This window comes from Choloepus didactylus, chromosome 24, assembly GCF_015220235.1.
Source record: "Choloepus didactylus isolate mChoDid1 chromosome 24, mChoDid1.pri, whole genome shotgun sequence".
Taxonomy (NCBI): Eukaryota; Metazoa; Chordata; class Mammalia; order Pilosa; family Megalonychidae; genus Choloepus; species Choloepus didactylus.
Window position 1 is genome coordinate 8945689 of NC_051330.1, and position 72089 is coordinate 9017777.

At 39.7% G+C, this 72089-nt stretch overlaps 1 pseudogene; it reads right to left on the reverse strand.

Annotated features, from left to right (window-relative positions):
* Positions 1-19210: 19210 nt before the first annotated feature.
* LOC119519909 lies at positions 19211-53687 on the reverse strand (annotated as a pseudogene).
* Between the last annotated feature and the right edge of the window lie 18402 nt (positions 53688-72089).

The window sequence follows — 72089 nt, forward strand, 5'->3', positions numbered from 1 at the left end:
GATGGTGAAACCTGCCTCACTGCAGGAGGGAAATTTAATATAATGTGGCCCATTTTGAACCCTTTCTAAAGGTCTTTGTTAATAAAGCCTCCGAAGGAATCTAGTTATCAAGATTTGACCGAAATCTGCTTTGGGGATGGGAGCGTGAACGGATGGGGAGGTCTCAGAACACGCATATTTTGGAACAAGTTCTCAGGCATTTCTGGGTCAATTTATTTTTTGTTCATAGGAAAAAAAAAAGATAATCAGTAAAAAGGGAGAAGGCAGAGCACATCCCCCCAAGGCCTGGGAGCAGGCTTTTCTCTGACCTTGGAGCTTTGTCCCTGGCTTGCTGGAGGCAGCCCCCCATTTGTATGCATTCCACATGCAGCACACCCCTCAATGCAGCATTCCATTAAGAAACAGTGCTTGGGGTGCTTGTAAATTAATAGAGTGGTCTGGCATTGACAGCAGTTGAAATTCTTGAAGGGGAATTAACTTGTAGAGGGATTTGTGCTTTATACGAGTAAAAAGCAGGGCGCTGAAAGGAGCTTGGCTCTGCCATTTGTTTCTAAGTGGCCGACTGAGGGAATCCAGAGCTGTGTGCTGGCCGGGCCCTGAGACAGGGACGGGGCCTCTCAGCTGACTTGGGACTGTCCCAGGAGGCTTTAGCAAAGGAGATGTGCCCAAGGAATCTCCTGACCAGCCTAATTTTAGCTTTATTTTATTTTTATTTGCAACGTTGGGGGGCATGTGCTCTCACTGCGATGCTGTTGAACAGCTCTGTAGACCCATGGCTTCTGCACGATGCTCCCTAAGGTGGTGGAGGGAGGAGAGGGCTGGGACCCCCACTCTGCAGTGAGGCTCATTTAGGAAGCTTCTGGAGCTTTTGGTACTGGGGTCAAGTCTACTGGCTTCATCTTCCCAGCTTAGGAATGACTGGGAGTAGGTACAACCACTATTTTCCCCACCATGTATCTCATGTCCATAATGTCAAATGGGGGTGGGGATTATTCAGATTTTGGAATTATCAGTTCCTTCATTAGTGAAATCGGAGTGATGACACTTTTCCTGTAGGATTGTTGAGGGTTGAGAGAGAATCTCTATGAAGCTTTTGGCATGCATTCTATATGGACTCTATAAAGGACAAGTAATGACAGCAGTGATGAGCATAAGCGTGTTGCTACCCAATGGCCTCTTACTCCCGGGCAGGCTCTGACTAGGTTTTTGGTGAAATAACAACAACCTGAATAATTATTTCTATCTGATCAGGGGGTAGGAGCACTTGCCCTTATCTCCAAGCCTTCTTCATTAGCAGACTCAGCTATGCCAGGAAACTCCCGGCCTCTGTGAAACCACAGGTAGCCTTGTCATCACCCATCTGGCCACCTGCCATCCAGCCCACCAACTTTCCAGTGACCAACATGTGCCCAGCCCTGAGGAAATCTTTGGGGAAACAATCCAGATTTTGGCTCCTCCTGGAAACAAAGATTGGAGGAGCAAAGCTTCAGCACAGCTAGTTGGGAGAGTGCTCTGTGTTCCTGTCCATAAAAGACGTGAGGCTATCTGGCTTGACTTGCTGCAGGATGGGATGGAAAGCTGTGATGCCCAGCAGGTGCAGGTCGCCATTTGCATTCATCTCAAGCGTGTTGGCTCATCCCTGGCTCACACGTATCACCTGCAGGAATGGGATCTGCATGACTGAGTGCTGGGACTAGAGGGTGAGGCTCCACCACCTGCCTCTTGCTGCAAATCTAACTACTGGGAATCTGCACTGCTTCTTAATGCATGGCCCTGCTCCCCTGCCTCAGAACTCCCACCCCCATCTGCAGGGGTGCTTTGCCGGGGGATGGGTGCAAAGTACCCCAGGGTCACCTGAAGGACCAGTAGGCAGAGGAAGGAATTTGCTTCAGGTGAAACTTGGTTCATTTTCACATGGCTTCTAATCCAATGGGTCCTTTTGTCAAGGATCCCACACGTTTCATTAGCTTTAACAGTGGACACCTCAGTTTTGGGGAAATGTGCCATGGAAACACATCCTGGCTAAGACTCCCTGAGTGCCTCCTCTGAGTCTGGGAATTGCTGAGCATCCCTTGGGCTTCACTTCATTTAATCCTAACAGAGTCTTTCTGGGGCAGGGCTGACAGGGCTTCCATTTCACCAAAGAGGAAACAGATTGGAGACATCATGGGAATTCAGCAAATGCATACAGCAAGTAAGCAGCTCAAAGTCCCCTTCATTCCAAAAACCCGTAATTAGACATTGGTGTCTGTGCGTGCAAGTGCACGTGTCGGGGAGTGGGTTAGAGAGAAGAATATTTTGGTGAGTGAAAATGTTTTTAAATTATGCATAATTTCCCCTTTTAGTAGGCCATTTATAAAAATGGAAGGGCAGTTTGCTGACATATTAATTAATGGGTTTTCTCTTCTGTATTTTATTTTTCTTTTTAACCCTGCAAACCCCATCCCTTATCCTAGAAGGTCTAGGGCATTTGCATTTGCTTTGCTCAGAGGTGTTTACAGGGCTGGAAGCAGAAGACAGCTCCTTTTCCTGTTTTTCAGTTAAACCAGCCTTCCTAAATGGGGAGAGTAGGAGCTAACTGCTTTTGAAGGTAAAGGAAAGGAGAAGGTTACCACTTCTGGGAAGGGACACAGGTTGGTAAATTCTGTGACAAGCAAGATGGGGATGGGTGGGAGGAAGGGATTCTTCTCCTTGATAAGACCTACTGCCCTGTGCACCCACTATGTGCTGCAAGGCTGGCTGAGGAACCAAAGACCCTCATGTTCTTAAGTGATATGCAAGCTGCAGAGCTCCTGACCTCCAGGGGTCATTTGTTCTCAGCAGTAACCAGTATGTGTCAAGGACAGAAGGCCCCCCTGAGTGCTGAACTCTGTGTAAGACTCTTTGTGGTGGACACCCTATCACCACCCTAATGGTGGGGGAGCCCTAAAATTCATTAACTCAGAATTTCCCATGAGCTTTGGTGGAATGTTTGTTTTGAGTTGGATTTAATTTGATTTAAATAAAATAAACAAATGTGATATTGCCCTTAAAGATTTATAGATGCAAATTCATGCACACTATGTTAAATTTGTCATTTATTTATATAAGGCTTACTCAAAACACGGGGTGTCTAATGAACTGTGTTCAGGGGCACAAAAGAAATGGAAACCACAGTCCTGGATCCTGGGGAGCATGCAGCCTAATTAAAATGAAATCAATTGTGGGTTCAGCCCTCTACCACAGGACTTGCCCTTGGGAAGACTGTTGCTGCAAAGGAGAGGATAGGTCTCCCTATAATTGTGCCTAAGAGCCTCCTCCCAAATGCCTCTTTGTTGCTCAGATGTGGCCCTCTCTCTCTAGCTAAGCCAACTTGAAAGGTGAAATCACTGCCCTCCCCCCTACATGGGATCAGACACCCAGGGGAGTGAATCTCTCTGGCAATGTGGAATATGACTCCCGGGGAGGAATGTAGACCCAGCTTGTGGGATGGAGAACATCTTCTTGACCAAAAGGGGGAAGTGAAAGGTAATGAAATAAGCTTCAGTGGCAGAGAGATTCCAAAGGGAGCCGAGAGGTCACTCTGGTGGGCACTCTTACGCACAATTTAGACAACACTTTTTAGGTTCTAATGAATTGGGGTAGCTAGTGGTAGATACCTGAAACTATCAAACTACAACCCAGAACCCATGAATCTTGAAGATGATTGTATAAAAATTTAGCTTATGAGGGGTGATAATGGGATTGGGAAAGCCATAAGGACCACACTCCCCTTTGTCTAGTTTTTGGATCGATGAGTAGAAAAATGGGGGAAGGAAACAAACAAACAGATAGACAAAGGCACCCAGTTTTCTTTTTTACTTTAATTGCTCTTTTTCATTTTAATTATTATTCTTGTTATTTTTATGTGTGTGGTAATGAAGGTGTCATGGATCAATTTTGGTGATGAATGCACAACTATGTAATGGTATTGTGAACAATTGAATGTATGATTTCTTTTGTATGACTGCATGGTATGTGAATATATCTCAATAAAATGAATATTAAAAAAAAAATGGAATCAAATGTTTAAGTCACATATAAACCAATACTTACACAGATAGAAGACAGGACTTTGGGCCCAAAGAGGGCATCAAATGCAGGCACTTGTAATTTTGGCCGTCAGATACATGCATACTGTTTTGTATCACTGTGGTATAGCATGGAGGTAGTACAGAACAGGGATTAAGAGAGTCTGATGTGATTCTTATACATCATGAGCATGAGAAACAAAGGAAAAAAGAGATAAATGGGAATTCATCAAAATTAAAAACTTCTGTGTTTCAAAGGATACCATCAAGAAAGCGAAAAGACAACCCATAAAATGGGAGAAATTTGCAAATCGTATCTCTGATGAGACTTGTATCTAGATTACATAAGGAATGCTTACAACTTAATAATAAAAATAAAAATAACAATTAAAAGTGAGAGAATATAAAATCAAATGTGATTTTTATAGATTTAGGGTGTTAAATATAAGCCTAGTGGTAAACACACAAAAAATACATGAAAATATATACAGAAAGAAATGAGAAGAGGTCTAAAATGGTGCAATACAAACAATCAAGTGAATCTGAAAGTAGCCATTAATGGAAGAATTGAGGGATGAAAGTGATATAAGACTTACAAAGACACTTAGCAAAATGGCAGGAGAAAGTCCTGCATTATCAGTAGTTACTTTAAATGTAAATGGATTAAACTCTCCAGTCAAAAGGCAGAGATTGGCAGAATGGATATAAAAGCATCCCTTATGGCTATAAATGCAAAAATCCTGAACAAAATGCTTGCAAAACTAACCCAACAGCACATTAAGAGAAGGATACAACATGATCAAATGGGATTTATCCCAGGTATACAAGGGTGGTTCAACTCAAGAAAATCAATTAATGTAATATACCACATTAACAAATTGAAGGGGCTAAAACCACATGATCCTCTCAGTTGACATGGAAAAGTCATTTGAGAAAATCCAGCATACTTTCTTGATAAAAACACTTCAAAAAATAGGAATAGAAGGAAAGTCTTCCTTAACATGATAAAGAACACATATGAAAAAACCCACAGCTAACATCATATTCAATTGTAAAACACTGAAACCTTTTCCTCTGAGATCTAGAAGAAGACAAGGATGCCCATTGTCACCACTGTTATTCAACATTGTGCTAGCAATTCTCCCTAGAGCAATAAGGAAAGAAAAAGAAATAAAAGGCATCCAAGTTGGAAAGAAATAAGTAAAACTTTCAGTATTAGCAGATGACATGATCCTATTTATAAAACATCCCCCAAAATAAACAACAATGCTACTAGAGCTAATAAATGAGTTCAGTAAAGTGATGAGATACAAGATCAACATGAAAAAATCTGTAGTGTTTCTATACACTAGTAATGAGCAATCTGAGAAGGAATTTTTTTTTTAATTCCACTTACAATAGCAAATAAATGAATCAAATATCTAGAAAGTAATTTAACCGGGGATGTAAAGGACCTATACATAGAGAACCACAAAACATTGCCTAAAGAAATCATAGAAGATCTAAATAAATGGAAGGACACTCCATGTTTATAGATTGAAAGACTGAATATAGTTAAGATATTAAAGATATTAATTCTAGCCAAATTGGTTTATAGATTCAATGCAATCCCAATCCAAATTCTAACAACTTACTTTGAAGAAATGGAAAAGCCAATCATCAAATTTATTTGGAAGGGTAAGGGGTCCTGAATACCCAGAAACATCTTGAAAAAGAAGAAACAAGTTGGAGGACTCACACTTCTTGACTTTAAAGCATATTACAAAACCACTGTGGTCACAGAGAGAGATAATTGACCAACAGAAACAAATTGAGAGTTCAGAAATAGACCCTCACATGTATGGTCAATGGATTTTTGACAAGGCTGCCAAGTCTGCTCAACTGGGACAAAACAGTCTTTTCAACAAATGGTGCTGAAAGAACTGGATATACATATCCAGAAGAATGAAAGACAACCCCTATCTCATGCCTTATGCAAAAATTAACTCAAAATGGATCAAAGGCCTTAATATAAGGGCCAGAACCACAAAACTATCAGAAGAAAATGTAGGGAAGCATCTTCAAGATGCTTCAAGATGGTAGGCAATGGTTTCTTAGACCTTACACCCAAAGCACAAACAACAAAAGAAAAAAATAGATAAATGATACCTCCTCAAAATTAAATACTTTTGTGATTCAGTGGACTTGTCAAGAAAATGAAAACGCAGAATACTCAATGGGAAAAAATATTTGGAAGCCGCATGTCTGATAAGAGTTTAATATCCAGCATATATAAAGAAATCCTACAACTCAACAATAAAAAGACAACCTAATTTAAAAATGGGCAAAAGATTTGAATAGACATTTTTTCCAAAGAGGAAATACTAATGGCTAAAAAGCACATGAAAATGTGCTCAACATCTCTAGCTGTTAGGGAAATACAAATCAACACTACAACGAGATATCATTTCACACCTGCTAGAATGGCCACTGTTGAAAAACAGAAAACTACAAGTGTTGGAGAGGATGTGGAGAAATAGGCACACTCATTCACTGCTGGTGGGAATGTAAAATGGTGCAACCAGTGTGGAAAACAATTTGGCGTTCCTCAGGAAGCTAAGTATAGAATTGGGATATGATCCGGCAATCCCACGACTGGGTATAATATACCCAGAAGAACTGACAGCAGGGACATGAACAGACATTTGCACACTGATGTTCATAGCAGCATTATTCACAATTTCCAGAAGATGGAAACAACCCAAGTGTCCATCACCCAGTGAATGGATAAACAAATGTGGTACATACCTACAAAGGGATACTATTCAGCTGTAAAAGGGAATGGAGTCCTGATGCCTGCAATAACATGGATAAACCTTGAGGACATTATGTTGAGTGAAATAAGCCAGATACAAAAGGAGAAATATTGTTTGATCTCACTAATATGATCTAAATATAATAAGCAAATTCATAGAGTTAAAATATGGAAAACAGGTCACCAGGAGATAGAAAGGGGGTTTGAGAATAGGGACCTGATGCTTAATTTTTGCATATTTTTTTATTTAGTTTCATTGTAAATGTTTGGACATGAATAAGCACCTTATCATGAGTGTTATTAACAGTGCCATATTATGTGTGTGATTGTGGTTGAAAGGAAAATTTTAGGGTGGTGTATGTCACTAGAAGGAAGGATAGAGGGTAAAATATGGAACTATATAACATAGTGAGCCCTGTTTTAGACGATTACTGGGGTTAATAGTACAAATATAAGAATGCTCTTTCATAAACTAGAGCAAATGTACATCATTCTATCAAGGTGGAATATGGGGAAAAATACACCTAATGGACTATAGTTAAAAGTAATATTCTAATATTCTTTCATCATTTGTAACACAGGTAGCACACCAACGCTAAGTGTCAATAATAAGAGGGTATAAAGGGTATTGTTTTTTTCTTTTTGGAGTAATGAAAATGTTCTAAAAGTGATTGTGGTGATGAATACACAACTCTGAGTGTATACTGTGATCCATGGATTGTACACTTTGGATGGATTGTATAGTGTGTGAATATATCACAATAAAACTGCTTTGAAAAATCAGCAGTGTTTCTATACACTAGTAATGAACAATCTGAAATGAAAATCAAGAAAAAATTCCATTTACAATAGCAATTAATTAAATCAAATATCTAGGATAAATATACCCAAGGATGTAAAGGACTTATTTACAGAATACAACAGAACATTGCTAAAAGAAATCAAAGACCTAAATAATGGAAGGACATGACACATTCATGGATTGAAAGACTAAATATTGTTAAATGTGTATCCTATGCAAAGCAATTTACAGATTCAATGCAATCCCACTCAAAATTTCAATAGCCTTCTTTGCAGAAATGGGAAATCCAGTCATCAATTTATATAGAAGAGTAAGGGGCCTCTAATAGCTAAAACCATCTTGAAAAAGAAGAACAAGTTGGAGGCCTCATAGTTTCCAATTTTAAAACTTATTACAAACCACAGTAATAAAAACAGCATAGTGCTGGCATAAGGACAGATATATAGACAAATGGAATCAAATTGAGGGTTCAGAAATAAGCCCTCACATCTATCGCCAATTGATTTTTTGAGAAAGGTGCCAAGTCCACTTAATGGGGAAAGTATGGTCTCTTCAACAAATGGAGCTTGGAAAACTGGATATCCACATACAAATGAATGAGGGGATTTCTACATCATACCACATACAAAAATTAACTCAAAGTGGATCGAATTTACAAACCCAAATACACAAACCAAAACTATAAAACTCCTAGAAGAAAACATAGGTAAAATCTTCAGGACCTTGTGTTAGGCATTGGTTTGCTACCCTTTACACCAAAAACAGAAACAAGAAAAGAAAAAAACAGTTAAATGGGACCTCAACAATATTAATTTTTGTGCATCAAAGGACTTTGTCACGAAAGTAAAAAGACAACCTACAGAATGGGAGAAAATATTTGGAAGCCATCTATATGAGTCAGGGTTCTCCAGAGAAACAGAATCAACAGAATGTATGCATGTAAATCTTATGAAATTTATTATTAAGAATCAGCTCATGTGACCATAGGGATTGGCAAGTCCAAATTTCATTGGGTAAGATGATAGTTAGGAACTTCAATGAAGGTTTTGATGAATTCCTCAGGAAAAGCCGACTTGATGAAGCAGAGAAAGAAATTCTTCTTCTGATTGCTGAAATCGTCAGTTCTCCTTCTAAGGCCTTCAGCTGAGTGGATGAGAACTTTCTCATTGCAGAAGGCAATCTCATTTGTTGATATAATTAGCCATAGATACAATCAACTGACTAATGGTTTAAATCCACAAAACGTCAAATCAGGCCAGTGCTTACTAGACCAACCAATTGGACAAGGTGACGTTGCCACATTGACACATGAACTTAACCATCACATCACATACCCCATGAGGGTTTAATAAATCCTACAGCAATAACAAAAAGACTAACTATTAAAAATGGGCCAAAGACTTAAATAGACTTTTTTCCAAAGAAGGTACACAAATGGCCAATAAGCATATGAAAAGATATGAAAAGATATACCTCATACACCCTCCTCCTCCACAATTTCCCTTATTATTAACATTTTACATTTGTGAAGAAACTTTGTTACAATTGATGAAACAATATTATTATAATTATAGTGTTAACTGTGATCCATAGTTTACATTAATTTTCACTCTGTGTGGAACAATTCTATGGTTTTAAAAAATGTTTATTCTGGTAACATATATACAACCTAAAATTTCCCCTTTTAACCATTTTGAAATACACAATTCAGTGGTGTTGATTACATTCACCATGTTGTGCTACCATTTCCACCATCCATTACCAAAACTTTTCCATTGACTCAAATAGAAACTCTGTAGCAACTAAGTACTAACTCCCTGTACTTTACCCATTTTTGAGGTGATGAAAATGTTTTAAAATGGTGGTGATGGTTGCACATATCCATGAATATACTAAAAACCATTGAATCATACACTTAAAATGGATAAATAGTACGAAATGAAAATTATATCTCAAAACAGTTTAACAAATAAAGTTAAAATTAAAAATAAAGAAATAAAAGAGGAAACAGTGTGAAGCCAGATTGCCTTGGATTGAATAGTTCTGGCTACACCTCTTACCAGTTATGTGACCTGCGCTAAGTTGCCTATCTTCTCTGTGACTCGATTTCCTCATCTGGAAAATGGAATAATAACCGTCCCTTGCTTGAAAGTATTAGTGTGAGGATTAAATGAGTATATCTAAAGTTCCATCTATCTCTATCTATCTACCAATCGAATGATGAGAAGGAGGATACTATCTGTCACATAGTGGGAACTATTTTTTTTTTTTTTTTTTGTATTGTATTAGGGAGGTTTATACAAAAAAAAAAAAACAGTAAAATACTGAAAAAGCTTTTTGGAAGGGGAATATTTCAGTATCTGTTCCTTTATGAACTATGCATCAAGCCTTAGATGCAGATCTGGAAGAGGCTTTGAGGTGATCCTGCAAATTAGCGCCTAGAGCAAGCTGAGTTAGTAGGCACAGAAGTGGCAGAACAGGAAGAAAACACACTCAGATGGGGCTGACCTTGTAGGAGAACAATGTGCTTCTCGCCCACGATGAAAGTGTTGGCATCACCTTCTACTTATTACACAGGTTCACCATGCTGGCTGCTGTCAGACACGGCTTGAAACTTGCCCATGCATGCTGTCTTAGTTTGCTAGAGCTACCATAACAAAGTTCCAGAAACTGGATGGCTTAAAACAACGGAAACTTATTGTGTCACAATTAAGGAGGCTGGAAGTCTGAAATCAAAGTGTCGACTGGGGCATGCTCCATAGAAACCTGTAGGGGAGAAACTTTCCTTGCCTCTTTGGGTGTCTGTTGTTTGAGCGCAATTCTTGGTGTTCATTGGCTTGTAGATGCATCATTCCAAATCGCGGCCTCCCCTGTCTTCACGTGGCCATCTTCTTTCTTGCTTTTGTCTATCTGAATCCAATTTTCTCCTTCTTATATGGCCACCATCATGTTGGATTAGGACACACCCTAATCCAGTTTGGCCTCATCTAAACTAATCACATCTTCAAAGACCCTGTCTCCAAACAGGGTCACTTTTGTGAGACCAGGAGTTAAGTCTTGAATACATCTTTCTGGGAGACAGAAACCCATGTCACAAACATGGTAGAACGATGGGCCCATGTACTACATGGCCACTGAGGAGAGATTTCCTATTGCACAAACTATAAATGTCTATTCCCTTACTCTTAATTTATTTTAGTTATTTCCTGTGTCTGTTGTCTTAATTAATTATGTCACATCATCATCTACACAAAAGGCCAAGGGCAAAATCCTGGTTTTTTCTTCTTTCTCTGCCTCATCATCCATACTCAATCAACTGCCAAGTCTTAAATGTCATGTCCACTCTCTCCACCCCATTGTCATTACTGTCACCATAATTCAGGCATTGATATCACTCCTGTTTTTAATGTCCCCATCCCACTTAGCCAATTTATGTCCCATATATGCAGTGAGTATTGACTATATTCAAACTCTGTGTTAGGTACAAAAGACAACTATTAAACTTTATGGGTGAGGGTCCCATTTTCATCAAGTTGACATTTTAATTGGAAAGACAGACTTTAAGCAATTAATCACACCATTAAATTGCAATTGTGGGGAGTGGCTTAGAAGAGAAGTGCAGGTGCTAAGTGAGCTGTATCCCCTGGTGGCTCAGGGAAGGCTTCACTTGGACAGGACTTTTGAGCTAAGATCTGTGGGATGGGTACTAATTAGTTAATTAGATGGGGACAAAGAGCAGAAAATTGAGGTGCTCCAGGCAGGATGCTGGGGTGAGCCCCTCGTGGTCCTGGAGAAGGGTGAGTAGGCCTGGAGCTCGGAGGGGAAGACCTCGTGCGGCAGGAGACGAAGCTGATGAGTTAGGCAGGGCCTGGGTCATGCGGGGCCTGCAAATTCTGCTAAAAATTTTGGATTTCATCCCCAGGACAGAGGGAGGCTGACCACATCTCTGTTTCCCTAGAGAACCCTGACTAATACAACATGAATATTTATTTGACTTCTACCATGTCTTTATAAATGCTGCTTTTATTTAAATGTCTTCCTTGTACTGACTCTTTTGTGTGGGATTTTTCCATCACGTTATTACCTGGCAGTTTTCTGGGTTGAATTGCACTTTCTTCTCCTGCCCGCTTGTATTTCCAACCTCTCTCTAGAGCCTGAGTTCATTATTCATGATGTATATGGATGAAGTTAAAATTAAATGAACTAATTCCAACTCTTCACCTCAGTTTCAAACTTTGCCATGAAAAGCATGAATTAAAGTGGCCCAGTCAGTCAAGTGGTAGAAATGCTTTTGTCCAGCTCATCTCCCAACCAGACCCTCCCTTTGCAGTTTGGTTCCTGTCCGGCTCAGTCCTCTCCTACATGGTCCTGCTTAGTGCCTTGTGGGAAAAGCACACAATAACCCTTGTTGATTCTTCTCTTAACCCAGGTTTTCACAGTTGCAATACATTCCTTATTCTGATTCTTAGATAAGGCCAATGAACCAAGTGATACTCCAAGAGGACGCTCCACCCCTCATCGTCACAACCGTCACTTATGGAACGCTAACCAGGTAGCAACCCTGTCTAAGCAAAATGTACATCACCTTGTTGAATCCTCACAATGCTATGAGGATGGGGAAATCAAGGTGCTAGGCAAGAAGTAACTTAACATAATACTCAGTTAATAAGTGGTGGAGCTGAGATTCAAACCAGGCAGTCTGGTGTTAGAATCTTCACTTTTCCAATCTCCCGGCCTTGTCGATAGAAATCCTTCATTTTTACTGGTGCATCTTCCACTTCACGATGACTGGGATGCAACCACTGGGTAAACAGGTCAGTGCCTCGGTGGCTCCCAATCATGCCTGAATGGCAGTGGGACATAATGGTGTGGCCATTGCCTGTTCCCAAATCCTGGTGGCACTGCTTATTAGCTGTACACTCGGGGCAAGGGCTTCCTCTCTCCATGCCTCAGGTCCTTTCGCCTTTAAAATGGGGACAGTAGATCACTGGCTTGGGCCAGCGCCTCTTCCAGCCGGCAGTGAGCTCCTGGACAGGCTACCCTCCTTGAACCCCAATAAATTCAGCAACAAACTGCGGATCTCCTGCCTGGCCAGGGTGGAGGGTCTGTGGGATGGAGGAGGGGAGGGCGCAGAGCCCATTGTGACGCGTCAGGAGCTTTATCCTGGTCCAGGGTTGATGTGCACCGGGGAGTCTGGGCGGGGAGAAGAGACCACCCTGCTCCTCCTTGGGCCGATTCCTCTCTGGACCTCCAGTGTCGAATGCACCGAGGAGTGCGTTTCCCCGGGGCTCCGTCCCTGGCTCTGAGGAATCGGAGCACCACCCCGGTGAGTCAGCCCGAGGGCCGGGAGAGGGTGCGCCAAGCCCAGAGAGCCCTGTGCACCCGTGGCCTCGGGCTCCCCACTCTGCGGCCTCAGACCCCCCAGAAATTTCCCCGGCATCCACCTGTGGGCCCCGGTTGCTCCGGGACAAGTCAGCGACGTCCACGTTTGCTCAACTTCTACTTTTCTCATAATGGAAGTGCAAGGGTAAGGCAGATGTCACCTGAACTATTGACAACGCAACTACTGGAGTCATTGGCCTTTAAAGATGTAGCTGTAGACCTTCCTCAAGAAGCATGGGCTCTCCTGAACAAATCACAGAAAAGGATCTCCGGAGATGTGATGGCAGAGATCATCAGTCATCTGGTTTCAGTGGGATTTCAGGTCTGCAAATCAGATGTGCTTTCTCAGCTGGTGCAAGGAGAGGAATTGTGGAGAGGAGTAGTATTTCTCCAAAACCAGAGTTCAGGTAGGGAAAATGGCCTTAAAAAACAAGAAATGATAACAATACAAAGGATCCACAGGAAAGAAGCATCTATCATCATGTCATTGAAATCTCACATTCCGAAGAATCTCTATAAATGTAATGATTTGCAAGAAGAATTCACAAACAGATCTGCAATTTCTCAACAAGTGTTAATTCAGAAGGAAAAGAAACCCTATTTCAGCAGACTACTTAGAAATGCTCTCAGTGACCGGTCCTCTTTTTCTCAATGTAAGCAAGTTCACACCAGACATAAATCATATGAATATTCAAAAAAAAAAAAAAAATGGGGCAGTAATGGCACCACCTTTATAGGGCTGTAGTGAAGATGAAATGGATTTAGGTACATAGCGTTCTAACGTCAGCTTAATTGGGCAACCGGTGGTGAGGAGTGGACTCTGGGGGAAGCCTATAGCTGTCATAGAAATGAGACCTGTGATATCTTTTGTGATCCATTTAATTGCTGGCCACAAGGGTAGAAATTTTAATTTCAAACTTAACAATATGAAAAATATCTTCTCGAGGCTCATACCTTTGTGGAGACCTTACAATGCAGTGTGGTTTATTGGTTCATTAAGCTATTTCCAGTAATTTTTAAAAACTAATGCTTACATGGACAAGCTTGGGCCAGTTAAATTGTATCTCCCAAGTCAATATCCTTTATATCATCTAGGTTTCTTTCTCCTTTTTAATTTCAGAGACCTGTCGCACGATAACACAATGACAGCCAGAGGGTGCCACACAAAGTAGATTCAGGAAGCTGGGATCCAAACTGACTTGACAGAGCTGGCGTCAAATAAAGAGGGCCATAATTGGAAAGAAACAGAAAAGAAGCAGAAACTCAAAGTAGAGATCACAGGAGAATTGGGTAGTGGCTGCAAAAGCTTTCAAAGTGGATAGAAGTCAAAATGAAACTGTGAGGTGTCAGGGGAATTTTGAAGGTCATGCCAGAGTACCAGTTAGAAAGCAAGACAGAAGCTGAAAGGGTAAGGTGACAGACAGCTGCTTCCTCTTGCATATTCTGTGGGTTTTAGTAGGAAGTGTAAGAGATTGCCCAGATTCATGAGAACAGTGTCATGGAATCTTGCTTGTCCACTATTCACAGTGGAGAGGAATGAGTCATAGTCCTTAGAACATCACAGTTAGAAGGGAAGGGAACGTGGAGGTCATTTTGTCTACTTTGTCTGATCACTTCAACATCAGCCCTGCCAGGTTGACTTTAACCACCGAAGGATGAAATATTCACTACCATTTGCATCAAACCATTCTCTTTTGGGATGGTTTTTAATTGCTAGAAGTTTCTTCTATCGCTGAATGAAATGTAGGAGACTAGTAACACTCTTGTTTCCTGGGAGGGGAAATGGAAGGAAAGAAGGCATTTTACTCCCTTTGAATCTTCTGGATTTCAAAATATGTGAAGACATTATACATGACACTAAAATTTGGGGGAAAGTGTTGCCTTGAAATCTTTTCCAATTTAGGTCATGTTCAGACCCTTGCAACTATACCCTCTGTACACAATTACTCCTCAAGTATATGAGGAGCTCAACACAATCCTTAAATCTTTTCTTCTTTGGGTGGAATATGCCCGGTTCCCTCAGCATTTTCTCCCAAAACATGAACTTCAATCCTTTATTAATTCTTGTTCAGTTCTCCTGCTCTCTTTTTGCCAGTGGCTTAAAAAGTGGGCTCCACAACTAAAAGTAAAATACCTTATGTTAAGTGACTGGCAAGAGAGAGATTATAGCTTTTCTTGCTTTGTGGACTTTATTTCAGGTAAAGCTAACCAAGAGGCTACCTTAATTATTTTAGAAACCATATGTCAGTGAGGATACTGACTGATCTTGCGTTCAATTGATACTCTTTAGTCCTTCTTATGTTTGTTTATATTAATTTCATCTTCCTCATCTTATTATTATACAGGAGGTTTTGGGAATTAAGTGTATGTAGTGTGTAGAATTGGTCCCCCGAAAGAGATATGTTCAAGTCCTAGCTGCCAATGTCTATGAAGGTGACCTTATTGGAAATAGGGTCTTTGCAGATGTCACCATATTAAGATGAGGTCAGACTGGATAGGGGTTGGCCCTAAATCCAATGACTCGTGTCCTTATAAGGAGAGAGACATCGAAGAGACACAGATGAACACACAGGGGAGAAGGCCATGTGAAGACAGAAACAGAGATTGAAGTGATGAGTCTACAAGCCAAGGAACGCCGAGGATTGCTGGTAGTCACCAGAAGCCAGAAGGCAGGGTGGACAGGTCTCCCTCAGAGCCTCCAAAGGAACCAACCCTGCCACCATGCTGATTTCAGACTTCTAGTCTTCAGATCTGTGAGCAAATACCTCTGTTTATTTAAGCCAGCCAGTTTGTAGTAGTTTGTCATGACAGCCCTAGGAAACAGAAACAACATACACTTGAATGAGTTTCCCTTAAAACTTGTCCCATCAAGTCAACCTGTTAAGGTCATTAGTTTCCTAAAAGCAGAAATAATACCTAATTCATCTTTTATATTCCTGGGAGAATGTCTTGCAAATACTAAAAATTACTCATAGAATGTGTAGAAAACAGAACCAGATAACTGCTCCTGAATCTTCATTAGTTTTCAGTGACTTAGAGTGCATTCTTTGAAGACAACTTGATATTTTAAATGAAGTGCTTCACATGTGACCAAAACACCCAGACTCCCACCCGCTTTGAGATGTCTAGACCCTCAGTTGTCTTATCAATGAAATGAAGGGGTTGGCTTGATGTCTTCCAAGATTCCCTCCACCTCAAATAATCCATTTTCCTGGGTTCTAGGTCTCCATTTACTTTGCAGGGATAAGATCGCCCGAAGAGTGCCTTCGGGGAGCCCACACTCTTTTTGTGCCAGTTGTGTTCATAATCTCACTCCCCTTATCAGCAATCTCTAAAGGGTAGGGCTCTTCCTAAGAAGAAGTCCCAAATGTCTGTGTTTCCCTAATGACCACAAAGCAACTCATCCTTTATGGATGTCTCTGCAGGATTTTGCAGGCCTAAGTGTGAATGTCAAATCCTTGACCATTTAAATGTTTCAATTTTTTAAGTTAAATCCACAGAAAAGTAACAGTTTGGTGATTTTTGTTTTGTTTTTTTTTTTTTTAACTGAAAACTAGATTTATTTTAAAATTAAGTGCATAGCACTCATCTAATTCCACTGGTGTAGCCTTTAGCACCATACTCACTATTTGTAATTAATGTCATAACACAGATACACTTTGGTTTGCAGTCTGTACTTGAGCAGTGTTTATTTAATGGACTTTGGTAAGGCCCTTTATACATATCGTTAATCTTTCACAGTACACATTTAATGATGATCCAGTAATTCAAAGGAAAAAAAAACTGAAGACCAATTAATAAATTAAATAAAACAAAACCCATACAACTCCCCCCAGCCCCCAAAGCTAGCAGTTGGGAGTACTATTCGTATTGAAACCTAAAGTTTTAAAATAGTTCTGGTTCTCCAACCACCCCAGCCCACCTCACCCCAGGTATGCAGCAGTTAGTAACAAATTGTTTTATTCTACCACCCACTCCCCCCACCCCACACATAAAAATCAATCCAGTGTTATTTAGATTTTTAAAAAAATACAAATTGGGAAAGTGTTATTAATAAGCTTTTTTTAAAAAAGGCATATTCTTCTGTAACAAGAATGACATTTAAGTCAATTAATAAAAGCATTTGACAAGACATTAAATTACCATAAGCATAAGTAGTTGTTTCACGTTGGAATCTCTATCCCCGTATCTTACATTCATAGTATTACTGAGGTAGTTAAGATACTGAAAACCGACTCCAGTTTGCTGGATTCTGAATGTGAAAGATAGCTTCTCTTTTGAACCCATTTTCCCCAAAATAATTCTAAGTTTTTTTTTGAGATAAAAATTACCAAAAAGCAGTTAGCAGCCTTCTCTAAAGAGGAAGTGGTGATACTTTCAGAACACAACTTCCATGCCATGAAAACTGCCATGAGTAAGTGTTTTTCTTACCTCAGTGGTTTTTTTGTTGTTCTGTTTTGTTTCGTCTACCGGTCTAATAAAGCCGCATCATGCCCAATGTACCCTAAATGTAAAAGTGTCTTCCTTTTAAGGAAAGGATTTTTCTCTAAGAATCATGCTGGTGGAAACCACCCATAGGTACTCATTCACTGAAGCCGTTCAGATCCGGCTTTCCCGTGTTGCACCCTGTCCCTAACTACCAAAAGCCACTGGCTTGATTGCTGGGACAATCTGTATAATAAGCTTGTCTTCAGTGCCTATTATGACAGTCACATACCTGACATGCAGATCCCCTTCTATTCAAGTGCTATCTTTAAAAGAAAAAAAAAAAAACATAAAGACACACTTCACTAACTTTTAAACCCTTCACCAAATCTCCCTTCTCCCACAGATAAGAGCACATTGTATACACAATTTATTAGTGACTTTTTTTTTAAATTTATTCCCCCAAACTCTTTACCCCAAAATTGCCCTTACTGTAATGACTATTACTGCTGTTTTTACTCATTACCAAGACTGTGAAATGTCCCAGGGCATTTCTGGGGCCAAATCAACAAAAGTGGCTACTGAAATTTAGTAATCAGTTCCTTTGCCTGCTTAGACTGACTAGGTGGATTGAAATGTTACTCATAACACCTGTCTTCCACACAGCGGAACAAAGCACTGTTCAAGCACAACCTGAGAATTATCCTGGCCACACTCACTCCAAAGTAAATCTACGGAACTTTATTCTACTATTGACATTTTATAGTATGCCTTCCCTTGAAAAAAATTTTTTTAAGAGTAGTATCAAATCTTGGTATAGATTATTGATTGCACTGAAATGCAAAATGTCTATATGTATTATGACTCATAGAAATCACCATTTCATTCATTCAATGCTATAATGTTATATTCTCAATTGAAAACACATCCCAGTTGCCTACAGTTTTTAGCTTACAATTATAAAGGTAGTTTACACTATAACATTTCCAAAGCATGTTGCATTATAGTTAAGTTTTTCCAAGTAGTACAAACTCCCTGAGTTAAATGTATTTTAATCTAAAAATTTGAGGCTGATCACTTAGGGAAAAAACAAAAAATTGTGACCATGATTTTAAGATAAGAGATCTACTTCACCCTTCATTTTAGTACATAAATCCAGATACCTACACTATTTGTGACTGGAAGTTATACAGAATCATTTAAAAATTACCTTTTCTTACTGCTCAGATTGGTATAATTCAGCAATTCACAAATTTATACTTAGTCAAAAATTCATCTGTAGATCAAAAATATAACTCAAAACTGCAGAATAAAAAAAAAAGGATCTCTTCAAAAATTAATACTGTAACTTTCCTTCAAAACAGACCATTTGTTAAGTCCACAGGTAAACATTAGTTTTTGACACAGATGTCAACATTAGGCCAGAGCTCACCACAGGTCAAATCTCAATATGGCAAAGTGGGGTCTGTCCAAATTTTCTGTTGCATTGAATATTTTTGAAATATTTGGATCATCAGCTGAGACTTGAGAATCTTTGTCGTAGAGGGATTTGTTGTAATAGGATTTGTCATACACACGATTAAAATATTTGCTTAGTCTTCCCAGGTATTCTTGATGCATTGAAAGGGACATTCAGTCTCCCCAGAGCTGGTGTCTGAAGTGTTTTGAGCCCATTTGGTTCTGTTTCCTTTTGAAGAGTTTAGATAAAGCTGGCTCCAGAGCTTCACATCACAGAACAGTCTGCGTCAGGTATTACTTTCACCTTTCAAGACATGAAGTAATGCAAGGGAAATGTTCATGCATCTGATAACTCAGGTTATAAGAAACACTCAGACAGGGTTTGACTTCTACTGGTATCGCTAGTGACATCCCAACACCAGTCTGCACGTGCCCAAGGCCCCAGGACACATCTGTAACACGTAAGATGAGGTGTGTGTGGTAGATACGATCTGCTGGCAGCTTACTTGCTCCTATACAGGAAGGCGATACTGCAGTGAGGTCTGATGCACTTGACAGAGATACTGAGGTTGTCGAAAGTGAACTGGCCTCAAGGGCTGGGAGACTGTCGGGAACACACTCAGTTTTGCTCACTGAGGTCCTGCTTGTCTCCTCTGTTTGTTTGCTTCTTTTGCATCATTATCATGAGCGATCAATAGCCGTTCAATGCACTGCACTAAAAAATCCCTGCAGTAAGCTGATGTAATCTTGTCTGCCATGTTGGAGAAAGACAAAGTGTAATTCTTGAAGAAGCCACACAAGCAGCAGCTACTAAAAAAGGTGCATAATTTAGAAACACATAATCTTGCAAAGATACTTCCAAGAAATAATCCTCATACTTGCCTATGTAGAGTTCAGTTTTTTTCCAACCAAATCATTGGCCAGCCATCATCAAGTTCTGTTTCATGTACTGCTTTGGAGAGATACTACTCGATGAAATGGGCAGCTTGGAAGGCAGACGTTCCATTGAAAGATTTCTAATAATAATAGCTCCATAGGTAGCAAAGTTTGTTTTGTTAATGCTAGATTCATTTTAGTCATACAACCCAGGCTGTTGAGCTGCTCCACCTTAGGCACATTATCTTCTTTTTCTTCAAATTTACTTGCTAGAAACAGACAAGAAAGTGCAACTAAATGTAGCTGCTGGATAGAGATGTCATAATGGTCCATAAACAGGCGCAGCATATAGACAGCAAGATGCCGGGCAGAAGCGCAGAGCGTGAAGCGATTGCTCACAATGGCAATGGGACTTGGTTGAGGGGACTGGCCTTTGCAGAGGGCAACTGCAGCTCCTTGTACCCAAGCCCTTGATGAAGATCAGTGGCCAGCCGTCCTTTGCCACCACTGCCCCTCCAGCTCCAGGGGCCCAGGTGGTGTGCTGGTCAGACGTGGCCCCTTCAGTCCAGAACCGCAGCCACCAAAGCCCCAGTCCCTGAACCCCAGTACCGGGGGCACTTGCCCCGTTCAGGCTGGGGACAGTCAGCTGCAAAGCGCTGGCTTCAGCTCAGGGACCGGCACCAGCGCGTCCACACCGCCCACTGGTGATGGTGTTTTTAAAGAAAAGAAGGTGTGTGTGTGTGTGTGTGTGTGTGTGTGTGTGTGTGTGTGTAGGATATGCATGTGTGTAATGCACACTCTTCTAGTTGCAAGGTTAATTAGGAGAAGTTTTCACCCCTTTTCAGGCAGGTTTTCACGTAGCTTCTCAGAAAGTTTTCATGGAATCTCTTGAAATCCAAAGTCTGAATGTAAGTCAGACATTGATTCATCCACATTTATTAGCAAAATCCTAGAATCACCTTTGGATCAGTTCATCCACACATAAAACTTGATATATGATCGCTTATTTAATATAACGTGAATTCCTGAGCTGAAAAGGCACAGGAAGCAGAGAACATGTATTGATGAGCCATTTAAAACACACCATCTAGCCAAACGTTTCTGAAAGGCTTCATTAAACAACCAAAATGTGCTTTTTTAAAATGACATATAGCCATATTTGTATTAAAGTTACTACTAGCAAAAAAAAAGCATCTAAATTTTGCTTAAATGTCTTCTCACCTCCAGCTTCATCAAAGAAAACACACTCCATCCAATAAAACAAAAATAAAAAAATCACTATAACAGCACCATTGATGAACATAGTTTTTGACAAACACACAGGATAATTTGAATAATTTAAAAAAAATACTGCACAACCACCACTGCAACAGGACCACAAATTTATTTTTAATCAGTTGGCCAGGAGCAGAGTCTATGATTGCTTGGAGTTGAAAATGGACTAAAAGAACCAGCAGCAGATGGGGCCTCCAATTCCTTAGGGCAGATCCGTTGCTGTGTGGGAGCAAAAGGATGGGGAAGAGTTTGTGTGAATGAGTGTGCGTGTGTGTTTCCCTTTATTTTATACGTAACAGAATGTTAAAATTTAAGTTTCTTCCAAGGCACCAAGATTTTGAAATTCCAAAGCAAGATTTGCAGGCGGAGCCAGAAAGAGGGGATTGCATGGAGGAGAGAGAGAAAGAGAACTCGGTCTGCTTTCCCACCACAGGGTCCTGGCTGCTCTGGGGGAGGATAGGGCATTGGATGTTAAATCAAGTTTAGAATTGGATGAATGTCTTCAACTGGACATCCACATTTTTTGAACGGAGACAGTGTTGTGATTTAAAGCTACTATAGGATTATCCATTAGCTAAGAGTCAGCAGAAAAGTAATGAGCTTGTCTGAGTTTTCATGCAGGATCAGGGGGCAGTAAACCAACTGACTAATTTTTAAAGGAGCTGAAATTGCGTTTGATCGCCTCGTGAATTGCACTTGTTGAATGTACTGTTCATCTACGTCCAATCTGTGGTAGGCCATAATAAATCTACAAGGAATATCTTTGATCTTCATAGTAACCTTTGAGAAAGATGACTTTCATTTTACAAATGAGGAAAACAAGGCACAGAAAGGTTAAGTTTCTTGCCGAGAAAGAAAGCTAATACTTATTGAGCGCCTGCTGTTTGCCAGGAGTTACAGTTAATCTCATTTGGTGTCTAAAAGTATTTCTAGGCCTAGATAGTATTACCTGAATTTTATAGATGAGAAATCAGAGGTTCAGATAAATTAAATAACTTGCCTGAGGTTATATAGCAAAAAAATATTAGAACCTAGGTTGGTTTGTTGCCTAAATTTCCCCTTCTTTACTCTGTCTCTCAATGGAAAACAATCTTTCCAATTTACCCAACTATGCCTCTAAATACATTTTATCTTTCTGAATTGAGATGAGATTTTTATTAAGAAGAGATACCCAGTGAGTGTTTTCAATTAAAAAAGGCAGTGAGAATAAGAGAAAATCCATAATTCTAGGTGCCTCTGTATACTTCCCTTTGTGGAGATTCAGGGAGTTTGTGAATAAAAAGCTAGCAGCTCCTCTAGTCTTCCTGTAAATGGCTTGGTGTAGCTGACAGTTGGTATCAGAAATCCCATCAGTTACTATGACTAGGAGACCAGAAAATGTGGAGTTCAAAGGAGGTTATAAGTGAAAGAGAATAGCATTAAAGTCTGGGAATTCTGCAAATCAAAGAGAATGTCAGATATTTTTATGGCTGTGAAACTTTGGAAATACAAATACATATTTCTTCAAGGCTCTAGGGTTGAATTTTTTTATACTGTAACTTCCTGCGGGAACTGAGAGAGAGGAGAACAGGAAAAGTTTGAGGAAATATTGGCCAAGTTTTACTAAATTGATCAAAATTAGAAACTCTCAGATCCAAGAAGGTCAAAATACTCAAAGAGCATAATAAAATAAAGCCACATCAAAACACATCATAATCCAATTGCTGAACACTAACAGTAAAGAAAAATATCTTAACGGCAGCCATAGGAAAAAGACAAATTACGCATAGAGGAACGGAGGTAAGAGTTATCCCAGCTTTGTCATTAGAAAGAATGCAACCCAAAAGACACTGGAATGGCATTTTAAGATGTCAAAAGAAAAAGTTTTAAAACTTGGCAACCTAGATCTCTATAGCCAGAGAAAATATCCTAAGATCAGGGCCAAATAAGCATATTTTCAGAATCACAAAAGCCAAGACAATTTAACATAAAGAAACACGCTCTATAAGAAATGGTAAAGGCTAAAGGAAAATGCTAACAGAATAAATGAAGAGTGCCAGAAACCACTGTACATGTAAGTTTACATAAAATACTTTTTGATATTGTGTTAACTATAAAAGGTAAGTAAAAGCTCAAAGCTATAATGAAAATGTATCTGGGGGTTTATAACATATATAGAATAAAATATATGACAACAATTACACAAAAGATGGGAGAATGGAATGAAAGTTTACTATATGCATTTAGTGTCTTACATTATACATGAATGCATAATAATAGTTGAAGGTAGAAAATAATGTTAACTATGCATATAGTAAATTTCAAACTCTAAAACCTTAAATCACTAAAAGCAGAGCAAAGAAATGTAGCTGATAAGCCAATAGTAGAGATAAAGTGGAATGCTAAATATACTCAATCCAAAAGAAGACAGGGAAAAAAAAAAGATAAAAAAGACAGCTATGACAAATAAAAAGAAATAGAAGATGGTGGATTTAAATGTAAGTTAAAAGTAAAAGAAACATGTAAATACTATGCAAATATTAATCATAAAAAGATGACTTTGGTTGTATGAATATCAGATGAAATAGACTGAAAGATAAGGAAAATTTGTAAAGATAAAAAAGAAACATTTTATAATGATATGAGTCAATTCATCAAGAAGACATAACTATCCCAAATGTATATCTACCTAATAGTAGACCTTCAGAACACATAAAGCAGAAACTGATGAAACTCCAATTATAGTCAGATATTTCAACATTCCTCTTCTGTAATTGTTAGAACTAATAGAGAGAAAAATCACTGTTCTGGTTTGCTAATGCTGCCATTTTGCAAAACACCAGAAATGGATTGGCTTTTATAAAGGGGGGTTATTTGGTTACAAAGTTACAGTCTTAAGTCCATAAAGTGTCCAAGGTAAGGCATCAAAAATAGGGTACCTTCATTGGAGAAAGGCCACTGGCATCCAGAAAACCTCTGTTAGCTGGAAAGGAAAGTGGCTGGCATCTGCTTGCTCCCAGGTTGCATTTCAAAATGGCATTCTCCAAAATGTCTGTGTCAGCTTTCAATGGCTGTCTTCAAAATGTCTCTCTCAGTTGCTCTCCCGAATGTCACTCCCAGCTGCTCTCTGTTCTTTCTGTTTGTCTGCTGTTTTATATGGCTCCAGTGATTTAACTAAGACCCACCCTGAATGGGTGGGGAGACACCTCCATGGAAATTATCTAATCAAAGGTCTTATCCACAGTTGATTGAGTCACTCTCCATGGAGATAATCAATAGGTTCCAACCTAATCAACACTAACACGTCTGCCCCCACAAAATTGCATCAAAGAAGAAGGCTTTTTCTGGGGGACACAGTATATACAAACCAGCACAACCACCAAGTATAAAGAATACTTGCATAACACTACCCATCAAAGCTACCTTACTGACATTTATAGAAGACTCAACAACAGGATACATATATTTTTCAAGTGCATGTGAAACATCACCAATATAGACCATATTCTGAGCCACAATATGGGTCAATACATTTAAAATGTATTAAATAATACAAAGTATGTTCTCTGACAAAAATAGAATTATAGTAGAAATCAAGAACAAAATAATTTCTGGAAAACTCCCTAATATTTCGAAATTAGAAAATATTTAAACCAAATGACAATAAAGACATGACATATCAAAATCTGTAGGATGTAGGCAAAGTAGTGTTAAGAGTAAACTATATAGTTTTAAATGTTTACATTAGAAGAGAAGAAGGTCTAAATGCTTATTCCACTGTAGGAAGCAAGAAAAAGAAGACCAAATGAAAACCAAGGTAAGAAGAAACAAGGTAATAATAAAGAGAAGAAATCTATGAAAGAGAAAACAGGAAAACAATAGAGGATATGAATAAAATTAAAAACTGTTCTTTGAAAAGATGAACAAAATGGACAAACCTCTAGTTAATCAGGGGAAAAACAAGAGAAGAAGCAAATTACCAAAATCAAAAAGGAAAGAGGGGGCTTCACTATAGCCTCTGCTGACATTAAAAGAATAGTAAGGGAATATTATGAATGATTATATGGCAGTATATTTGACAACTAAAAAATAGAACAATTCCTCGAAAGATACAATTTTCCAAAACTGATCCAAGGAAAGATAAAAAACTGGAATAGCTCAATATCAATGTATTACTTAGGGTTCTCTAGGGAAACGGAATCAACAAGAGATATCTATAAATGTAAGATTTTATAAAAGTGTCTCATGCAACTGTGGGTATGCATGAGTCCAGATTCCATAGGGTAGGCATCAGACTGGCAATGCCAATGAAGATGTTTGATGAACTCCTCAGGAACGAACTGGCAACTTTGACGAACTCCTCAGGAAATGCTTCGCTGGTTAGCTGAAGAAGTGAAGGTCCTCTATCTGTCTCACTTAAAAGTCTTCAACTGATTGGATTAAATCCAGCTAACTTCATTCTCTCATTGTGGAAGACACGCCCTTCATTGATGTAATCAGTCACAACTGCAGCCAACTGCCTGATGATGTAATAAACCAGCCTTCTGGTTTATTAACCAGCCACAAAAGTCCTTGCAGTAATGGTTAGGCCAGTGCTTGCTTGACCAGACACCTGGACACCATCACCTGGCCAAGTTGACACATGAACCCAACCATCACAATCAATATTGTATGTTATGATCAACCTTCTCATAAAGAAGACTCCAGTTCATGTGGCTTTACTGGTGAAGTCTATCAAATTTTTGAAGAAAAAAATAATACCAACTCCACAAATTATTTCAGAAAATAAAGGAAGGGGAAGAGTACTCTAATTTGTTTTATAAGGCCAGCATAACACTGATACTAAAATCAGAAAATTTCAAAAACAATAAGTCTCCTGAGCATATTTGCAAAACTAGAAATAAAATTCAGCAGTATATTAAAAAGGATAATACACCATAACCAAAAGGAGTTTATCCCAGGAATTCAAGGTTGATTTAACATTCAAAAATTAATCAATGAACTGGAAACAACCAAAATGTCCTTCAACTAATTAACACACTTTGGTATATCCATAAAACGGAATATTACTCAGCAATGAAAAGAATGTATACAACAATATGGATTAATTTCAAATGCATTATGGTAGCCAAACTCCAAAAGCTGCACACTATATGATTCAATTCATATGACATTCTGGGAACAGAAAAATTATTACAGCAGAATAGAGACCAGTAGTTGCTAGAGCTTTGGGGGGAGGGGGTTACTGAGGGAAATTTTGGGGAGCAGTGTTCTATATCTTGATTGTGGAGGTGGTTACATGGTTGTATGTGTTTATTAAAATTATAGAACTGTACACCAAATAAAGGGTGAATTTTAACATATGTAAATTATCCCTGAATAAAAAATTTAAGCAGTGCAATTCATTAGTTAACAGAATAAAGAAGAAAAACCATACTATTATCACAATATAATGGCATTTGAAATGGCAGTAAAAGCATTTGAAAAACTTCAACACCCATTCATGACAAAAATTCTCAACAAATTAAAAATAAAACAAATTTCCTTAACCTGATAAAAAACATCCATGGACTTCAAATTTAATGGTGAAAGACTGAATTCTCTTACAGTAATACTGGGAATAAGACAAGGATTTTTGCTCTCACCACTTCTATTTAACATTGTACTGGATATTCTAGTCAGTGCAATCAGGAAAGAAAAAAGAAATGAAAGTCATATCTAGGCAAGGAATAAGACTATCTTTATTCTAAGATGACATCATCAGGTACATAGAAAAGCTTAAGTAATCCACACACATAAAAATACTAGAATTAACAAATGAATAACATTACAGAACATGAGGTCAAGATACAAATATTTCATTTCTTTCTATACTCTTGCCATGAACAATTGGAAAATAAAACTAAAAATTTGTATTCACAATAGTATTTAAAAACACCAAACATGCAATACTTTATAATAAATATAAAGAAAGATGTATGAAACCCCCACTCTGAAAACTGGAGAACATTGCCCAGAGAAATTAAAGGAGACGTCAATAATGGAGAGCTATACCATGCTCATGGATTGTAAGACACAATAATGTTATAACGTTAATTCTACCCACATTTATCTGTATAATCAATACAATCCTAATCAAAGCCACAGCAAGCATTTTTGTGGAAACTGATAGGTTGATTCTCTAGTATATCAAAATTGAGCACCTACAATAGTCAAAACAAATTTTTGATAAAGGGTGAAGTCAGAGGACTCACACTACCTGGTGACTTACTATAAAGCAGCAGTAATCACAACAGTATAATATTGGCATATGGAGAAACATATAGATCAATGGAACAGACACATGTTTCGAAATAGATCCACACATATGTGGTTAATGTATTTTCAGTAAAGGTGTCCAGATACTTCAGTGGGGACAAGGTAGTTTCTTCTCAACAACTGTTGCAGGAACAATCCAATCTCCACATGTTTTCTTGGCCCTTACTTCCCACCAAACACAAAAATTAACTTGAAATGAATCACAGACCTAAGCATAAAAGCTAAAACTGTAAAATGTCTAAATATAAAATAAAATCTTTGCAACATTGGAGAGTGCAAAATTCCTTAGGACACAAAAATCACTGAGTGTAAAAGAAAAGAATTGGTAAATTTGACTTCATCCAAATTAATAACTCGCAAGAGGATGACGAAGCAAGCCACAGTGTCTTAGTTTGCTAGGGTTGCTATGATCAATACCACAAACTGGTTGTCATAAACAACAGGAATTTATTGTCTCATGATTTTGGAGGCTAAAAGTCCAAAATCAATGTCCTGACGGGCCCTGCTTTCCTTTGGAGTCTGTTCTGTTCTAGTGCTGGCTTGCTGTGGAGCTTGGGGTGCCTTGGCTTGATCTCCTCATTCTCTAGCTTCTACTGACTTCTGACTTCTACTTCTGCTCAGTTGTCTGCATCGCTGTCTAGATTTCCTCTCCTAATAAGTACTCCAGTCATATGGGTTAAGGCCCACTGATTTAATTTGGTCTCATCTAAATATGATACTTGAAGCTCCTGTTCACAAACGAGTCCACACTTTAATAACAGTATCTTCAGAGATCCTATTTATAAATGGGTTCACACTCACGGGATGAGGGGTTAGGATTTGAACATGTCTTTTCTGGGGAGCGTGATCCAATCCCCAACACACAGATTGAGAGAAAATATTAGCAATACATTTTTCTGGCAAAGGACTTGCAACCAGAATTTTTTGTTTTTACGATCATTAGTTCACAGTATCATCATATACTTGTGCATTCATCACCACAATCAATTTTTGGACATTTTCATTACTCAAAAAAAAAAAAAAAAGAATAAAAATATAAAAGAACATTCCCAACATCCCATATTCCTTATCCCCCATATTATTTATATATTTTTGTCTTAATTTTCTTACTCCTTTGTCCATACACTGGATAAAGGGAGTGTCAGCCACAAGGTTTTCACAGTCACACTGTATAAGCTATGTAGTTATACAATCATCCTCAAGAATCAAGTCTACTGGATTGCAGTTCATCAGTTTTAGGCATTTCCATCTAGCTATTCTAATATACTAAAAACTAAAAAAGAACACCTATATAATGCATAAGAGTAATCTCCAGAATGACTTCTCAACTCCATTTGAAATCTCTTAGCCACTGAAGTTTGATTTTCTTTTCTCTTCCCCCTTTTGGTCAAGAAGGTTTGCTTAATCCCACAATACTGGGTCCAGGCTCATTCTTGAGAGTCATGTCTCACATTGCCAGGGAGATTTACACCCCTGGTTGTAACCAGAATTTAATAAAGAACTACAAAAACTCAATTTAAGAAGAAGATGAGCAATGCAATAAAAGTGGACAGATTTGAACAGATATTTTATGAGAGTAGAACTGAATGGATCGTAACACATGAAAAGGGACCCTATGTTACTAGTTATCAGGGAAATAGAAATTAAAACCACAATGAAATATCATCTGTAAAATTATACAGCCAATTTGGAAGAGTTTGGCAGTTTCTAACGAAGTTAAACATACAGGAATTCCACTCCTAGTTGGTTACTGGAGAGAAATGGAAACATGTACATACAAAATTTGTACACAAATGTTAATAGCAACTTTATTTATAATAGCCCCAAAATGCAAACAACCCAAATGTCCAAGAACAGATGAGTGCATCATCATATTGTTATATATCCATACAATGGAATCTTATTCAACAATAAAAAGAACTTACACAGAAAACAACATGAATCAATCTCAAAATTGTTCTGTTGTACAAAAGAAGCCAGACACGAAAGAGAATATACTGTATGATTCCATTGATATGATTCTAGAACAGGCAAATCTGGCAAATAGTGATAGAGATCAGACCAGTGTTTGTCTAGGGTGGGAGCAGTGGAGTATGGGATTTGATGGCAAAGAGGAAGAAGGGAACATTTTGAAGTGATGGAAATGTTTTGTAACTTGATTATAGTGGTTATACTTGTATAACATTTGTCAAAATTTATCAAACTCTACACTTAGAATGAGTGCATTTTATCCTATGAAATTATACTTTAGTAAAGTTGGCAAAAGAAAAGAAAAATGTAACTCATTTTGGTTCTCTCGCACCAGTGAAAACTTGCTTTCCTTCCTGTTGTATATTGTAGAAATATGTTATCTTTCATGAAAGTGCTTTAGATACTTGTAAGAACAGTGGTTATGCTTTTACTAATTTTTAGAGTTATTAAATAAGTCCAAATACAAAGAACCTTTCTTTATATAGAGAAAAAACACTAGCAATTTATGTCAGTCTCACAGCTGTTACCTATAATTAACACTTGTGAGAGCGGAAGGAAAGCAAATACTGACCTTGATTATTTATTTCCATTTATCCAGCAAACAGAGCAAATGGTCAGAGTAGTTTTTGTGAGGTACTATTTGTTGGTACTTAATTACAAGGCTACTACGTAGCATTTGTGTCATGAAATAAAATGAATCATAGGATGCTCTAGACTGGGGGACAAAAACACCTAATGAATTCTCCCTATATTTACGACCACCAGATGGTTTCTCAAAAAACACCAGACCAGTGTTCTAAATTAAATCAGCTGAAGAGTACACAATGTAGAAAGCTTTTTGTTGACACTATATAGTCATATTTTTCTTCAGTTTGTGACTTCAATACTTTTCATATTTCAAAACTTACCTTTAATTTCAATAAAGTGAGAGTCATGTTGAAAAATCCCTTCTTCCTTTTCCACTGTGGTGCATTTCTTGGTTCCTGGGCTGCTCATGGCATTGGAATTTGTTTCTTGACCAGCATTTGACCGATTTGAAATAAGGTATTGGAAAAGTTCTTAATAAATTTGGAGCAATTGGTTCTTTGCATGAACAAATGACTCTGCTTATCAAGTGATGTCTTTCCCTTATAGGTCCAATACATTATTTTTTTATTAGAAAGAGAAATTCAGGGATGCTTCTCCCTATCACAGTCTGCACCCAAATAGGAATTACTTTATAGAGTGAAAAGGAGGTTTCTCCCCAAGGCAGATTCAAAACACTCAGCACATGAAAAGGAAGTCATTTCTCTAGATATTTAAAGGTCTTTGTTTACTAATTTTACACTTCACAGGGAAATTTATTGTTTATAGGAACTGAACAAAACCCTTCTACAGGACAGAGATAATGCCTTCCCTTATTGCCCTCGTCTGCTTCCATAGACAAAGAAAACAAAAAGATTCACATTTGCCTCATTGACACAGCAGATAATAGCATGCTTGGCATTTTAGCAAGTGATTGGAAGACGAAGCAGTTTATTCTATGGGGAAGACAATTTTAATAGCATGCCTTGCCCACTGCTCTCTTCTGAACCGCGAGGCCAACTGGGGCTCCTCCTGCACCACGTGACTGCACCCCCTGACAGTAGCGGAGTGGGGAACATCACCAAGGCAGCCGGGCAGGACACTGGACAGCGACCCAGGGACCCAGCCTGCCCTTCCTTAGGGAATTAGAGTAGGACACACCTGTGGGTGTGCACATGCACACACGCACACACACACACGGGCAGAGGACTCAGGTTGAGGGGGTTCTGTTAGAAGGCAGCTAACCAGAACCATCTGCACAAAGACGCAGAGCCCATGTGGGAGAGAGAAGGAGGAAAGAGGGGGAGGTGGTGGGACATGGGCGTGGGGTGGCAGACACAGGGCGAAGCAGGGGCAGGAGGGCAACGTTGAGCTTCAGCGTGAAAGGAAAATGCCTGAGCTGCCAAAGCCCCGGGATTCTGACTCGGTTGGTGTAGATCCGGGTCCAGGAATCTTCAATTTTAAGGAACACTCTAGGAATTTTTGGATGCAGGAGGCCACGTTTTTGCCAGACCGTGTTGCTGTGCCACAGTCAGTGTTCTGGTTTTCCTGCTTCCAGCCGAGACGGGTTTCTGTGCTCCCCTAGTTCTCTGGGGGCTTATGATAAACCCCGACACCCGGGCTAACCTGGGCCTCTCGCTCCTCCTGAAGGAGCCTGGCGAACAGGGCTGTCTGTTTTTCTTTCCCAGAAATTCAGAGATGAAATTACATTTGAAAGAAAATTTTAAATTAAGATGTACAGCCTGTTGTTTCCTTGTTTACCAAATATTCCTTGCCTTACAAGAGGACTCTTAAAACACAAAAATATTACATAAAGCCACACTGGGCCTCTCAGCTCCTCCGCGGTGGTAGAGTTATTCCATGGGACACCTTAATCTGTTTGATACCAGTAGCCAAAGATCTTATTTACTGTTAAAAAAGGGGATTCTCATTTCTCTCATTTACACAGATCAGAATGCTTGCCATGTGTGTGAAGTGCATGAAAAAATAAGTACTAAAATATAAAACACACCCAATTCTGCTTCCCACGGGACTCTGGGTTGCTTAATAAACTCTGTCTTCATTCACTAGCTCTCATCCAAAGACATTTCTTTTATTCGGGGCTTAACTGGAGTTACGGTGACACTGGCTCTCAGAATTACTATTCTGTAGCAATATTTAGTCTCCTCTAACTTATGGGGCTTTACCTGTCTCTCATCCACCCTTCATACATTTTAGTGCCAAGCTGATGGGGCATTCCAGACATTGACAGGGTTTGTTTTTCCATTAGTGAGGTCCACTTGGTTTGTTTTAACACTCATCCATTCATTCACTCAATCATTCAACGTGCTTTAGCAGAGTCAGCATAATAAAGCATTTAAGAGTACGGACTCTGACATCAGACTTCCTGGGTTCACACCCCAGCTCTGCTAGCTGTGTGTCCCTGAACAAGTTATGTAACCTCTCTGTGCCTTGGTTTCCTCGTCTGTGAAATGGAGGTTAATTATCTTCTCAGAGAGTCATGATGAGGATCAAATGCATTTATATCTGTGGTACATTAGTAGGTGCTGGTCTAGGTTTTCAACATATTTGAGACGTTTTCCCCACAGTGCACACACCCTCAGGGAGGCTTTTGTATTTATTCCAGAGCATAGTGGCATAGGATCTTTTTTTATTAAATTGTGAGACACCTACTAGGCACTCAATAATTATTGTTGAATAAGTAGATTAAAGGATGCAGATTAATCTTTTGTTCCCTGAAATGAAAGCAGTGAGTTGTTAAAACATTGTCTGGATAAAGATGGCCCAGTTTTCTCTGAAACCTGAAGAGGTTAAAAGATATTGTAATGGGTTGATCTGTGTTCCCCAAAAGACATGGTCCTGTGAATGCACATTTACTTGTAAAAAGGATCTTCAGAGATGTTCATTAGTCAAGATGAGTCCAAATTGGATTAGAATGTGTTCTTGTCCGATATAACTGTTGACCTTACAAGCAGAAGAAATTTGGACAGACAACTGATGCAGAGTCAGAGACATAGAGATAGAGATAGATAGATAGATGATAGATAGATAGATAGATAGATAGATAGATAGATAGATAGATAGAGGAAAAGTGACTTGCCCAAGGTTAGTCTTTGGCAGAGCTGAGAACAAGGAACAAGGCTCTAAATCTCCTCCTGACTACGCTTTTGTTCTGTCTTCTGTGAAGGAAGGGTCAGGATGAATCAGATGGGAATCTTTTCAAATGATTTCTCTGCTTTCATGTGCACACACATGCACACACGTGCACACACACACCGTCTGATGTCAGAGGTTGGTTTTTGCATTCCAAGTTTTGGAAAGATTTCTTTATATACTCTGTAGTTTGCCTAGTGGGTGGATTTTCTCACCATTTTAGTGGAGATTAAAATTTTAGTACTAGCCCAACCAGAAAATCTGTGAAGAGACCCAAGATTTCAGTGAAGCCTTTTCTGGCAGCAAAGAACAGGCATTTCAGGAAGTATTGACCGAAATGTTCTCGTTCATCACTCTTGCGGTTGAAACAAGTGCCAGCCAAAAGGCTGTTGCTAGGAGATGGTTCTGATTCAGAAGATTTTTCAAGACCCAGAAATAAGCTCCAAGGGGTGAGGTCAAAGCATAGGGGTTCCTGCTTGGGCAAAGGGCTGGGCAAAATTGAAAACACACATCATGCTCTAGAATAATTCCAAATTCTCCATAGGTCAGAGTTATCAAAACTTGAGCCAGCTGTTGGTCAAACTTGAGGCCCTTGAGAATCTATTTCTATTTAAAATAGGTCTGTACATTTCTTCTTAAGTTTGATCAAGCCATGTCTAGCCATGTTTAGAATTTTGGTTTCCTTCTCACTGGCTATGACTTGTATTATGGGTTGCTTAAGAATTTAGCCTCTCTTGGCTGTTTTCAGAATCAAGACAGCCAAGGCTGCCTGGGGAGACACATAGCCCTGGCTGCAGAGGAAGGAGTGGGCTTGACGCATCGGATTAGGGATCAGACTGACCTTCACTTTGTTTTAACTGGGTCACCATGGGCAGGCTGCTAGGACCCTCTCTGTTCAACAAGATGAACTGTATTGCCGATAGTCCTGTGTTCTTTACCAGACAGCAGATGTGCCAATGAGTCCCTTCTTTGGTCATTTGGATTTGGAGACTGAGATAGAGTTGATTCTGCATCTTTGGATGGCTGATCTATAACTCGAACACTTGGGAGTTGTTGGAGGCTCTTTTCAGCTCATAGCCTGGGATTTAGAGAAAGTCGGATGCATCAGGTGAAGGGAAGGATCCCACCAGCCAACCAGCCCCATCCCACCAAACTCTTTTTTTTTAGTCATATTTTTTATTGTAGAATATAACATATATACATAGAAGTGATAACTTTCCAAGTGCAATTTAACAAGTAGTTAGAGATCAAATTTCAAAAAATATTATGGGTTACAATTCCACAGTTTCATTTATTTCCTTATTGTGAAATATAACATATATACAAAAAGATAGTACCTTTCAAAGTATGATTTAACAAGTAGTTATATAGGAAATTTCCAAAGTTATGATTTATAATACCATAGTTTCAGTTATTTCCTTATTGTGAAATAGAACGTGTATTACAAATAGGTGATAGCTTTCAAATCACAATTTAACAAGTAGCTATAGAACAAATTTCAAAGTATGCTATGGGTTACAGTTCCACCATTTCAATTCTTTCCTTCTATCTATTCTAATACTCTAGCAATTAAGAAAAAAAATTATATAGAGATTAAGTATTTATAATCCTTTGTTAGATTCCATCTTGCCTGTTGCTACACCTTCCTCTAGTTTAATCACTTTGCTGATCTTCAAGTTGCAATCCATCAGATTCCCTAATACACTTTCAACAAGTGCAACATCCCTCATTTCCCTCTAAGCTGTTCCAAATAGTTTTTGTTTATTAGCAACCAAATGAGTGACATCACAGAGGCTCTGAGTAGGTATGGGAATGAGCAAACCTATTTCCAAAGTCATGAATATTATCTAGTTCAGGTCAAGTGAATTGCCAACCCTAGTCCTATAGTGGACATCAGCTGGGTGTCTGCTCAATAGACTTATCCCTTCCCCCGGCAATAGGACAAGAGCTAAGAGAGAAAGAGGTGCCTGGTGTCATTGAGACAAGATCCACCCCAGGATTCCCCAGTGACAATAACATTTTTGCACAAACTGGTTTGTGTGGAGCTTCTGTCTTCCCACTGAAATGGTTTTGAGTAGCTTAGTTCCCTGTCTTCCCAATAGCCCCACTGCAGGGAAAGCTGATTATTCCCAGCTCCTGGAGATGCCACAGGGACTTGGGGCATAGACCGGCCTGGGGGCCTGACTCTGGAATGGTGGGCATGGGTGATGGGTTAGTGCCACGACTGCTCCTTTCCCTGGGCTCGCCAATTCTCAGCTCCATCAGAGGCCCACTCTTCCCTGCCCACGAGTGAGGCTCCTAAAGCACTCAGTGACTCGTAAGAAGAAACCAATGACTGTTGTAGAGGAATTTCAACTTGCAGGGAGTTCCCTTTCTTACCAGCAAAACCAGAAGAGTTTCCATTACGCCCACAAAGAGTCATTTGTAGGCTCTATGAAGAGCTTCTGGTATTGTTCCTCTGTGTGCTGATTGTTTGGGGTGTAATCCTTTCATATATAATTATAAATGTTTTAGACAAAAATATAATTAAGAGCGAAGAACCGTTATTGTGGGGAAAAAAACAGAAACCCTCTGTTAAACGTGGTCCTCAAATCAGAGTGAACTGAGAGAGAGCTTCTTGAGACAGAAGGAAGTTTGCCTTTGAGAGGAGAAGGAGGAGCCAATAAACAGTGTCTGTATCTTTCATTTTTGGTTCATTCCAGATGTGCCTCTGGGTCAAACTAAGTAAAGCCAGCAAAGCTTCTCTATGTTGACTGGACTTTATGAAAGCTGGGGCCACATGGGAGTGGTGCACCCACTTCTCTGGTCTGGAGCAAGGCCGGGGTGGGGGGTTGATGACTGTGGGATGCCGGGAAACAGGAGCCGGAGCTAAGTGACAGTCAGAGGCAGGGGCCCTTTCTGAGCAAGTGCACAGCCTCCCGGGTGCCTGGAAGTGTGAAGGTTGCCTTACTGTGCAAGCGCTGTGATGGGAGAGGGTGGGGTTTCTGATAGCACCCCCTCACCATCCAGCAGGGTGCCAGGAGATTCACAAGTCTTGATCAATTGGAGGAGATATCTAAGCAGTAAAACTTGATAAGGATGAAAACTGGTATTAGTTATAAGAAATAACTAATATTTTAAGTGATTCTTGTTAAATAAGCATTATGCCAAGTGCATATATTTTTTTAATGATGTAAGAACTGTTCATGTCTGTTTACTAGAGGTTAGACCACTAAGAAGGTAAAATGCTACCCTCCCTACATCTGCATGAGAGCAAGCACTGGGTGGAGAATGCAGGGAAGGGACAGTCTGTGCAATTCCAGGCATCGTGTCAGCAGGCATGACCTGGAGCTCAACCAGGATTTAAAAGGGACAGGGAGAAAGCACCCTCCAGATCAGAGCTGACAGCAGGAGCAAGGGCCCAAAGGGACAAGGTGTGTTCAGGGAATGAGTCATTTTTACAACCTCTTTTAGAGTTGCACCCAAGGTTTGCCTGCCAAGTTGTTTTGTTCTTTGAAGCGAAGTTGATCACTTAAAGTTTCTGTAACTTATTTGTTATTTCACGGAAAAAGAAAGTGAATTTTTTATTTCACAAGAGTATGAGACCAGGCTAATTAATATTTGGAATTTATTTGTTCACAGAGATCCCGTTAAATATGGAGAATTCTTTTTTCATTTTTTTTAAGCAGGTGCTGAGTTTTAGAAACACATGATGTATATTCCCTCTACATCTAATATAGTTGTATGATGGCTTAGGGAAGGCCACTTGGGAAACCTGGAGGAATCCACGGGAGGCAGAATGTCTGATGCCCCAGTTGAGGGGTTCTAGAACTTCCATGGAGAGTAGGGGGAGAAAGGAAAGGTGGGATCTATGTTTCACATTTCCTTCCCCTCTTTTGGTAGCACATCCTTCTCCATGGACCTTTTCTCTCATCATTCATTTTTTCATTCATTCATTCATTCTTGTCACAAATATACATGGACTGTTCACCATAGTCAACAGGTCAGATGTCTCCCTGACTTTGGGGAGATGCACCAGTGGCTCTGTCATTCCAGTGAGGCCTTCCTCAAGAAAGTACACACATCCCTCCCTAACCTTTACTTCTTTGGTTGATTAAGGCTTGAAATGTGAATCAACCTCTTTGAGAATTTAAAAAAAAAATAAAACATATTCAAGTCTCTAAGAAAAGTAGGTCCATTCCCCTGTAGCCTTATCAGTCAATGTGAATTGCTACAACCTCTTTTGGAAAGAACTTTCTCAATATACTACATATTCAATTTAGAAATACCCACACTCTTTGCCTCACCAATCCCACTTTTAGAAATCTATTCTATAGAATAAAAGAACCAATGTATAAGCATCAAATCACAAAGGATTTTATTTTCAGAATTTATAGCAGCAAATGTATGTAATAAATCTGAATGTTTGCCAATAAATTACTCTGTCTTAATCTATTGTCTTAGTCTGCTCAGTTGCTGAAATGCAGTATACCAGAAACAGGCAGGCTTTTCACAATGGGAATTTATCAGTTTACAAGCTTGCAGATCCGAGGACATGAAAATGTCCTTGAAGCTGTCTGTGCCAGTTTGAATGTATTATGTCCCCCAAATGCCATTATCTTTGATGTAATCTTGTGTGGGCAGATGTTATCAGTGTTGATTAGACTGTAATTTTTTGAGTGTTTCCATGGAGATATGACCCACCCAACTGTGGGTGATAACTCTGCTTGGATAATTTCCATGGAGGTGTGGCCCCATCCATTCAGCGTGGGCCTTGATTAGTTCACTGGAGCACTATATAAGCTCAGACAGAAGGAGCGAGTTTGCTACAGCCAAGAGGGACACTTTGAAGAATGCACAGGAGCTGAGAGAGGAGCTGCAGATGAGAGACAGTTTGAAGACGGCCGTTGAAAGCAGACTCTTGCTCCAGAGAAGCTAAGAGAAGACAAATGCCCCAAAAGCAACTGAGAGTGACATTTTTGAGGAACTGCAGCCTAGAGAGGAACACCCTGGGAGAAAGCCATTTTGAACCCAGAACTTTGGAGCAGACACCAGCCACGTGCCTTCCCAGCTAACAAAGGTTTTCCAGATTCCATTGGTCTTTCTCCAGTGAAGGTACCCTTTGTTGATGGACACTTTATGGCCTGAAGACTGTAACTGTGTAACCAAATAGGCCCCCTTTTAAAAGCCAGTCCATCTCTGGTGTTTTGCGTCCTGGCAGCATTAGCAAACTAGAACAATAGCATTGTTCAAAGGGGCAGACGATGGCTCAGAGGAGTGACAGGAGCCCAGAGCTGTGTGTGCAGACCCAGGGACCAACAAATGCCACCAGCAGGAGATAGAAAGGGGTTCAGACCCCTCCTTTCCCATTAAGAACCTGGGTAATAGGGAAACAACGAGATGCTTGAAAGCCTGGTTATTTTCTCTAAGGGCCATCTAACATGACTTTATTCCAATTACATTCTATCTGAAAAAAGGAAGGTGGAAAAATCACGTTGTGGTTGTTCCTTCCATGTATTTTGTATAATTAACACTTTGGTGAAATTTTCCATGACCTTCGGTAGCTCTCTCTTGACCCCATTAAAATTAAAACATCCTAAAACATCAAAAGAGCACTTGGGCATTATTAAACACCACATTATCCCAGGTGATAGTAGGAAAAGACTTACCCGTTAAAGCCCGCTGGGTACTTTAGAAGGGAGCTGATGTCATTTGGAGCTTTGGAAGCGGCAGCCACTCTGGATTCACCATAGCAACTGTTTCTCAGCTCACTAAGCCACGTCTTAAGGAGGACACAGGATTTTGTTTTTTGGCTGACATTTAAAAGCTGCCTGTGACTTTAAAGTCATTTCATTTCAATTTGAGCTTCCTCTCTTCTGGAAATCTGTTTATTGATGAAATTTGTTCAGAATATGGATGTCTTTTTTTTATTGAAAAGGGAGATTCCTGCTGAATGTGTTTTGTCATCATGTCATCAGCTTTTGTCAGCACAAGAGCAGAAGAAAACGGAACTAGAGGGAACTCGGTGTCCTCACTTTGCTCAGGAGAAGCAGATAATGGGAAAAAAGATTTAGAGGTGGGAAATCACACTTTTTTTTTTTTAAACTCCCAAGAGTCCTCATAGTTGCCCAACTATTTCCTATACATATCCACTATGTGGTGTAGAATTACACTAGACAAGCAAGTAAGGGGGTGGGAAGCCAGTACAGTTGGCCATTTAAAATAATCTGAAGACATCTAAAAATCAGAATTCATTTCCTGTTGAGGTGACAAAAAAGCAGGGTTTTAAAAGCCCAGATTTTAGAATTTAATAGTTCTGGGTTTAAGTTCTGTTTCTGTCACTCGCAAGTTTGGACAAGAGATGCTTAACATTTCCAAGCTTTTCAGTTTCAGTTTTGCCACTTATAAAGTGAGAATGATATTTGTGCCTGCCACTTAGGGTTATAAGAGTTCAATAACAATGCACTAAAGCCGTGAATAATCCTTAGGGATAGGGCTCCTCTTGTGGGGTGTGATCGAACTCCTCCTCTCCTTTTTTTGCTGATTTTTTAAAAACCATTTTCTGTTCACTCACCCAGTTCTTTTAACATATGTCACTGCAAATGTGTCACCTGGATTTCTGATGTTCTGCTTTGCAGCCAAATAAAAACTGTATAACTCTAATGGATGAGATTTAAGAAGGGACTTTTTCTCCTTGACGCAGATATTTCAGGTTGCACTATCAGTTGAGAGTATTTTCATACAAAAATTTTCATACATAAAAAGTAAAGACAACAGCTGTGGGAAGATGGTGGATTAGGAGAGAGAGAACAAAATTCTACTCCATGAAAAACACTAGGTAAAGGACAGAAAGTGCTCCAGAACACCAGTTCCAGGGTGCCACTGGCTGGGCAGTGTCTTCTAGACCCATAGTGTGCACCTGGAGAAACCAAGAGACCACATTTAAGATGGGTAAGTGTCTGGCCCGGAATGCCACCATGGAATGAATGCTGCCGGGGATAGATCCGGTTGACAGTGTGGAGGGGAGCAGCTTTCCATGCCCCGGGCACACTCCTCAGCACTTGGCTTGGGTGGAAACCCTTCACAGACCTGCAGCCAAGAGCCCCCATGCCAGGGTTGGAGCAGGCAGATGAGCACAGAAGGGGGCAGCTTTCCATGCCCCATGCAGCCGTCTTTGCCATTGGCTGGGAAATAACCCCTCACAGCCATGCAGCTGAGAGCTTGCTTGAGGGAATTTGGGATTAGGTGGGCTTGTGGCAGCATCCACTCTTCCTCAATGGAAGCCTGTGGCGTGCACAGCCTAGAGGCAGGGGTGCTGCATGGAAGTGCCAGGAGCCCTCCTCCAATCCCAGGGACTCACAGGCACACAGCAGACAGGGACTGTGGTGGGGCGTCTGAGCTGGAAGGTGAGCTGCACAGATCTGCTGCCCCAGAGTACTCCACCTTCAGCCCCAGGAACAGCCAGGACCACTGTGTCCAGGAGCAGACTCCCTGCCAAACTGCACAGGGCACATCCCACAACCGCAGGGCTGACAGTCCCCAGTGCACAAGGAAAATTGGTGGACAGGTTGGACCTCCACATGGTTTGGAACCCCACTCAGTGCACAGATGAAGTTGGGGAGAACTGGCTTGAGGGTAAGAGGAAGCTTGGGAGTGCCATTTGGTAGGTCAGGGAAAGTGCACTCCGCCAAACTATAGCTCTGCCAAATTATAAACAAATGTTCAAATAATTCTGCATAACCTAAAATAACCCTGTCAAGAGATGCAAATGCCAAAAGGCCCAAAACAACAGAAAATCATAAAGCATATGAAGAAACTAGAAGATATGGATAACTCAAATGTCCAAATTAAAAAGCCAGAGGAGACACAGAACTTGGAGCAATTAGTCAAAGAAATACATACAAACATCAGTATTATGGCTCAGGATATAAAGGGCATGAAGAAGATCCTGGGAGAGAATAAAGAAGAATTTGCAAGAGTAAATAAAAAATAGCAGATATTATGGAAATAAAAGATAGTGTTGATCAAATAAATATTCTTGAGACACATAACACAAGATTTGAGGAGGTGGAGGAACGAATTAGCAACCTAGAGGAAAGGGTGATGGAAAGGGAAAGCACAAAAGAACAAATGGTGAAAAAAATCTAAAATTTGAAATGGATCCCAGGGAAATGTTGGAGAATAAGAAGCACACAAATATAAGAATCATTGGTGTTCCAGAAGGTAAAGAGAAAATGGCATGGAAGAGTATTCAAAGACATTGTTGGGGAAAACTTCCAAACCCTTCTAAATAACATATATATGCAAATTAAAGATGCCCAATGAACATCAAATAGAATAAACTCAAATAAAGCTACTCCAAGACATATTCTGATTAGATTGTCAAATGCTGAAGAGTGGGAGAAAGTTCTGAGAGCAACAAGGGAAAAGTGATTCACCACATACAAGGGAAACAACATAAGACTAAGCAGTGACTCCTCAGTAGCCACCATGGAGGCAAGAAGGCAGTGGGATGACATATTTAAAATTCTGAAAGAGAAAAATTGCCAAACAAGAATTCTTTATCCAGCAAAGCTCTCCTTCAAATTTGAGGGAGAGCTTAAAACCTTCACAGACAAACAAATGCTTGGAGAATTTGTTAACAAGAGACCTACCCTACAAGAAATATTAAAGGGAGCTCTACCAGCTGAGAAAAAAAGACAGGAGAGAGAGGTCTGGAGAAGGGCACAGAACTGAAGAGTTTTAACAAGGGTAACTTAAAGGAAGTAGAGAGGGGGAAAAATAGATCTGACAAATAAAAACCAAATCGTAAGATGGCTGATTCAGGAACTGCCTTCACAGTAATATCATTGAATATGAATGGATTAAACTTCCCAATTAAAAGACATATATATATATATATATATATATATATATATATATATATATATATGCTGGTTTGAATGTATTGTGTCCCCCAAATGCCATTATCTTTGTGGTCTTGTGGGGCAGAGATTTGCTTGGAATGTGCCCACCCAGCTGTGGGTGATGATTTTGATGAGATGTTCCCATGGAGGCATGGCCCCACCCATTTGGGGTGGGCCTTGATCAGTGGAGTCATATAAATGAGCTGACTCAAAGAGAGGGAACTGAGTGCAGCTGGGAGTGATGTTTTGAAGAGGAGCAAGCTTGCTAGAGAGGAACGTCCTGGGAGAAAGCCGTTTTGAGGCCGGAGCTTTGGAGCAGACGCCAGCTGCCTTCCCAGCTAAAAGAGGTTTTCCAGACGCCATTGGCCATCCTCCGGTGAAGGTACCCGATTGCTGAGGTGTTACCTTGGATGCTTTGTGGCCTTAAGACTGTAATTGTGTAGTGAAATAAACCCCCATTTTATAAAAGCCTATCCACCTCTGGTGTTTTGCATTCTGCAGCATTAGCAAACTAGAACAGATTTTGGTACCTAGAGAAGTGGGGTGCTTTTGCTGCTGAGTTTGCAAATACCAAACATGTTGGAACGGCTTTTTAAATGGATAATGGGGAGTTTCTGGAAGAGTTGTGAGGAGCTTGATAGAAAAGGCCAAAACTGCTTTAAAGAGACTGCTTATGGAAATATGGACTCTAAAGATACTTCTGACGAGGCCTTGAACAGAGATGATCAATGTGTTGTTGTAAACTGGAAGAAAGGTGATCCTTGTTTTAAAGTGGCAGAGAATTTGGCAAAATTGAGTCCTGGTGTCAGTGGAAGGAAGAATCTGGAAGCAACAACCTGGAATACTTAGCTGAGGAGATCTCCAGACTATGTGTGGAGGATGTATCCTGGCTTCTCCTTGCAGCTTATAGTAAAATGCGAGCAGAGAGAGATAAACTTAGAACTAAACTCTTGGGTTCAAAGAAACCAGAAGCTGATGGCTTGGAAAATTACAGGCTTCCAGGGGGTGGAATCCCAGAAGCTACAGCCCAGTGTGAGGATATAACCAAACATGGAACCCCGCCGCCATTTCAGTACAAGCCAAGATTGAAAAAGGAGTTAAACAGAAAGGATTTGTGGAAAGTCCTATTGTCTAATGGCTTTGACCCCTGCATGCTTCATGCAAAGCCAACAGAATTTTTGTGAGATCTTTGTAGACAGAGCCATTGCCGGTCTGGACTGGAGGAGACAGACAAGGAAAAAATATATATATGAAGAATGGATTAAAATATATGAATCATCAATATGCTGTTTACCAGAGACTCATCTTAGACCCAGCAACACAAATAAATTGAAAGTGAAAGGATGGAAAAAATATTCCATGCAAGCTGCAGCCAAAAGAAAGCAGGGGTGGCAACAATAATTTCAGATAAAATAGACTTTAAATGCAAGGATGTCATAAGAGACAAAGAAGGACACTATATACTAATAAAAGGGACAATTCACCAAGAAGAATTAACAATCATAAATGCTTATGCACCCAGTCAAGGTGCTGCAAAGTACACGAGACAAACTTGGCAAAACTGAAGGAAGTAATGGATATTTCCACAATAAGTAAGGGAGACTTAAATATACCACTCTCTCCTTTAGGTAGATCAACCAGACAGAGGACAAATAAGGAAACTGAGAACCTAAACCATGTGATAAATCAGTTAGACTTAACAGACAAATATAGAACATTATATCCCAAATTACTAGGATATACAGTCTTCTCTAGTGCTCATGGAACTTTCTCCATGATAGATCATATGCTGGGGCATAAAAGAAGCCTCCATAAATTTGAAAAGATGGAAATTCTTCAAAGCACATTCCCTGATGACAATGGAATGCAACTAGAAGTCAATAACCATCAAAGATCTAGAACATTCACAAATATCTGGAGGTTAAACAATACACTCCTAAACAATCAGTGGGTCAAAGAAGAAATTGCAAGAGAAATTGCTAAATATCTAGAGATGAATGAAAATGAGAATACAACATATCAAAACTTATTGAGGGGGAAAATTAAAGCTCTAAATGCATATGTTAGAAAGGAAAAAAGACCTAAAATGAAAAAACTAATGGAACAAATGAAGAAGCTAGAAAATGATCAGCAAACTAATCTTAAAGCAAATAGAAGAAAAGAAATAACAAGGATTAAAGCAGAAATAAATGACATGGAAAAAAAAAACATAACAATAGCATAAATAAAACCAAAGTTGGTTTTTTAAGAAAATCAAAAAGATTGACAAACTGTTTGCTAGACTGAAGTTGAAAACAGAGAAGATCCAAATAAATCAAATAATAAATGAGAGGGGGGACATTACTGCAGATTCTGAAGGAATTTTTAAAAATCATAAGAGGATACTATGAAGAACTGTATGCAACAAACTAGAAAATTTAGACAAAATGGATAATTTCCTGGAAATGCATGAACAACCTAGACTGACCAGAGAAGAAATAGAAGACTTCATAAAGTAATCACAAGTAAAGAGATCCAATCAGTCACCAAAAAACTTCCCACATGGAATTGAATTGATAATTCAGAGATAGACCCTGTCCTAGTTTGCTAATGCTGCAGAATGCAAAACACGAGAGATGGATAGGCTTTTATAAAACGGGGGTTTATTTCACTACACAGTTACAGTCTTAAGGCCACAAAGCATCCAAGGTAACACATCAGCAATCGGGTACCTTCAACGGAGGATGGCCAATGGTGTCCGGAAAACCTCTCCTAGCTAGGAAGGCAGCTGGCATCTGCTCCAAAGCTCCGGCCTCAAAACGGCTTTCTCCCAGGACGTTCCTTTCTAGCAAGCTTGCTCCTCTTCAAAACATCACTCCCAGCTGCACTCTCTTCCCTCTCTCTGAGTCAGCTCATTTATATAGCTCCACTGATCAAGGCCCACCCCAAATGGGTGGGGCCACGCCTCCATGGGAACATCTCATCAGAATCATCTCCCACAGCTGAGTGGGGCATATTCCAACAAATCTAACCAGCACCAAAACCTCTGCCCCACACAAGACCACAAAGATAATGGCATTTGGGGGATACAATACATTCAAACCGGCACAGACCCCCAGATCTATGGCCAACTGATCTTTGATAAGGTCCCCAAAGCCACTGAACTGGGACATAACAGTCTTTTCAACAAATGGGGCTGGGAGAGTTGGATATTCATATCAAGAAGAATGAAAGAGGACTCCTACCTCACACCCTACAAAAATTAACTCAAAGTGGATCAAAGATCTCAATATAAAAGACGGTACCATAAAACTCCTAGATGATAATGTAGGGAAACATCTTCAAGACCTCGTATTAGGTGGCCACTTCCTAGACTTTACACCCAAAGCACAAGCAACAAAAGAAAAACAGATAAATGGGAACTCCTTAAGCTTAGAAGTTTCTGTACCTCAAAGGAATTTGTCAAAAAGGTGAAGAGGCAGCCAACTCAATGGGAAGAAATTTGGAAACCATGTATCTGACAAAAGACTGATATCTTGCATATATAAAGAAATCCAACAACTCAACAACAGTAGTACAGACAGCCCAATTATAAAATGGGCAAAAGATATGAAAAGACATTTCTCTGAAGAGGAAATACAAATGGCCAAGAAACACATGAAAAAATGTTCAGCTTCACTAGCTATTAGAGAGATGCAAATTAAGACCACAGTGAGATACCATCTCACACCAATTAGGATGGCTGCCATTAAACAAACAGGAAACTACAAATGCTGGAGAGGATATGGAGAAATTGGAACTCTTATTCATTGTTGGTGGGACTGCATAATGGTTCAGCCACTCTGGAAGTCAGTCTGGCACCTTCTTAGAAAACTAGATATAGAGTTACCCTTTGATCGAGCAATTGCACTTCTCGGTACATACCCAGAAAATCTGAAAGCAGTGACATGAACAGATATCTGCATGCCAGTGTTCATAGCAGCATTATTCATGATTGCCAAGAGATGGAAACAACCCAAATGTCCTTCAGCAGATGAGTGGATAAATAAAATGTGGTATATACACATGATGGAATACACATGGCTATAAGAAGGAACGATGTCATGAAACATGTGATAACATGGATGAACCTTGAAGATATAATGCTGAGCAAAATAAGCCAGGCACAAAAAGAGAAATATTATATGCTACCACTAATGTGAACATTGAAAAATGTAAAACAAATGGTTTATAATGTAGAATGTAGGGAAACTAGTGACAGAGAGCAATTAAGGAAGGGGGAATGATAACCCAATAAGAACAGATAAGCTATCATGGGTAAATTTAACTTTCTGGGAATCCCCAGGAATGACTATGATCTGTTAATTTCTGATGGATATGACAGGAGCAAGTTCACAGAAGTGTTGCTATGTTAGGTTATTTTCTTGGGGTAGAGTAAGAACATGTTGGAAGTAAAGTAGTTATCCTAGGTTAGTTGTCTTTTTCTTACTCCCTTGTTATGATTTGTTTGAAATGTTTTTTTTAGTGTATTTTTTTAAACTTCTTTTTTGAGATAGTTGATTTAAAAAAAAAGGTAATTAAAAAAGAAAACAATGAAAAAATATGCAGAAACCCCTTGAGGAGTTGGTGGAGAATGCAGGGGTATTGGGCTTCCCCACCTTGATGGTTGCTGATGTGCTCACAGGCATAGAGGACTGGTGGTTTGATGGGCTGAGCCCTCTACCATAGGACTTGCCCTTGAGAAGACTGTTGCTGCAAAGGAGAGACTAGGCCTCCCTATAATTGTGCCTAAGAGCCTCCTCCTGAATGCCTCTTTGTTGCTCAGATGTGGCCCTCTCTCTCTAGCTAAGCCAACTTGGCAGGTGAAATCACTGCCTCCCCTCTACGTGGGATATTACACCCAGGGGAGTGAATCTCCCTGGTAACATGGAATATGACTCCCAGGGAGGAATGTAGACCCAGCATCGTGGGATGGAGAACATCTTCTTGACCAAGAGTGGGAAATGAAAGGAAATGAGAGAAGCTTCAGTGGGTGAGAAATTCCAAAAGGAGCCAAGAGGTCACTCTGTTGGGCACTCTTACACACAATATAGACAACCCTTTTTAGGTTCTAATGAATTGGGGTAGTTGGTGGTAGATACCTGAAACTATCAAACTACAACCCAGAACCCATGAATCTTGAAGACAATGTATAAAAATGTAGCTTATGAGGGGGTGACAACATGATGGGGAAAGCCATATGGACCACACTTCCCTTTGTCTAGTTTATGGATGGATGAGTAGAAAAATGGGGGAAGGAAAAAAAAAAAAAGGCACCCAGTGTTCTTTTTTACTTTAATTGCTCTTTTTCACTTTAATTTTTATTCTTATTATGTTTGTGTGTGTGGTAATGAAAATGTCAAAAATTAATTTTGGTGTTGAATGCACAACTATATAATGGTACTGTAAACAACTGAATGTATGCTTTGTTTTGTATGACTGCATGGTATGTGGATATATCATAATAAAATGAATTTTAAAAATCAGTAAAAAACAAAAAACAAAAAACAAAAACTTCCCACAAATAAAAGCCTGGGGCCAGAAGACTTCACGGGGGACTGCTACCAAATTTTCCAAAAAGAACTGACACCATTCCTACTCAAATTCTTTCAAAAAATTGAAGAAAATTGAACACCACCTAACTCATGACACCAACCTCACTCTAATACAAAAACCAGATAAAGATGCTACAAGAAAGGAAAACTACAGGCCAATCTCCCTAATGAATATAGATGCAAAAATTCTCAACAAAATATTTTCAAATCAAATCCAAAGACATTAAAAAATTATATACCATGACCAAGTGGGGTTCATCCCAGGCATGCAAGGATGGTTCAACATAAGAAAATCAACCAATGTACATTAACAAATCAAAAGGAAAAAATCAAATGATCATCTCAATAGATGCTGAAAAAGCATTTGACAAAATTCAGCATCCTTTTTTGATAAAAACACTTCAAAGGTAGGAATTGAAGGAAACTTCCTCAATATGAGAAAGGGCATATATGAAAAACCCACAGCCAGCATAGTACTCAATGGTGAGAGGCTGAAAGCCTCCCCTCTAAGTTCAGGAATGAGACAAGAATGCCTGCTGTCACCACTGTTATTCAACATTGGTCTAGAAGTGCTAGCCAGAGCAATATGTCAAGACAAAGAAATAAAAAGCATCCAAATTGGAAAGGAAGAAGTGAAATTGTCATTATTTGCAGATGTTATGATCTTATATCTGGAAAACCCTAAGAAACTGATGACACAGCTACTTGAGCTAACAAAAAAATTCAGCAAAATGGCAGGATACAAGATTAATGGACATAATTCAGTAATGTTCCTATACACTAAAAATGGACTAACTGAAGAGACACTCAAGAAAAAGTTTCCATTCTCACTAGTAACTAAAATATTGAGTACCTAGGAAGAAACTTAACCAAGGGCATAAAAGACCTCTACACAGAAAATTACGTAACTTTACTAAAAGAAATAAAAGGGGACCCAAAGAGATGGAACAATATTCCATGTTCATGGATAAGAAGGCGAAACATTGTTAAGATGTCAATCTTACTCAAACTGAACTACATATTCAATGCAATTGCAATCAAAATTCCAGCAATCTACTTTGCAGACTTGGAAAAGTTAGTTATCAAATTTATTTGGAAAGGAAAGAGGCCTCAAATTGCTAAAAACTTTCTAAAAAAGTAAAACAAAGTGCAAGGACTCACACTTTCTGACTTTGAAGGCTACTATAAAGCCACAGTAGTTAAAACAGCATGGTATTTTCACAAAGATAGACATATTGATCAATGGTATCAAATTGAGAATTTGGAAATAGACCCCCAGGTCTATGGCTGACTGGTTTTTGACAAGACCCCCAAATCCGCTGAACTGGGACAGAACAGTCTCTTGAACAAATGGGGCTTGGAGAACTGGAGATCCATATCAAAAAGAATGAAAGAGGACCCCTACCTCACACCCTATACAAAAATTAACTCAAACTGGATCAAAGACCTCAATATAAGAAGCCATACCATAAAACTCCTAGAAGACAATGTAGGGAAACTTCTTCAAGACCTAGTATTAGGAGGTCACGTCTCAGACTTACACCCAAAGCACAAAGAACAAAAGAACAAATAGATAGAGGGGAACTGCTCAAAATCAAAAGCTTCTATACCTCAAAGGAATTTGTCCAAAAGGTGCAACGCAATGGGAGAAAATATTTGGAAACCATGTATCTGATAAGAGACTGGTATCTTGCATATATAAAGAAATCCTACAACTCAATGACAATAGTATAAACAGCCCAATTATAAAATGAGCAAAAGATATGAAAAGACATTTCTCCAAAGAGGAAATACAAATGGCTAAAAAACACATGAAAAGATATTCACCTTCACTACTATTAGGGAGATGCAAATCAAGACCACAAGAGGTATCATCTCACACCAATAAGAATGGCTGCCATTAAACAAACAAGAAACTACAAATGCTGGAAACGATGTGGAGAAATTGGAACTCTTATTCATTGCTGGTGGGACTGTATAGTGGTACAGCCACTCTGGAAGACAATTTGGTGGTTCCTCAGAAAATGAGATATCGAGTTACCCTATGATCCAGCAATTTCACTTCTCAGTATATACCCAGCATATCTGAAAGCAGTGACACACCAATATTGCATACCAATATTCATAGTGGCATTGTTCACATTTGCCAAAAGATGGAAACAATCCAAATGTCCTTCAACAGATAAGTGGATAAACAAAATGTGGTATATACACACAATGGAATATTATGCAGCAGTAAAAAGGAATAAGGTCGTGAAACATATGACAACATGGATGATACTTAAAGACATAAAGCTGAGTGAAATAAGCCAGACACAAAAGGAGAGATATTGTTTGTTACCACTAAAGTGAAGTCCATGAAAAATGTAAAATAAGTATCTTTTAATGCACAATAAAGAGGCTGCAGAGATGGTCAGAAGCTAGTGAGGGGAGAATGGTAATCTAATATGCACAGATATGATAATGAGCATGAACTTAATGATATGGGAATGGTCAGGGGTGACTACAGGATTATAAGTATCAGTGATACATTGAACGTGAATGTGTTCGTAAATGGTTGTTTAAAGACATGTAACCCACAGAGTAGCACCACAATCCTAAATAAGTGTTAGCATGATATAAGGTATGACACCGGTGCAGAGGGTTAACAACAGAGTCCTATGGAAAAACTATCCATTATGTATTAAAAACTATATTTAGTAGGAATATCTTACCAACACTACACTAATACTAGGGATAAAGAATTAGCAGCTGATAAGAGCTCTGGGATGTGATATGTTATGATAATTGCTTGAAGTTGAGAGTGATGATGATTGTACAACTAAGTGAAGATAATGTAAGAAACTGAACATTTATCTTGGGATGGAAAACATACTAAGTGTAACAAGGAACCCACTAAATAAATCAAGTCCTCAACTTGAGGCTTGTTGTTATGAAATTTAGGGTGATAAATAGGAGGCTGAGCCCTCCTATAATTATGCCAAGAGGCACTTCCAGGGAACCTCTTTTGTTGCTCAGATGTGGCCTTTCTCTCTCTAAGCCCAACTCCACAAATAAATTCAAGATAAATTCATTAACCTCCCTCATACCCCCACGAGGGACATGACTCCCAGGGGGATGAATCTCCCTGGTGATGTGGGACATGACTCCCAGGAATGAGCCTGGCCCTGGCAGTGAGGGATAGAAAATGCCTACTAGACCAAAAGGGGGAAAAAAGAAAGGTAACAAGCTGAGGTCACAGTGGCTGAGAGATTAAAACAAAAACAAAAACAAAAAGAAACCAAAACAATGCACCAGAATCCCTTATCTGGGGGGCCTGGCAGGTAGTAAATCCTAAAAAGTGTTAGGCACTATTTTTATTTGACTTAGTGTGAGTGTAGAGAAATTTTAACTCTGCTGATACAGTTGACAAAGGTTTGCCACATTTCAGATTAAGTGAACATCTTTTCTCCTTAAATTGTCAACAGGTCCTTTCCTGTTTGTTTGTTTTTGTCCCTGACATGCTGGGGACGGGGCACGATACCAGGCAGGGACCCAGGTGGCGGAGAAGGCTGCACCCAGGGCTGGGGCTTCCAGCTGAGCAACCCAGAGGAGCTGAATGACTTGCAGAGAAAAAATAAATTCAAAACACAAATCTTAAAATAAATCTTCAGTGCTCTCGTCCAAAGGGTCGAGGGGTTTCTGGAAAGAATGAATGGATGTAAAGAAACAAAGCATAAAATCCTGCTGTTTGTCCCTATTTTGTAATCAGGTTCTTTCAAATTCTGGTATATCAACATTTCTACAACACTTTGCTCAGTCCACACAAGAACTCGAGACAGAAATTGAGGACAAGTTGGGAAGGGAACAGGGGAGCAAATGGTTCGAGGCAGTCCAGACGGCATTTTCCATCACTCTCAAGAAATGTTTGGGTGCCTACTGCCCACAAAACATGATATTAACTTCTGGGACATTATGCAGGTTTTTAGCGAACAAATAAAAGCAGCGTAAAATAGTTTTTTAGTTTGTTTTATATGCTAGCCATGGCATTTTTCCTTCTTTACCTTCTGAACTAACGAGCAGAAGCCAATTGAAGATCCTATTAAATGTTCCCAGTTTTTTAATTCAATTTTATTGAGATATATTCACATACCATACAATCATCCAAAGTATATAATCAGTTGTTCACAGTGCCATCATATCGATGTGCATTCATTACCACAATAATTTTTGAATGTTTTCATTACTCAAAAAAAAAAAAAAAAAAGAATAAAAATAAAGGTAAAAAGAACATCCAAGGCATCCCGTTACCCCCATTCCCTCCTATTATTCATTTAATTTCTGTCCCCATTTTTCTACTCATCTGTCCATATACTGGATTAAGGAAATGTGAGTCACAAGGTTTTCACAATCACACAGTCACATCATGTAAGCTATATAGTTATCCAATCCTCTTCAAGAATCAAGGCTACTGGGTTGCAGTTCAACAGTTTCAGGTATTTCCTTCTAGCTATTCCAGTACACTAAATACTACAAAGGGATATCTGTATAACACATTAGAAGACTCTCCAGAATGACCTCTCGACTCTATTTGAAATCTCTCAGCCACTGAAACTTTATTTCGTTTCATTTCACTTCCTCCTTTTTGTCAAGAAGATGTTCTCAATCCCACGATGCTGGGTCCAGATTCATCCCCGGGAGTCACATCCTGCATTGCCAATGAGATTTACACCCCTGGGAGCTGGGTTCCACGTAGGGGGGAGGGCAGTGAGTTTATCTGCAGAATTAAATGCCTGCATTTTTGCTCCTCTCCGTTGGCCATGAAAGACTTGCCATTGCTATTTAGTGATGAGAGAAGCCATTCTGTAAGCAGTTCAGATAGAATGTAAACCTCAGCTGAAGGGGTTTTTAATGACCTGCTGCAGCTGCTTTCTCTTTTTTCTTACCTGTTGGACCACTGCCGAGCTCCCTAATCTGACTTAGTAGTGTTTCCAACAAAATCCAAACACACCAGACTATATTCCTCATTATTTTCTCCCTTTCTTCAAGTCAAATATCAAATCCTAACCCTAACCCTGCCCCTGCCCTTGACCTTGGTTGTAAACTTGACACCGACCCTGACCCTGATCCTGACTCTGGTCCTGACACTGGCCTTGACCCTGACTTTAACCCTGACCCTGGCCTTGACCCTGGCCTTGACCTTGGCCCTGACCCTGCCTCTACTCCTGACCGTGGCTGAGCAGGGCATAAGCTGACCATGGGAAATAGGAACAATACTCAGTGAGAAATGTAACTTAGCCTCATCCCTTTTCTAGTTTGCAGAATTCTTGAACCCCAGGGACTTTTACCCTGTGACTGACACCTACCCTGGGTTTGCAAAACTGCAGGGAGCCTGTAACTTGTTTGGACATTGGGTCCCACTTAGACACGGATCCCATTCCTTGGCTGAGCCAGAAGGGAGCCAGCCCAGGGTGGGGCATCAGTGTGAATTGAGTGCCCCACTTTGCAAAGTGTGTGGGGGGCTGAGGGAGACACCAAAAAACACCAGATCACACTGGCCTCGAGTACTCAAGCTCTCCAACCACCGTCACTGTCAGGGGCCCACACCTGAAGGGCTAAAGTGTACCTGCCCTGATGAAGGAAGGAAGAGGTGCAGACTGACAGGTGGAGGTTCCACGTCTGTGCACTCTCTCTCCATAGTGTGAACACGTGCCCATTTATGTATAACTGGGCATATGGATTTAAAGTGCTGCTGAATTAAAACCTTTTGTCTTTCTGTGTTTTCTCAACCAACAGCTATTAATACTGTACATATTATTCCAAGGGGGAGTTTTTGAAATGATTTGTTCTAACAAAGTTGGGGAAGTCTGTTCTTGACCATGTGATTTTTTTTTTTTTTTTGGCAGTCAGGTTTTCCTTCTTCCACTCATACTGTGGGGTCCCAGGCTTGTGAAAATGGATTCATGACTACCGTGTAGTGTGCAGGGAGGTGGGAAGCAGGAAGTGTTTGATCCCCTGCTGGTCTCACCACAGGCTGGCTCTGAATTCCCTTCTCACCTGAGTTGCTCGTGAAAGGAGAGAGCCCGTGTTGACGGAAGCAGTTGACAGACATTGGGGACTGACAGCCTTGGTCGGGGCATGGCCACTTGAGTTGGCAGTGGATCTAAGGGGCTTAAGCTGGGCACCACCAGTCTTGCTGGCCATCCTTAAATCTAGCCTCAGGTAGTTGGGTCTTTACTTGGTTCCCAACCCAGTCATCAAAACAGAAGAAGAGCAGTGGGTCAGAGAGGGGCATGGTACATCAACTGTAGAACCAAAAGAGATAGCCAAAGAATTGGAGCTGCTGTCTGTTGACAGGAGAAACAGTTATCTGGGCTGTTTCTTGAGCCACTGTTGGAAAAGTTTGGAGAAAAGTTGAATAGTCCTTGGGAACTCTACATTACAAAGTTTATTTTCTGAAGCATATTTGGAGACCCAGAAATATATTTCCAGGTTTTTTAGTCAGGATAGATTAGTTTATGCTGTGGCAGCAAATAAATCCCAAATCTTAATGGAATATAGCAATAAAAACTTCTTTCTTACTCACACTGTGTCCAATGCAGGTCAGCAAGGGGGCTCTCCTTGGTAGTTTCCTGGGGACCTGGGCTGACAGAGGGTCCCTTTTGACCTGTGCTTCCACAAGCACCACAGCAGAAGGAAGGGAAAGTGGTAAATTGCACAGTAGCTGCTAAAGTTTCCATCTGGAAGTAACAGGCATCACCGTGCTCAAATTCCACCGTCCAAGGCAAGTCACACGGCCCTAACTGACTTGGTAGAGGGTGGGGAAGTGCGATCATCTCAGGCAGCTGGAAGCAGGAGGAAATCTCTGCAAACAGCCCTAATGAGCATCCATGAACTCTATAAAGGGGAAAAACATGTTTGGAAATGCTTAAGAAATATATATAAGAAACACAGTTATGGTAGCGATTTTTTGATGTGCATGCTCTTCCGAGTGATTTCCATATTCTTTATAGATTTCTGTACTTTACATACTTATAATAAATATTATTTTTAAAAGATAAATTAAGCAGCAAATGTGTTTTTCCAAAAGAATCCAAAGAGTGCCATAGACAGAAAACATAAATAGTGGTAAGAAGGGTTTAGATGAGACCGTATGGAGTACTGTTTGCACAGTAACATCGGGGATGAGCCTTCCCGTGCAAACACCATGTCAATCTCAAAGATGCTTCTGGAACTTGCTAGATTATGAATCGGACTCAAAAGTGCAGCTCTCACATTCTCTTCCAGGAGTGTGACTGATGAAGTTCTGTTTCATGTTTACAGTCACACTGTTAAAAATAATAAAAATAAAATGAAATAAAAGAAAGAAAAGAAAGGGGAAAAAAAGGAATGTGAATTTATTTATTTTAAATGTTGCTTTTAGGGAGAAAGATAAAGACTGAAGCAATCTGATGTTCGTTTAAAAGAGTCATTATTAACTGAAACTAGGCTATCTTCAGTCAGGCAAAAAAAAGAAGAGGTGTGATTTTTGCTATTTTTAATTTTTATCTGCAGGGAGCAGAGGAAATCATTTCATCACCCTGTTCTGGGAGATTTATTTGCATCCCTCTACTTTCTCCTGAGGTGATTTACGTGTATTAATGGAGACTGCTGAGCGTTGAGATTAAAGGTTTTTGCTTGTATTTCAATGAAACTTTACCTTGAAAAGTGCTGAAAGAGAAAAATAAAAAACAGGTTTCAGTTAAACGAAGAAAAGCCTTAATATAATGATTAGAGGAGGGGCTGAGGACATGAAGGCTGGTTTGTTTGGCCTAATCCGGGTCTCAGATATATTTTCCAGCTACATCTCCCCAGGGCATGTCCCGATTCAAGTCTTCTTTCTATGGAAGACTCTTTCTCAAGCGGTTTAAAGATCAGCTTTTGTGAGTCTAAACTTGGCTCTGTCTTTTTTTTTCCAAAAGAAATATTAGAGCACTGATTTAGTCCAGTTTAGTTTTGTGGATCTCCTTATTCTTTTTCCTTTGTAAGGGTCACAACCTGAAGGTGGGATATGGGGGAGCATCTGGGAAGCCTTGTTCGGAGGATGGTAATAAAAGGGGTGTCCTTAGAGGGCAAATGCCCACCAGGAAACACATTCAACCTTGACCCCAAAGGGTGTGCCTGTTTGGGTGTATTATGTCCCTCAACAAGCCATGCTCTTTAATGCAATCTTGACATGCAAAGTTAATGACTTCAATATCTTTTTCATCCTCTCAAATAATTTAAAAGTCATAGGACTCTAATCACTTCACCATTTCACATCTTCAGATTAGTCTCCAGAATTCTACTTTCACCTTGTTTTTATAGCCCGGAATTCTCATCTTTATTTTTCTAAATATGTTGCTATTTTACTATCACCCTTGAAAGATAATTTAGTTGGGTATCGAATTCCTGGATGACACCTATTTATTTTCATAGCATCTGATAAATTATTCTGATAATTACTACTGTTAAGAAATTCACTATCATTATTCATTTGCATTTATCAATTTTATCTTCGTCTTTTTTGTTTACTCTTGTATTTTTATTATCTTGGATTTTAAGTCCATCTTCGGAAAGAATATATCTGTGGGAAATCTGTGCAACTTTGGTTGAGAATATGCCCACCTAGAAAGTTTTGTGATTGCTTCTGCCATGAAACTTCAAGATATAAAATATCCTTAGGTAAATTTTATAAAATATGTCAGCTTTAAAGTGTTCAGACTATCTAAATAGTATATTATTTTTTGTGCATTTTCATTTGTGATTTTAAAAATCTTTAGTATTAAAAATAATGAATATGTGCCTATAAATTTAGAAAATAAGAGATGAAAAAGAAAATAAGAATATTCTATTTCTACCACTTTGAGGTCACCACTATTAACAGCTCAGTGTGCATCTGCTGGGTCTTTTTTTCTTCCTATTTATTTATCTTTCTAATATGCCTTTTTGTTTTTACTAAATTGAGATTAAATTGTAATAATTTTTTGCTGTTCACATTTTTCAGTTAACTATTCCCATTCACATAATTACATTTTTATCTTATCATATACACTGTCTGTTTCAAATTTCCCCAATTGTCCCAAAATGTTATTTACAGTTGATTGATCCAGAACGATCAGTTACATCTAATCATTATATCCTTTTAAATGTATTAATCTAGCATAGTCCCTGTTTTCTTTACAAACTTGAAGTTACTTCTAAAATCTTTATAGATTCAAGTTAAACACATTTGTTTAGAATATACCAAAGGTGATGTGAATTTCATGGGGTATTAACTCAGGGGAGAAACCCTATCTGGATTATTAAGAGTGCTAAGAATGACTCAAGATGTAGTAAGATGATGATAGGCTAACATTTCCAAAATGGCTTTTGCCAAAGTATAGCTTTCCAAAAGTGAAAACATGACCTTTACAAGTATAAAGTGAATATGTGTCAAAGATTTATTCAATCCATTAATGGGGGAAGAAGGAGTATGGTGATCTTTGGTTCAAAGGATTATAGGTAAACAGAAGCACTTACAGTCGCTGAAAGAAATAATGCTAAATAAGATTGCTAAATTAGATTCAAGACAAGTTAATATCTTACAGGGTGATGAAACTTTGGGATTATCTTTTCTACCAGACAAAATTCATTTGCATTGCTATGAGAAAAAAAAATCATTTGCATTGAATCAATTTTCTACAGATAAACTTCTGCTTTACAGAGTTGTAAAATATCCTAATTAGCAGCAAACTGTAAGTCAGACAAAAATATGCACCCTTAGAGAACTGGATAATCTTGTGGTTGGCTCCAGTATGACTTTGGAAGATCACACAGTCATATTTTGTTTATATATATATATTTAATTGACATCCCTGCCTCCTCTTGCTTTCCTAGAAAATAAAATGCAGCATTCTATGGATGACTGACTCCCTAAATCATAAACCTAATGGTTTTATCAATAATTGACCATCTTTGCCTGGATTGATAATTTTACTAGTGTTGAGGAAAGCTGACTTTCTAAGGCTATGATTCCTTTACCTTATTGGCTGGCATTTTCCTATAAAGAAGAGTTTTCCTAAATTAAATGTGGCTATTGGTTATTGTATCAGATACCAAAACTCTCAGCCTGACCCAACCTCATGGCTACCACATCTCACACCTCCCTTTCTGGTTTTCAGTCTCCTTCATTTCTGACTTCTGTGGATTTTACTTCCATTTTTGTGAGCTAAGCTATATATTTAAAAGAATGTATTGCTATATTTTAATCAGCATCACTAAGTGTAAAAAAAACGTAGGATCTTCACCTTCTCTAATCTATAATATTGCTAGAAATGAAAATCACTACTTAGACTCTTAGGGTGTTTTTCTCTGTCTTTAAGGACTACTGAATAAATTGCCTTTCCTGGAGTACAGAATAGTCCAGTTGCCAGATGACCTAATTTTCTTTCATCTTCCCCTAAAGATGAAGTTCTGTCACATAATATTTTAAGACAGTTTTTTTTTTTCCAGGAGGAGATATCATGACCATCCTATAATTATAGCAAGTTATCTATTGAGCTCTTGCTCTTTGGTGAGCATACTGTTGGAGCTTTTCATTCCGGATCATACATAATCCTCCTGACAATGCAAAAGATATGTATTAACATTCTCATTTTTTAAAGAAGAAACTGAGACACAGAAAAGCAAGTTTGCTTTCCCAAGACACTGGCATAAAGCATGGCAGAGCTAGGTTAGCTATTAGGTCTGGATAACCACGACAACTTGACTTAAATCTATTGCACTAAGAGTGACTCTTATGTAAATTGTAGTATGATTGGCTTTTGACTTCTGCTCCACTAAAATATATTTAATACTTACCTTATAACAGGCAATAAGCCTCATCTCATTTAATCTTTACAAAGATTCACGAGATAGACAGTATGACTCTTGTTTCCCAGATACGAAAGCTGAGGCTCAGAGAGATTCAATAATTTACCCACGGCCATGCAGCAATAAATTGTTTTTTCCACCATCTCTTGTTGCAAGTATTCTTTCTGCTGAAGAAAACAGACTCTTGCAGAACTTTGTTCTGGAGCACTTACCTCCACTTAGCTTGGCATCATCTAACTACTCAAAGCTCAACCTTGTTCAGGGCTGCCCCATGCTTGACTGTTGGTGCCATATCCCCAAGTCCCAGGTGAGGGTCAGGCTTGGAAAATGCCTCCTTGTGAGAAGCGCAGGCCATCACCCCACGGCTCTCAACAGTTACCATGTCTCCCTGGCTTTGAGGAGGGCACAAGCATGAAACTCTCTGTGGGTCAAGAGGTTCAGACATGGATTTCCAGATGTCTGAGTTCTGGATGAATTCAAGGACTAGAAGAGCTGCTTACACAGCAAGTCAACTTACAGTCCTGGCTTCCCTTTTTTGTGTTGGTTTGTTTTGCTTTGGATAGGGGAGAAAATGAGCTAGAATTAATGATAAGTACTTGGCCTGCAGGATCGGGTTGATTTTGGAATCCTGGATTTTGCAGTCCAGAGAAAGTAAAGATTGGACTTGAAACTAATTCTCCTTCTGGGCCATTTGCATAATTTTTTTTTTTTTTTTTTTTTTCATTCTGGAAAATAACATTGGACAATGTGGTAAACCAGATACGGAGTTGATGGATACGGTATGAAGAGGATCTTTATGTCTGTTATGATTGGAGGGATTAGTGATGCACTAGGTCTTTGTTTGGGAGAGAGAACAGGGAGCATCTTATGCTCCTGAAAGATCTCCTTGCCACAGAGCTTATCTTCCTAAACCACACAGTGCATTTTGGCAGTTCCTTAATTTTTATCTGAAAGGGGCAGGCATTGACCTTTCCTTCAGGGATTTTATCTAGCTTCTACTTATCCATAAGGCCAGAAATTCTGATGACATTTAAAAATTATCTCTCTCCCCCTTCATAAGCATGCAAGCCTGACTTGTTTGATTTTAGAATAGCTCATGTGTGTAAGACAGATGCTGCTTTCTGATTCCTTGAGGTACTTCTTAGTCTGTCTTTAAATCAGAGGATTTTTGCTGTAAACACGTCAATGTGGAAGGAAGGTTGGGAGAAGGCAAAAGGAAGAATCTTAAGTGAGAGTCAAGGGGCCTAACTTGGTTGAGAGCATTATCAAGTTATTAATTCAGATCATTTATGGTTTGCTTCCATGGAGCCAGATTTCCTGGTATGAGTTTCTCTTCCAGTTTTACAAGCAGGATGACAGGGACTTTCTTGAAAACTCAAGGCTGATTTTCCCCTGAAGCCAAAGACGTGAAAATATTCAGCAACAGAATTTCTGGAAATAGCGTCCAAGTGATTGAAGACAATTTCTTGTTCCCAGCTCTCCATCTATTGGGATTCCATCACAGGGAGCTCAGCCCTTGGTTTTCCTTTAGAGCAAAGAGCCACTGACAAAAGTCCAGTTGTTAACTATCTGCGGAAAGATTATCTTACATGTGAAGGTAAAGTAAGAAATATATACAAATGAGTGCTAATTTCAGCAAATTAATCTGAGAGTCAATCCTTCAAATGACCATCACTTAGGTAAAAAGTATTTACTGACCATCATCAGCAAGATAGCAAAGGATAAATCACATTAAGGTTTTTTTTAATTTTTATTTTTTTAAAAAAGATTAAGTATTTTTACTTACGCATTTCCATATAGTAAAATGCACTGTGATCAAGAGATGAACTTCTCTATCAGCTCAAAAAGTTCTCTTGAGCTGTCAACACCCCCCTATCTACAGCCCCTGTCTGGATCTGATTTTTGTCTCTGTAGCTTGACCTTTTCCACAATGCTATATAAATGAAATCATATCACTTGTATTTATTTCTAAGAGTCACCCATCTTGCTGCATCTGTCTGTAGTGTATCCCATTGTATTGCTGAGTAATGTTCCATTGCATGTTTACTATAATTTATTTTTCCACTAACCAGCTATTGGCCACGTGAGAGGTTTCTGGTGTTTGCCTCTTACGGATAAAGCCACTTCAAACATTCATATATGCATACCTTTGTGCAGACATATGTTTTCATTTCTCTTGGGTAAAAACCTAGGAGTGGAATTGCTGCGTGTTATGGAAAGAGAATGTTTCATATCATAAGACACTGTCAGCTATTTTCCAAAGTGGTTTCTGACAGGTCGCACATAGTCAGGCCTTGTTCTTTTATCTCATCTGATCATTGCTGCCTTTTAATTGGATCATGTAGACCATTTGTATTTTGTGTGATTTTTGATGTGGTTGGGTTTAAAACTACTATCTTGCTATTGGTTCTTTATTTGTCCTATTTGTTCTTTTTTGTTTCTTTTTCTGCCCTCCTTTGGGCTATTTTAAAATAATTTCATTTAATATCACTATCAACTTACTGGTTATCTCTTCTAGACATTTTTTTGGTGACTGCTCTGAGGCAGCTGCAGTTTGCTTTTACCCTTCCCTCAGAGGCAGCAAATCTTTGTGTGGAACCTGCATTTAGGAGGGTTTCCTGCCCTCTCAGCAGTTTATGACTTCTGTTTTGTATCAGAGGAAGGTGCCGGAACTGGGTTGGGTTTCCTGCCTGAGTTCCATCCAGCAGGGCTTTCCCAGTCCCCTGAGAGCCCCTCGTGTTGAGCACCGAGCAGTTGGTACGGGCCTGCAGAAAGAGCTGGAAAGCCAGTGCAGACTCCTCTCGTGTCTGGGGCCCCCAGAGATTCCAAACCAACACCCCTGCCTATACTTTCCCTTTAGGAATTCACAAAATCCTCAGCTGCTTTCTTTTTATCTGCTTTCAGTACCATAATGTTATAGTCTAGAATGATCTGAGGCTTTCTGTTTTGCCTCATTTTGTTTAGTGCAAGAAGCAAGGGACAGATGGTGTAATGTTAACAGATAGAGAAGAAGCCAGAGTGACTCAGTTTGTATTTTATTTTTAATTTCCTTTATATTAAAAAAAAATGGCATTCAGAGAAGACAGAGCAAACTCGTGATAATTGAAATCTTAAGTAGTTAGAAAATAATTTAAGACGTTGTCTGTAAGAGACTAAGTTGTCAGATCCAGATAATCTGAAAGATCTTGGAAATGAGATAGTGAAGCCACTGGGGGTCATCTTTGTGGAATCATGAAGGATGAGAGAAAGTTACCAGAAGAAAAAAGCCAGACAGATGTCCTGGCCTTCAAAATGGTTATAGTCTGGTTTACAGATGAGTGAACTCTTTACCAATCTGTAGGTGATGTAAAAAGGTGTTTTGGGGATGCCTGGAAAAGAAAGGAACAACGCTGGCTCACTGGAGGGCTGGAGGGTGGGCACAAGCCAATGTAATCTCATTTCCTGTTTGTGATATGCTTATCAGGTGTGTGTATGTGTGTGTGTGTGTGTGTGTGTGTTGGGGTGGGGGTGGGAGCGCCCCACTGTCTCTTGATTTCAGTGGCAAATTTGAACCTTTCATGATCTCCTTAAGGACAAGATGGGGGAAAGTGGGCTAGAAATAAGGCACTTAAGTGAATTCAAAGCTTGCCGAGTGATATCTCTGAGGGGGACAACCAACTTAGGAGAGGATTTCTGGTTTGCCTTGGGACTTGGTCTTTGGATCTGTTCCACTGAAAAGTGATTATCAATGATCTGAAAAATGGTTTCAATCACCATCCAGGTTAAAGATTCTATGTCCAAAATAATAAAAATGAGTTTAATAAATGTCTACACAGGTAATAAGGCAGTTTGGATAACAGTGTGAGGTTGTAATACATTTTTTTTTCTGTTTCTATTTTTGGGGAGGGTGGATTCCTATGAGATTCACGATAAAATCAATCTAATAGAGTTCTGTGTACTGCTGTCAATGCTTGTGCTGTTAGCTTTTTCCCAAAGCCCTTGTTGCGCTTGCACTTGGGAACATACACAGTTATGGTGTAAGGATGACACAAGGAAAGAGAAAAGCAAAGAAAATACATACTATCAAAAAAAATCTTAACTTTGTAAAAATACTAAACCTTCTCAGTTGTGAACTATTTGTGACACCAAACCTAGAAACATGCAAAATCCTGGATTAAATCTTTGTGAAAAAAAATCTTAACTTTGTAAAAATACTAAACCTTCTCAATTGTGAACTATTTGTGACACCAAACCTAGAAACATGCAAAATCCTGGATTAAATCTTTGTGATGAGACGAAGTCTGAGCAGCAAATGACTTTCTAAAGCCTGGACAGATTCCTTACCAGACTTGCCTTGGCTTTGCTCTACCTTCAAAAACATCCCACAAACTTGCAAGAGATCCCAAGAACTCTAGAGGAGGGTTTATACCAAAAATGAAGCCAAATAAGAGCCCTCTCATGGCTGGCCTGGGTCCTCTGAGAGCAGGTGATGGGCAAAAACCTGCCTCCATGTGTGGAGGGGCAGCCCTAAGCTATAAGATCTTTGAGGCAAGGGGAACTGTTCCCATTTTCCCCACAGTGTCTTACAACTTATAGTTAAGTACCCTGGGTAAATGTATACCAAAAAAAAAAAAGTATATTGGTTGTTAAAAATATTTTGCAACCTAACAGTACACTCGAGCCATCAACCAACTGTGCAGCAAACATTTTAATTTTTAAACATTTCCTTAAATATTTTATAAATCTTCGTTGAAAATATTCATACTAGTTTCGCTTTAACGTCTTATATGTTACAGATATTACTGAACAGAAGCCTTATTTTACATCTCCAGCAAAGTGTTTTAATGGATAGTGTGGGACTCGTCTAACCAGTCTGTAGGTTGACAGATAAACACAAATCATGAGAAAATAGACAAATTACAGAGGGTCTTCAAACCACAAAGGCAAAAGTGAGCCAAAGAGCTTACAACCCTTTAAGCAAATAGAAGACTTTGTTATCCCATTCAGAAAATCAGGTGGAAAATGGAGACCCAACACTCAGGATAAATTTTGATCAAATTCACCAAACATTGAAAGATTTGAGAAACATTTCAGTAAACAAAAATTAAGGCAAACAGAGGGAAAGGAGCTGGGCCAGTTCAGTCCTAGAGATCTGTTATCAGAAGCTGTGTCTTTTCTCTACTAAAGTGGCTTGATAAAATTCATCTTTATTCGGTCTCCTTCTCACCAATTGTCCTCATCAATTTCCTTTCCCAGCTACATGGGAATTTGATATAAAGTACCTGAAGGGTTAGCATTTTCAAGATTTTGTTCACTGTTCCCACACTGAGAAGAAGTCACATGCTTGGTTTTAATTTCTTCCACATTAATCCTAACACCCATCAAAGCCCAGTAAATGAATGAAGCTGGCACATCTTTCCTTGACATTTATTGAGTTGGATTCTGGTGCCTTCTGGGCTGATTCACTTTTTACAAAATTATTTTGACAACCCTGCTTATTGGCCTCGAGAAACTCAGAGTAAAATGCATTGACTTGTCTTTGAACATAGGATATGTACCGTTTTAAGGATCCGCTGTCATCTCACGCCAAATCAAAATGTTTTCCTTTTATAGCATTTTAAAACTTTTCCCAGGGACTAACAGCATAACGTTGTGGCATGTTATATTTAATAGCATAATGACTCCCTTAAAAGAATGTTGAGGTTATTTTATTTAAAAATAATGAGCATGAGGAAATGACTGATTCGAGAGGCTTAACCATTATTAATCTTTCTGCAACGTAAATTAGTCAACAAATATTTGTTGAGAGACTATGATAGAAAGGTGATGCTAAAAAATTCTAATTTATGCTAACCTGTCCCCACACAGCACCTTACATAGCTTAGTATTTAAAACCTACGCATCCAGAAAGAAGCCACATTGTTACACCAGATGTTTGTGCTGCTATTTGAAAATCCTGGACTCTCGTCATATGTGTAACTACATACCACATATGTATACAAAGTGCCTCAATATAACCCACAGGCCTGCCAATGATTTCTGACAGATGTCTGAATCCACACTGAATTGTATTGTGTTTTGTGGATTTAATGACAGTCTGAGAATTTGGTGGTGAAAGAAATCACGAAGTATGTTCTATTCAGCATTACCTTTTTTCTGGTATCCTTTTATGATCTGGAAATTATTCATGCTTTGCCAGAATGTGATCCAGAGTAAAATCTCGTAAAGTTGCAAGCATTTCTTGCCTGACTTGTGCAGGCTACTTTTTTTTTTTTATTACATTCAATCAGTATTTAGTAAGCTTCTAGGATATGCTGTGTTAGGCTGTGAGGGGCATCCAGGAGCTGAGAATCTGCTTGGGAAGATAAGCAGAATCAGTTAAATTAGCATAAGACAGCGTGGAATTCACTATCAAAAATGGATGCTACAGACAATAAATTTATAATGAGGTGGAGAATTTTATTTATTACAAATTCTCCACAAAGATTTCTCACAAGGTAATACAAGAAGCAGAATTTCCAGGGAGTTCCCCAGTTTCATTCTAGCAGAGTGGGGCTTGTAAATTTTCCAGTCATCTTGGAGGAGCCTGGAACAGTATTCGCTAGGCTGGGAAGGTGTAAGGTGTGGGACAAGGGAAAGACGTAGGAGAAGCCCCTGCATGTGGGATTAACCAGGAGAGTTTCAGGAAGGAGGTGAGAAGGAGTTTAGAGAACGGGAGGATCTGGGAAGACTTCAGGATGAAAGGGAATTGGAGAGAACAGAAAAGAGAATCTTTTCGAAGAGTTGTAGCATATAAATTAATTCTTCCTTACTGTTCTTTGAGAGCTGCTAATAAACAGCAACTACTTCATAATTTGGTTGTTAGTCCACTTCTTTGTCTGCATCGTTGTTCTGAAATAAGGTGGTAGTTACCTCAAGAATACAGATTATACAGATGTTCAGATAAGGGGGCTATCGACGAGGAAGGAGAAGGCAGAAACTGAGCTGATCCTTGACTACAGCGTGTTCAGCTGTGGAGCTGGGAGGGGATTTCTGGAAGAGGGTCTGACATAAACAAAGACTTGGAGTTGGGAATAAACTCGGGTTAATCTGGAGTTAATGTGGAGACTGGGATAGCTAGAGTGAAGTACTGATGTTGGGGAGGAAGAGAAAAAGGTTGGTTCTATAAGGTCAGGTCAGATTATGGAAATTCTCCAATACCTGGGGTTGGTAATTGGTTTTTAATGAGTAGGTGATGGGCAGTCACTTGAAAATTTTAAATGTTGAAGGGAGATGGTAGAAATGGAGTGGCTTGCAGGCAGTGGCATCAGTTACAGAGCTATTGCCTTGGCCAGGAATGAATGAATAAAAGCTTGGATTACTGAGGCAGTCTTGGGAATAGAGAATAAGGGAAGGCACAGATGACATGGAAGTAGAATTGATAAGACCTGGGGACTAATTATAGGGAAGGAAGGGACAACATAAAAGACAGAAACATTTATTAAGCATCTGCTTTCTCATAAATGCGTATGTTAGGAACTTGGTAAACATTTGTTGAATATATCCTAACAATAATACTGTGAATATATGATACTATGAAATTAATTCATTTTGCAGATGAAGAAACTAAACTCCAGAGAAGGTAAGTAATTTGCTAAAGTTTATATTGCTAGTAAGAAGTGGAGCCAAGATTCAAAACCTCTTGTTCTGCCTCTAAAATCTGTGTTCGTAATTGTTATGCACCACTTCCTCCAAGCAAATTCTTTGGATCCAAGCTCAAGAAGAAAGGGTAGAAGACAGAGGTAAATCAGATGCAGGAATTGCTTCAGAAAGGGAAAAATGGTTCCATTCTGATCATGTTGGTTTTGAATTTTCATCCAAACATCTATGTGATGGAAATGCAGATTGTGGATTGCTTTGGTTTGCTAAAGCTGACTAAATGCAATATGCCAGAAATGGACTGGCTTTTAACAATGGAGATTTATTAACTTACAATTTACAGTTCTTAGCCCATGAAAAATGTCCAACTCAAGCCATCAACAGGACGAAACCTGACTCTGAAGACAGGCTGCCAGCATCTGGGGCTCCTCTGTCACATGACAAGGAACATGGCGGCATCTGCTGGTTCTTCTCTCCTGGGTTTCATTTATCTCAGCATCTGGCTTCAGTTGCTCCCTCTTTCTCCTTCTCTGGTGTCCTCTGAATTTCATCTCTTGGCTTCTGTATGTGTTTTAGCCTCTTACAAAGGACTCTAGCAAGAGATTAAGACCCACCTTGAGTGAGGTGGGTCATCTCTCAATTGAAACAACCTAATCAAAAGGTCCCACCCACAATAGGTCTACACCCACAGAAGCTGGGGTTCATAACAGCTTCAAATACCAACAGAGCTATTTTGGAAATGGAGATAGAAGATTTCAGGATCACCCATATAAATGTGTAAACATGAGTATGGATGTTCTTTCTCTCCTTGGGAGCAGGGGGTAAAGTTATGAAGCATAACATTTCAAATTTGTATAATTCCATGCTGACATCTTTGCTCACCAGTGTTTGGGAGGTAATCCATTCCATTCCTAACCAGCAGTGACCTGGTGCTAATTGCAGGGCCTCCAGCTCCTTGTCCTTTACATAAGGGCTTAATTCCTAGTTTCTAGACTGCATTCTTCGCAGCCAGTGCCAAGGAACCCTGCAAGGGCTGCCGTGGGAATGTGGGGCTTGAGCTGACAGGATTCCTGCTTTCCTTCTCCCACTCTTCAACCAGGCCTTCCCTCCCTGCTCCAGTACCACTTTCAAAGTGCTTTCATAAGCTTTATTTATTGATATTTTAGGGAAAGATTTTATTTGAATGTAAGACTCTCTTTGACCTCCTCTTGCTAAATTTGAGATGAACTCTCCCAGGTGAGAGGCCCCTTTGTGACTTGATTTCCCCGAGTCTTCTCGGCTAGGAAGAGGCAGCTCAGTAGGATACGGAGTGAAGGATTAAGCATTTTGGGGTGGTCCTGCAGACAACCAGCACCATAGCCACTTGGTGGAAACGAAGATTCCTGGGCCCAACTTCCAAATATTTTGGCCACGAGACTCAGGAATATAGATTTGTTCCAAGCTCCCCTTTGTTTCTTAGTTAGTCGTAAGTCAGAAAGTCACTGTGTTCTGGTTTGCTAATGCTGCCGTTATGCAAAACACCAGAAATGGTTTGGCTTTTATCAAGGGGATTTATTAAGTTACAAATTTACAGTTCTACAGCCATAAATGTGTCCAAACCTAGGCACAAACATGAGTATACCTTCACTGGAGGATGGCCAATGGCATCTGGAAAACCTGTCTTAGCTGGAAAAGCATGTGGCTGGTGTCTGCTTGCTCCCAGGCTGCATTTCAAAATGGTGTTCTCCAAAATGTCTCTCCCAGCTGCAGCATTGAGCTTCTTCTGTCTGAGCTCTTATAGGGCTCCAGTGATCTAATTAAGACCCATGATGAATGGGTGGGGCCACACCTCCTTGAAAATAATCTACTTAAAGTTATCACCCACTGTTGGGTGGGTCACATCTCCATGGAAACAACCTAACCCAAAGATTCCAACCTAATCAACACTAATATGTCTGCCCCCACAAGACTGCATTAAAGAACTTGGCATTTTGTGGGACATCATATATCCAAACCAGCACACACTGTTCTCAGTGAAACGTAAGATGATTTGGAAAGGAAAATTCCTTTATTCAGGAACTTCTGAATTGAACCCGTTATTTCTGAAGTAAACAAAATGTTCCCAAGTCCGACCCCATACCTGCCCTCAGTGTGGTCATTCAGATGTCACAGGAGCTTGGGAAAAGGATCAGTCAAGATATAGTAACGGATTGACTCAGACTGATCTGGGGGCTGATCTGGAGGCAAGTTAATGCATCTACAGCATGCCATTGCTATCCGGTTGGTTGGCTGGGAAGTAGCTCTGCAGGAAATACATCACACCCACCCATCTCTGCACTGTGCTCTGTGCCGTGACCACTCAGAGGGACAAACAGAAGCTCCGTCCCCTCCTGCCTGGACCTGTGATGGTGATGACCATCTCAGAGCAGCCATTGTGGAGACAGGAGCTAATAGACATACTTCAACCATCTTTAATTACTTTGTCTGTCACTCAACCAAAGCCAGGGGATTGTTTGACAGCCCTGAAGGCGCCCATCAGACAAGGCATCTCACAGACAGGTAACAATGGCTCAGGAAACATCTGTTTTTGATGTCATAGTCATAGGCTGGCTCAGATAGACCCACTTTTATTCCTGACCTTTATCATTGGGGTGGTATGCCCTGATTCACTAGCTCACATGAAGGCCACTTGACTTCATCATGCGGGTTGGAGGTGGGGCAGCTAGTAATAGGATGTAAGTCTGTTAAATCTGAAAGATGAGGGGGAGCTAGTGGGGAACCACAAGCTGTCAGGAAAAATGCCACAGGGGCATCTGGAGTAAAGCAACCTTTAATTTTTTCTGGGAAGTTGAAAAATGAAAATAATAGCTTTGCCGAGAAATCTAGAGTTTATCACAAACAACTTTCTTATCTTCCATCTCATTGAACCCTGTGATGTAGGTGTTATTAACTTCATTTTACAGATGGGCAAATTGAGGGCTGGAGAGGTAAGTAGCCTTACAGAAAATCCTCCAGCCGATCCTTCTGGTGCAGGGAAAGAGATGTTGGGAGACAACCAGAAACACAGATTCCAAGATGCCAATGGTTCCAAGGTTGCTACTTTGCAGAAAAGAGTCAGGTTGGGGATGAAAGAGCATGTTCCCACTCTGTGTGGATGCTCGAGGGCCAGGGAACCTGAACCAGGTGAACCCCAGCTGCTAACATTCTTTATGACTTTTCTACTCAGCGAGTTATGAATAGTTGTGCTGTAGTTATATAGGAACAGGCAGGACTGGTTCCAGGAAACATTCAGCAATGGGGGAAGCTTGCATATGTTGCTCTCTTCTTCATTCCTGGAGCTTCCTCAACTTTGTAATCTCCAACTGATTCCTCGTCTTGTTCCCTGCCCCTGACATCTTCTTCCCCTCACTCCTCAATTACCTGTTGTGTGTTCCATTCCCACGGAGCCCTGCTGCCACCTACAAGCTCACTGGTAGGCATGGGCTACTGATGCCAAGCGCCATATTGCCTTCACCCAGTTATAATGCACATGTCTGTATATAATTGCCTTCAAAGAGCAGTGTTCATAGAATTATTTAACTCTTGGTGGTAGGTCCCCAAGGGAGATATTTGGATAGCGGGACGTTTTTCTGCTTCTTAGAATATGTAAGTTTCCAGAGACTATATGTGAGTTGGCCATGTCATTTGCCATTTGTTTGGGTTCCTCCTCAAAATATTCATTGTTCTTTATCTGACCCTTTCTGCCCCTCTTTAGCTATCATCACCTTTCTAATGGTAGTATAATTATGGATGGTATATTCTCCTCTGCATTGCAAACCCCTAAGGGTGGTGGCAATATCTTAATCACCTTTATATCTCCTCCAGTATCTACCATATGACAGGTACTCAGGTAAATACTTAAGCCATAAATAGTTAGATGAACCCTCCTGGGGAGAAATGTTCTCATTATGATCATCTGGAAACCCCTGTTCCAGGAGAGAGCAAAGAAACAAAGGGATAGAAAATGTGCACTTGAATTTCTCATTGCTAACTGACTGATCAAAGAGACTTTGGAGTGAAACTCATTAGGCTTCTCAGGGGTAAGAAATATTCTTGCATAGTGTAGAACTCGAACAGAGGAAATTTTAGAAGTTCCTATAAAGCAAGGGAGCCATATCCGTTTGAAAAGCTGTGGCTATATAAATGCTGTGATGGCAGTAGATGCACCTGTGGTTAATGTACTCTGGATAACTGTGATGGCAGTAGATGCACCTGTGATTAATATACTTTGGCTAACTGTGATGGCAGTAGATGCACCTGTGGTTAATACACTTTGGCTACCTGTGATGGCAGTAGATGCACCTGTGGTTAATGTACTCTGGATAACTGTGGTGGCAGTAGATGCACCTGTGATTAATATACTTTGGCTAACTGTGATGGCAGTAGATGCACCTGTGGTTAATACACTTTGGCTACCTGTGATGGCAGTAGATGCACCTGTGGTTAATGTACTCTGGATAACTGTGATGGCAGTAGATGCACCTGTGATTAATATACTTTGGCTAACTGTGATGGCAGTAGATGCACCTGCGGTTAATATACTTTGGATAATTGCGATGGCAGTAGATGAGCCTATGGTCAATATACTTTGGGTAACGCTGCACTCTGTAGTGAGCACACTTTTCACTAATAAGGGGTTCCAACTACAACCACTAGGACTCTCTCCATTCCCTTAAATGTTCTTGCTTTTGTTTACTCTGTGCATTTTCATTTAGCTTCTGTAATTGATTGGCCCAAATTTCCCATAACTGGAGCACAGAGAGCATGTGTGATGTTCATGGGTCAGTGGGTAGAGAGAGGGGAAGAAAGGGCTATGGTGACGAGACCTTTGCTGATGACAATATGTATTGTAGCTTTAACTTCTTTAGTAGATAGATGAGTCCTATTTTATCCATTCATTACCTTGCATATTCACTCATCATTTATTCAACAAATGTGCCATCCACCATGGCCCAGGTTGTGTGCCATAAATATTACAAATAAATGAGGACTCCTGAGATAATATTTAAAAATAAACCAGACTATAATGGGCAGGGAGTTAATGGGCCAGGATAGGAAGTTAGAAGGCTACAAGGAGAACATAGAATGAAAAATGCTTCCCTTGGAAGAGGGTTAAAATGGGCTCCAGAGACTGTGGAGCAAAGAACAGATGGGATTCAATTTGGGCCACATGGTCTAGAGGAAAGTCTATTTAAAGAGGCACTAGACATGGAACGCAGGTTGGATAACCAGGTCAGAGACTGCAAAGAGGGAATCATGGTCCTGGAATTCAGCTGATGGAGCTTCAGGAACCAGCTTCTCCCTGCCGCCACCACAACCACCCCATTCCCCGCCCTGCCCTGGTGTCCATCAACTTGAAAGTGAAACAGTTTGGAACACCAGGTTAGATTAAGGTTGATTTATTCCAGGATGACCTCTAACTTTGTTTTTATATGTTTATAGTTTCACCCAAGGTTATCAAGATGCTAATAAATTAGAGTCTGTTTTCTAAAGATCTGGCTGAGAGAGGGATGTGCAGATAAATGACAAGGGTTGCACAGAAAGCTCAGCTCATGGTCCCAGGGTCTAAAGAGAAGACTCTCCTTCTCTGGATTGAGGCCATGGAACTCATGGGGGCAAATTCACCTTAAGGACAGAGGGTACGAAAAATAGATTGTGGTTTCATAACACATTGGGAAACATCAGCTTTCTGCCTCTAAGTCTCCAACCCAACATTCTGATGCTTGTCTCCAATTTTCACTTAGTCTGGGGAGAAGGAGGAGAAGCCGTGGTGAAAAAGCCAGAAAACTGAACCCATTGTTTGCCTTGAGTCCACTGTTGGAAGGCTAGGAGATGTGTCAAGATGATCTCAGGGCTTGAGTGAATTGTGAGAAATAAGGAACAACCTCCCGTTACCCAAAAATTCTTGAAAGGCTTTTCACTGCTACGTGACAGCACCTCCTCTGCCCCTCCTTGGGCACTGGGCAAGGCGGGCTGCTCATCTGTTGGCACAGAACACACCTTGACTTAGACCTCAACTTACTCTCCATCACATTGTTTTATGGGCTTGAGATGGTCCTATTGCTTGTTTATGTAATTATGCATTCTCACCCCAAAACC